General features: G+C 42.6%; 1 protein-coding gene across 1 annotated transcript; it reads right to left on the bottom strand.

Annotated features, from left to right (window-relative positions):
* Positions 1–6282: 6282 nt before the first annotated feature.
* On the bottom strand, positions 6283–36479 carry st8sia4 (ST8 alpha-N-acetyl-neuraminide alpha-2,8-sialyltransferase 4). Its single transcript, XM_061263102.1, has 5 exons — positions 36227–36479; positions 21280–21408; positions 16779–17036; positions 13649–13942; positions 6283–6705 (listed from the first exon to the last, which is right to left on the bottom strand). The coding sequence occupies exons 1-5, from the start codon at positions 36337–36339 to the stop codon at positions 6423–6425; spliced, it is 1077 nt and encodes a 358-aa protein (XP_061119086.1). The 5' UTR covers positions 36340–36479; the 3' UTR covers positions 6283–6422.
* Between the last annotated feature and the right edge of the window lie 35610 nt (positions 36480–72089).

Consider the following 72089-nt stretch of genomic DNA (forward strand, 5'->3'; position numbering starts at 1 on the left):
CCAGGGATAAGTTCGCTGAAAGACCCTAGAGGTAAGTACAATTTCAACTGCTACCTGTACAACAAAGATAAGGACAAGGGCCATTTTTTTTTTTTTTTTTTGAACAAACAAACAAACAGAGCAAAAGTCACCAAAGTTAACTATCCAAACACTGCTTACCTAGCCAACTAAAATACTGATACACAAGTCACAGAGACAACAATTAAGGTTCACAGGGAGGTAGGGAGGGATGGGGAGAGGTGCTGTTTGAAGAGGTGTGTCTTCAGCTTGCGCTTGAAGGTGGGGAGGGATTCTATAGTTCTGACCTCAACGGGGAGTTCGTTCCACCACCGTGGAGCCAGAACAGACAGTAGTCGTGAGCGTGAGGTGGAGGTTCTGAGAGGGGGAGGTGCCAAGCGGCCTGTGGAGGCTGAACGAAGAGGTCTGGCAGGGGTGTAGGGTCTGATGATTTTTTGCAGATAAGCTGGGGAAGACCCTTTAACTGCTTGGAAGGCTAGCACCAATGTTTTGAATTTGATGCGAGCCATGACAGGCAGCCAGTGGAGGGAAGTAAGCAGGGGGGTGACGTGTGAGTATTTGGGAAGGTTGAAGACCAGACGAGCTGCTGCATTCTGGATGAGTTGGAGGGGTCTGATGGCAGACGCTGGGAGGCCAGCCAAGAGGGAATTGCAGTAGTCCAGGCGGGACAGAACCATCGCTTGGACCAGGAGCTGGGTCGAGTAGGGGGTGAGAAAGGGGCGGATTCTCCGTATGTTGTATAGGAAGAACCTGCAAGACCGGGTCACCGCCGCAATGTTCTCGGAAAGGGACAGTCTGCTGTCCATCACCACGCCGAGGTTCCTTGCACTGGGTGACGGCGTGAGTGTGGTATCCCCGAGGGAAATGGAGAGATCCAGATGGGGAGAGGTATTAGCAGGGATGAATATCATTTCAGTTTTACCTGGGTTGAGCTTTAGATGGTGGTTGTCCATCCAGCTCTGGATGTCCCTCAGGCAAGCAGAGATACGGGCTGAAACCTGCGTATCAGACGGCGGGAACGAGACGAAGAGTTGGGTATCGTCCGCATAGCAGTGGTAGGATAGCCCATGTGCAGTGATCACAGGGCCAAGGGAGCGAGTGTAGAGAGAAAAAAGAAGCGGGCCAAGGACTGAGCCCTGGGGAACTCCTGTGGCGAGGGGCCGAGGTGTCGATACCGAACCAGCCCAGGCAACCTGGAAGGAGCGACCAGAGAGGTAGGACTCAATCCAGTCCAGGGCTGTGCCACAGATGCCCGTTGCTGACAGGGCAGACAGGAGGATGGAGTGATCCACAGTGTCGAAGGCAGCAGAGAGATCTAGAAGAATGAGGACAGAGGAGAGGGAGGCTGCTCGTGCGGCATGAAGTGACTCACTGACGGAGAGGAGCGCAGTCTCTGTCGAGTGGCCCGATCTGAAGCCAGACTGATGGGGGTCTAGCAGGTTGTTGTTAGAAAAGAAGGAAGAAAGTTGAGTAGAAGCGGCTCGTTCTATAGTTTTAGAAAGGAAAGGAAGAAGAGATACCGGGCGGTAGTTCTGGATGATGGAGGGATCCAGGGTAGGCTTTTTTAGCAGCGGAGTGATGTGGGCCCTCTTGGAGGATGCCGGAAAACAGCCGGAAGACAGGGAGGAGTTGACAAGGGAGGTGACAAATGGGAGAATGTCAGGTGTGATAGATTGGAAAAGAGAAGAGGGGATAGGGTCAAGGGCACAGGTTGTAGGGCGGTGGCAGAGCAGGAGTTGAGAAACATCAGAGTCTGTAAGGGGGGAGAAAGTGGAAAAGGAAGGGATGGGCCTAGAGGGGGGGAAGGGCACAGTGAGGGGGGCGGCGGTTGTAAAGGATCTGCGGATGACTGCGACCTTCTCATCGAAGAAATCAGCAAAGTCATCAGCAGCGAAGGAGGACTGAGGAGGAGGAGGCGGTGCGTTGAGGAGAGAGGAGAAAACATTTGGATTTGTTTTGGATAGTTTCTGTTGTCATTATGATTATGATTATGATTATGATTATGATTATGATTTAAAAAGAGCAAACACAATTGTTTGATAATAAATGGCTTCACCCAACCACTAACTATGAGAAAAAGAAAAGTTTTGGTATTATCATTCATATTCTCTGAAAAATGGCCAAAAAATCACAAAATCTGCCAGGGTATGTAAACTTATGAGCACAGCTGTATGTTAGGGTGGCCTGTAGTGTAGTGGTTAAGGTAAATGACTGGGACACTCAAGGTTGGTGGTTCTAATCCCGGTGCAGCCACAATAAGATCCGTACAGCCGTTGGGCCCTTAAGCAAGGCCCTTAACCCTGCATTGCTCCAGGGGAGGATTGTCTCCTGCTTAGTCTAATCAACTGTACATCGCTCTGGTTAAGAGCGTCTGCCAAATGCCAATAATGTAATGTAATGTATATATACTATCTGTATGCACTGCAGCATATAGATTTCTGCAGGACAGATACACCACGCTCCCATGAGAAAGTTAATCAAATCATGCTCAGTCAATGGAAGATCTCATTTCTGTTACATTCAGCCAGTGGTGGATGTCTATAGTCAGCCAGTGGAGGATGTTTATAGTCAGCCAGTGGAGAATGTCTATTGTCAGGTTCCTCCTCAGATTTATTGTTTTTCACCATTTTGCCACCGTTTGAGTGTTTTTTGGGAGTTCAGGCCTGGTTTTTGTCAAATTTCCATTCTGTAACTATGAAAAGCGTCTTTGTGACAGCTCTCTGTAAAAGCGCTATAGAAGGAAAATTGCTTTGAGTTTACAGCTGAAGATGCCTTCACAGGCTGCTTTCTTTTCATAATATCCCGTTTGTGCTGAACTGGGTTCAGATACGGAGACTGAAAGGGCCACGACACACGGGTAATGTAGCCGCCACGCTCCTCAAACACCAGCACTGGTGCTCTGTGGCCAGGGACATTTCCATAGGCCTTAATTCTGCAGGAACAAAATACTTTAATATGGGGTGAAGGTGTTCACTCAGTACAATTACTGAAACAATAGGCACCCACACTTTACCATCGAAGGCAGGGATCTCAAACTCAAATCCCGGAGAGCTTGTCGAGTGCTTGAGTGCTTAACACAAGTCATTTTTTGGCCAGAGCACTCCTCGTTTTCAAGGCCTGAACTGGCTGCTGATTGAAAGTAAACCACAAAAACCAGCAGAGACCACAGCCCTCCAGGACTGGAGTTTGACAACCCAGATTTAAGGGGAGGCAACATGTTTCACATTACAATATAACTGAAATTACAGTAATTGAGCTGACACTTTTATCCAAAGTGACTTGTTGATTAGACTAAGCAGGGGACAATCCCCCCGAGAGCAATGCAAAGTTAAGGGCCTTGTTCAAGGCCCCAACAGCTGTGCAGATCCTATCACGGCTACACCGGGGCTTGAACCACCATCTGGGTCCCAGTTGTATACTTTAGCTACTAGGCTACAGGCTGCCTCAACATGAGTTTTAACATGAGTTTCACCTGTTCAACGATTTTAAAATGACATGGGCAATATGTGGAACACATGTGCTTTGGACTTGGAAATGTAGTTTTGGAACATTTTCATGGTATAACAGGTGATGTTCTTGTAAACTCCCATGTGAAACAGATTCCCAGAAACCACATTCCCCAAGTACAAAGGACATGCATTCCACATATTGCCCATTTTTTTTATTAGTTTACAAAAACATAAAACACAAATAATATGGAACAAAGACCAACACGACAATTTATACATTACATTAATGGCATTTTGGCAGACACTCTTATCCAGAGCGACGTTCAGTTGATTAGACAATCCTCCCCTGGATCAATGCAGGGTTAAGGGCCTTGCTCAAGGGCCCAATGACTGTGCGGATCTTATTGTGGCTACACCAGGGATTGAACCATCGACCTTGCAGGTCCCAGTCATGTACCTTAACCACTACGCTACAGGCCTTAGATATAGGTAGTGACCATACATACGCACATACATACACACATACATACATAACCACATAATTACATGAATAAAAATAAAATATCCCCCTTTTTTCCCTCACATATTGCCCATGTGAAAACTTGTGTGAAACTCATGTGGATTTTTGGTAAGGGATTCCATCCATCACAACTCCAACTACCAGAATCCTTCAGTGTTAAGAGCGTCTTGTAGGCCCACCACTAGCTATAGCCATGTACCTTCTCACACAGAAGGTACAGGGCTATCAGTGCAGAAGCAACACTTTTGAAAAATAAGGACAATAAAAACATTTTAGTGAATGAGTTGACCTGCATCACTGTAAAGAGAACAAGGTTTTATTCAGTTTCTAAAATGCCTTTTTCACATACATACAAATCTGACATTTTTACAAAAGAAACAAACCAAATTTAAAGCTGGAAATATTGCAAAACAACTAGTATCAAATGTTTCAAAAACCATTTTAACCTACCACATTCAGCACCTTAGTCGGTTTGTGTCCAAATACAAGATTTACAAAAATACGACAACCTTATAAATTACAGATGTATGAACACATACAAATGAAAACAAGAGCAACAAATTATTCATCCTTTGAAAAAACAATGAAAATAAATACATTAAGGCTTGAAACCCATGGTAAATTTCCTGATCGCAGTCTTTTCAAGATAAGTTTATTATATTGCCTGTAAATACCAGTTTCAGTGGTTACTAAAGGCAATTTCCTTTACATGTCTGTCACTAAGTAACTATACACATATATGGATAAACATTCATGTTTGCGTTTCCATACCAGATATGTACATTCTTGTGTTCAAGATCCCTGAATGGGACAACTTCTAAATTTACAAAGATACAAAGACATGTGAACGTGTACATTGGCGTTTCTGAGGAATGAACAAACGTCAGAAAGTAAGCGGCTCATGAGAAACACTGGCAGTGTAGTTCCCTGGTCGCGAGGACTAGCGGTATCATCAGGGTGTGTAATTGACACATACAGTTACTTGATCGGATAAACGATCAACCTGCATTAACCAGATTGATTTTACGTTTCCATCTCTGTTAGAGCATATGCAAACCTGCCCTAGAAACGAGACCGGACCGTGTTATAATACTGAAGGTTCGTGTTTAATACGCGGTTACATCGGTTATATAAACAGTAAAAATGGAATGGTGCGGCAAAGGCATGGAGATTTTACATGAAAATTATAGGTGCATCATGTACGATGGCCTACGCAAATACCATTTTTGCGTAAGCATATTTCCTAATATTACGTTACATTATCATAAATGGATATAGTATGTCAAGGTAAACATTCAACAGACGAAGTATTACCAGTAGGCCTACGAATGTTTTTTATTTCTTTCTTTTTACTCTGCCCACAAGGTACTAATGAGTCGCAGTAAAACTCAAATGCGCAAGGGTCCTAAAATAGCACTGGGCTGGTGGCCCAGGTACGGTCGGTTGGCCATTAATTTACGAAGATACTTCTCACGGGGTACTTTACTGTTAGGCAAAGTATCCCTTTATCAAAATCCAGTTATGATGTTACCCTCTTGTTTTAACTTCACAGTAGCTGCACAAGCGGTTTATTCCAATGGTATCTGCTGTGTTACATTCTACAGTTTTACATCCATGATGTAGAAACTAAACGAGATGATCTGTCCAGTGAAATGCTCATTAATGTTTTCAAGTTGAAATCGCTCCCGGCATGTTGGATAGTCAGTGGTTTACCTCCCCCGTCTTGACGAATACAAAAATAATCCCTGCCCTGAGGCGTCGAATTCCGAAAAAGTACAGCATTTGAGTTCACACAATACAATCTTTTGAAGAAGTGTCAGAATGAAACAAAATAGTAATGTCTTTGGAATCAATATTAAGGACCCATTTTATCCACTTGAAACACCCAAAATACACTCTAACAGACCTTTGAGCATGACTTGAACTGACTCCAAACCTCAAGTTGAAATCTCATGTACGGCGAGATGACACAATTCCCAAAAAAGACTATCAAGTAGATACACCGATATCGGATTCACAGGGAAACATTCTCAATATACTGAACCAGCTTAAAAAAAAAAGAAGAAAATGAATCCTATTTATTACTCATTCAGTTTGCTGTACCTTATTTTCCATTCAGTCAGTTCGTCACAAGGCACACTCTCTTTTTTTTTTTTTACACTTCAGGCTACTTTAAGTTTCAATCATTCATATATTGCGTATCCCACATCGCCCAAACTTTCAGTGCAGGCCGCCCCTCCCCCCCAAACCCCCTGGCCCCGACCCCTGTCCATGGCCCTGCCCCAGGCTCCGCCCCCTGCCCCATGGCCCCGCCCCTCTTCTCCCTCTCTTCTCCCTCCTGAGCACGAATGCTACGTCACAATGATCAGAGCGGTCTTCACAAATCCTTGAGTCCAGCCAATCGCTGCGCTCGATGTGGCGAGGGGGGCGGGGCCTCAGGGCCGCGCGCACTTCGAGGTGGTCAGTTTTAGGGCGCCTCGGCTGTGGAGGACCTTCAAGGTTTTGAACTCCAGGGGCATCCTGTGAGGACTGGCGTTGGAGAAGTATCGGTACTTTAACGTGTCGTAGTAGTGGTACTTCACCGGGGTGCCTCTGGAGTCCTTCGGGAAAGGCCAGAATCCGTACAGGTGGATCTCGTCGCAGAAGCGCGTTGCCAGGGTGTACATCAGCAGCCCCGTGCTGGGCCGTTTGATGTTTACCTTGTTCGTCAGCCAGTACCTGCAAAACACACACACATTTGCACAAGGGTGAGCGACAGTCAAACACTAAATACGCCACGGTAAAAACGCTACAATGAGAGCACATCCATCATATGTGCAAATCCTACACATACAAATGAAAACAAGAGCAACAAATTATTCATCCTTTGAAAAAACAATGAAAATAAATACATTAAGGCTTGAAACCCATGGTAAATTTCCTGATCGCAGTCTTTTCAAGATAAGTTTATTATATTGCCTGTAAATACCAGTTTCAGTGGTTACTAAAGGCAATTTCCTTTACGTGTCTGTCACTAAGTAACTATACACATATATGGATAAACATTCATGTTTGCGTTTCCATACCAGATATGTACATTCTTGTGTTCAAGATCTTCTAAATTTACAAAGATACAAAGACAACATGTGAACGTGTACATTGGCGTTTCTGAGGAATGAAGAAACGTCAGAAAGTAAGCGGATCATGAGAAACACTGGCAGTGTAGTTCCCTGGTCGCGAGGACTAGCGGTATCATCAGGGTGTGTAATTGACACATACAGTTACTTGATCGGATAAACGATCAACCTGCATTAACCAGATTGATTTTACATTTCCATCTCTGTTAGAGCATACGCAAACCTGCCCTAGATGGACCGGACCGTGTTATAATACTGAAGGTTCGTGTTTAATACGCGGTTACATCGGTTATATAAACAGTAAAAATGGAATGGTGCGGCAAAGGCATGGAGATTTTACACGAAAATTAGAGATGCATCATTTTTTTTTCTGTTATTACCTACAATGCACTGGCAAGATGTTCTATTCAAATGGTTTGGTAATCATCTGTAACGTAGCAGTCGATTATTTATAAATGTCAAATGCACATAAAATAATTGAGCAACAATAATAGAGCAATCAGCTTCAGTGGATAATGAAGACTGAAAGTTCTGCTCTGGAACAGGAACTGGGCCGCATTGGCGGAGTCATTCTGGGCCAGATCTGCCCTGATTCTGGCCCCAAGTCAGATCTTACCATCTGCACGGTGTGTGGTGTACCGCCCTGCTTGCTCAAGTACACGCTTCTTCTTTTCTCCCTGTATCAGATCAGGTTTTTATAAACACAATTAGCCTATCGATTGCATAATTCCCTACAGGCACACCTTATATAAAACACCCCACCAGAAGTGGATGGCAAATAATGACATCACAGATACTTCACCATGACAACCACATGTTGCCCTCAAGGGCAGACGCGGACCTCATTTGCATCCCGAATGAGGGGCGGGGGTAATTAAGTGGGTCGTTATGTCGTTTCTGGGACATCGCGCGGCGTCTGAAATACGTCCTTTCCAGCGCTTTCGCGCGCGCTTCTGATTGAAATGTATATTAGGACACACACTGGTGCCACTGTGCCACTTCGCAGGCTTGCTCTTCTATATTTAGCTGTGGAGGCCCAGCCACACGAACACGCAGCTGAAAGGGTCTCAAGCCTGGCTGCTATGACAACTCCCAAAGAAAAGCCCCACGATGCGTCCTCAGATTTCAGCGACCATCTTATGCCTCCGGGGAACTTTTTAGATATTACTAGAGACCATCAAATAAATCAAACTGGATGCATCATTAAAGCATAGCACCTCTGTGCAGTCACACTGTCAAACGACTGCTGTTCAAGAGTATATCGGGAGAAAATGAGAGGGAAATATAATTATCATAATGTGTACACATCAACTGAAAAAGATGAAGACTGTAGAAATCCAAAGCTTTTAAAAATATATACAACAGGCCCACACATAAACAGGATTAGTCCTCTTTTATTCCTCCCTTGGAAGAATGCTTTATGTTGGATTCATTTTTCCCCGTTCAATGCTTTCTCTCCTCTTTTTCTTTCCCGTTTGGAGGACTCTGCCCTGTTTTTACTAGCGGGCAGTGCGGTCACCCCTACCGTCAGACGGAGCGGGCGGGCGAGCATGTGCTCTCCTCTGAAGCGTGTGATGTCAGCCCCCTTCTCCCCACACTGCGGTCCCACAGCCAGGCTCACACGGAGATGAGTCAGAGGAAGACACTTCATGTAGGCCATGGGTGTCTGGCTAGCCAGCAGGGGGCGCTGCCGCGCGATAAAATGCCAGCTAGTTCCACGTTGAGACGTGAAGCTGCTGGCCACAGTCAGCACTCGTGACAGGCTGCATTTTTGTTTGTCTCTGCAGCTACTGCATATTCAATGTGTTAACATTGACCCCTGTGCCTCCTCCACTGCAAAACATGGCTGTCTTGACAAGCGTTTTAGACTCGTAATAAGACTTATTATGTATTAAGATCCTATTTCTCTCAAGTAGAAAATATCACTTTGATCTAAGTTACTGTTTGCTTGAAAAGTGAAGTTCTCTCACCCCACTGAAACGAGTCAAACCGTCTCACCTCACTGGCATTTTTGTGTGTGTCAAAAAAGTAAAAGAAATAAGATTTTAGCTTTTAAGTTTAAGCTTTTTTTAGTATTTTAACTAATACTTGTTAATATAGATTTTTTTTGCAGGGTTGAAGTTTGCGATTGTTAATGATGAAAAGAAAGACAAAGATCTGGCCTCAACTGAGTGCTGGAAGCAGCCAACATTTCTGTTCCGCAGTCAGGGAATGGGCATTTAGCAAGAGGTGCTTCCTGTTCATGCCAGTCCGTGTTGTTCTTGCCGTGACCGATTGTTCATTAGCGTTTATTATTAGGATCCCTGTTAGCTGATGTGATCGCAATCAGCTAGTCTTCCCAGGGTCCACAATAAAAATCAATGCAATTACATAAAATTATGATACAGGTTCACATAACATACATACAACTATTTATACATTATTCTAAAATGGGGGAAAATGGCTTCAAATGGGTTCTGAAGGGGGACAGCACCTCGCTGTCTGGAACACGCGTCAGTAATGATAACACAGCCCTTCACAATGCTTACGGTCTTACTTTAGCGCACTCGTGTCTACGGTGTTGGAATGTGACACCGTGGTGACCGCTATCCGCGGGCAAGCTGATGCATTTCAAGTGCTGTTCAGCCTGGTCTACATGCTCCTTTGAACGGCCCAAAATAACTGGGACACATCTGACTTCATCCAGAAAGCCTTAATGGGACTGCCTGCCGGGGACTTCATCCCCAAGTTGCAGAGCAGACCTTAAATCATTTTTTACTCATTTCGTTTCATATAATATTGTCTCTCTGTGTGCCATTGTAGAAGACCCCCTTTGGATGGAACCCTCTTTATTCACTTTAATGGGTCACCTGAAAGCATTTAGGTGTGAAGTACAATACATACAAAATAATGAAGCTGGAAACAGGGCTATGTGGTTCTGAGCTACTGATGGGCAGAGAAACAGGCGCTATTCGGTAGGCAGTTGCAACAACACTCAAAAATACTGAAGATATCCATTTCCACCAATGTAAAACATTCAATAGAGTATAAACATTGTCCCAAAACAAAACACACAACAAAACAAGGCACTCTGCAGGAAAGCGGCTACCTAATAATGTGTACTCATTAGCACTTTGACCCTGACAAAGAGCAGCTCCTGAAAATAGAGCACTTTGCTCTTTATGTGAGGTGCTTGTTTTCCATGACACGTATGATACTGCAGAGCTTCTCTGGAGCTCCACTGAATTCCAGAGCTCAACTGAGCTCACAACAGTGAGTAAGTCAGTCCTTTCAGTCCTTACAACAGTGAGTCAGTCCTTTCTGATCACTCCAGGCTGCCGTAGTTGTTGGACTGTTGCGTTTCCTGGAATTGGAATCTCAGGTCGATTCAACATGCAACACTTTCCAACCACATGTCACAATTCAGCGATGACGTAATTATATTTTGTCACCGTATGTGGTTACTGTCACTATGTGTTGCAACATAACTGCGCCCATCAATTGTAAACAGGATGGACACAGTTATTTTAGTTTCTCTGAGAGAGGTGCACACCCAAAGTGAAATGGCACTGTTGAGGAGTGCTCGTTTTACAGAAAACACATTCATGTTCATTAACCTGAACTCCTTTTAAGGTTCATTGCTGAATACCGTACTTCATTTAAACCAACCACATTTTTACAACACAAAAGACGTGGAGCTAAGATGGGAATGGATTGTTTCTTGCTGATGATATTGAAGCGTACTGTAACAAAATGAGTTAAACTTTTTTGTTCCTTTGAGCCTTGCCATATATTGTGAGAAGTGAGAGTGAATGTTGCATGCTTCAATTTCAGACAAAATAACTAAAAATAAGGAACATGAAATGAGCACTGACGTGTTTTTTCGGAATAACTTTTGTAAGCAGAACTTGTTTTGGTCAAGTAACCACAAGCTACAGTATTTTAGTGAGCCCATGTACATTTGAAAAATGGAAATTGTAAATTGAATTTATCTATTTGAATTGACTTAACATACAGTGGGCTCAAAAATTATTGGCACCCCTGACAGAAAATTAACAAACAATACTCAAAAAAATTCTAAACAATATGTTTCGAAATATCAACATGTGATAAATACTGTGCTATATTAATGTTTCAATGGAACCAACAAAAATTATTTACTGATTTCATTAAAAATCAATTTCCTCCAAATCAATGTTTCACAATTATTGGCACCCTTAAAGATTATTGTAAATAACACCTACCAAAATTAAACCAGGTATTAAATTCCACTTATTTAAGTTTATCTATGCATTAAGGAACTGTATTGAGTGATTACATCACTTCCTGTTTCACTAGGGTATAAAAATGAGGTAACACACATGCAATATCCCTTTGTCATCCAACACCATGAAGAAAACAAAAGAATTGGCAGTTCAAAAGAGGCAGATGGTCATAGACCTTCATAAACGTGGTAATGGCTACAAGAAAATTCACAAACGATTGAATATACCACTGAGCACTGTCAGAGCAATTATAAAAAAGTTCAAAAGATATGGAACTGTTGAAAATCTCATGGGTAGAGGACGCAACTGCATCTTGCCCCCCAGGATACTGAGGAGAATGGTGAGAGAAGCAACAAAATCCCCAAGGATCACAGTGAAAGAATTGCAGGCCTTGGTGGCATCTTGGGGTCACCAGGTTTCAAAAAGCACCATCAGACGCCACCTCCATAACTACAGCCTCATTGGAAGGGCTGCCAGAAGAAAGCCTTTTCTGACCACAAGACACAGAAGAAAGCGCTTGGAGTTTGCCAAACGTCATTTACATTATGACTGGAACAAGGTTCTCTGGTCAGATGAGACCAAAATTGAACGTTTTGGTCAGATACAGCATCGGTATGTTTGGCGTAGGAACAGAGATGCATACAAGGAGAAGCACCTCATACCCACAGTGAAATATGGTGGTGGGTCAGTCATGTTTTGGGGCTGTTTTAATTCCAGAGGTCCAGGGGCACTGGTTAGGATTGATGGCATAATGAATTCCAGCAAGTATCAGGCAATTTTGGCTGAAAATCTGGTTCCCTCTGCCAGAAGTCTGGGACTTGGTCGTAGGTGGACTTTCCAACAAGACAATGACCCAAAACACACCTAAAGATCCACACAGAAATGGTTCCGTGACAACAAAATCAACGTTCGGCAATGGCCATCTCAGTCACCAGACCTCAATCCAATCGAAAACCTGTGGGCTGAGTTGAAGATGTCAGTTGATAAGCACAAACCCAAGAACGTGAAGGATCTTGAAAGGATATGCAAAGAGGAATGGTCCAAAATCCCTCCAAATATGTTCCTTAATCTTGTCAAAAATTACAGGAAGAGACTCCATGCTGTTATCCTTGCCAGAAGTGGTTGCACTAAGTACTAGGTGAAGGGTGCCAATAATTCTGAAACCTTGATTTTGTTGAAATTTATTTTTTATGAAATGATTGTTATGATTTTGGTTGTTTCCATTGAAACATTAATAAAGTACAGTATTTGGCACATGTTGGTGTATTACCTTTCTCTATAATTATATTATTCTTTTTTTTCAGCCTTGTTTGTGCATTGCTGGTGAGGGGTGCCAATAATTCCTGAGCCCACTGTATCTGCCTACTTTGTGTCATTCAATTCCAGTTGAACCAACTTAACTTTTCTTTTTAACATTTAACATTTTTTCAGTGCAAGTTGCCTCAGTAATGTTATCTACAGACTCGAGAAATCATTCTGACCAGACAGATGTAATCTGATGTTTCAAACACCAGAGGAGACCAATCAGAATCAATTATACAGCCATGTCATTCTTTAATATTCATAAATATGCAGTATGTCCTTCAATGTGGCACTTATTTCCAAAAACGTATTGTTTCAATTCCATTACAGTCAATTTCTCTATTTCTACTGGTGTTATTTAACCTTGGTAACTGTAGTGTAATGTAGCTCTGGATGAAACCATACTCTAAATGCTGAAATGCAAATGTGTTCCTTCGTTAAAACGTTTCTAATTACAACATTAGGAAAGCGGTCTCCGCGGAAATGCTGTAATTTAATTAAATTCAGTTTCATTTGTATGGCTCTTTTTACAGAAGCCTGTGACACTTCCATATTTAGAGATGAAAGCGTCCAATGTGTGCCGACCAACACATTTTCCCAAACTTGATTGATACTATAAATAATTTCAATCATTCTTTAAAAACACAAGTGGTCCATCTAGCCAGAGTGGAAGATATTGTATCAAAATAATTAAACAAAAAAGCCCCATTGTGGTCCGTTTAGGGGTAGGGGGTTGGGGATTGGGAGTGAGGGATGGATGGGGGGAACAATATAATACATCGATACAACAGCATACATAAACTTCTGTCGTAGTCAATATTTCATCACAAATTCAGTTCAAGTTCAAAAAATCCCCCTACCGAGAATACACTCCCACTCTCTTTAAGACATTTGGCTGCTCAGCCATTTTGTTTTTTATTTTAATCTTGAAACTTGGCGAGCGTTTTTGATCTCGTCCTACCCGCCGCGTATTGGCTGCCCGCCATGGCGGTAACTCACCCTCTGACGGCGTGGACCAGCCTCAGCGAGGGGTAAGCTGTCCGCACGCGGAGCTGGTTCTTCAGGATGAGGTCGTTGACGCACTCCACGTGCTTCTCCCCGCCCTTCACCATGAAGGCCGGGATCCAGAGGACGCTCTCGTTGAGCGCCGTCAACCGCCGCACGAAGCGCTCCTGGTCCGTCTCATTCTTCAGCCCGCCGAACGCCCGCTGGATGACCGAGGGGTTCATGGTGGTGAAGTCTGACCTCCGCCCCACGTCCTCGGCGAACTCCGCCAGCGGCGCCAGGTTGCACCTGGGCGGAACGAGGGAGAGGTGATAAACGGCAGGGAAGGAGAACAAAAAAAAATCTGCCACTCTTCTCCGGACCTGGGTGAAATATGTAAAGATACTTTTCGCAGCTTTACTGAGCTTGTCTGGTGTGTTGGAACCTGTGAAATACTCTCAAACCCTGCACAACCCCTCCTTCAAACCTCGCAAACTGGCCCTCTTCCTTGGCTCCAAACAAGCACAGAAAAGCATTTGAAGTATTTTTAAGTATTTGACCCAGGTCTGCTTAGCTCCCCTCCTGTGTTTTCACTCTGCATTTTACTGGGTTGCAGGACTAGATTTAGTGCTCCTCTGTGTATCATTATAATTCAATCTTTATTTGCTTAGTGCATTCAGAATCAGTTTGTCTCACAGTGTCTAAAAAGAAGGCATATGCTGGAGAGTGTTTAACAAGAGCCCAAAATGCCACCATCAACGCATGGGGAGGACTTTTACTTTCTGACCCCGGGACTTTCCGGCTCTGAGGAACAGAGCGGCTGTTTCTCTTTACATTATTGGTATTTGGCAGATGCTCTTATCCAGAGTGACGTACAGTTGATTAGACTAAGTAGGAGACAATCCTCCCCTGGAGCAATGCTGGGTTAAGGGCCTTGCTCAAGGGCCCAACGGCTGTGCAGATCTTATTGTGGCTACACCCAGGATCAAACCACCAACCTTGTGGGTCCCAGTCCTTTACCTTAACCACTACGCTACAGGCAGCTCTAGCAGGGTATACCACCGGACTGAGGCACATCATGTCTACCCTCTGAAATTACAGCCAGTCCATTTTCTGTGCTTGTGTTTGAACATAAGAGCATACAACAATCGCAAACGTATTGTCTGTGATGTGATTTTCAAGAAGGCTTCTCATTTCTGGATCCAGAACGTTGCCCCTTCAGCGGAAATTCTACAGGCAGATGTTAAGCTATCACATTATTTTTGCCCAAGATCATACCTTTTATAGATTTATAGTTTAAAGTTTCTCTTTAAAAAAAAAAAAAAGAGAAAAAAAAGGAGAGCAGGCCTTGCATTTCCCCCCCACTTTATTCAGGCAGGGGGAGAGCACACAGCATTCTGGGTAGAGAGGGGATCACAGCGCAGAAAACGCTAAGGAGGGAAATCAAAGCCCCATGCACACAGATAGCCAGACGGCCTTCAGTCTGTGCCACACGGCGATCCCTGTCCATTCATACGCACTGTCTCGTGCTTCTTCTGGTCACTGTTGGCATGGGGCATCACATTTAATCATTTATCACCGCTTCTCGGTAAACAAAAATGAGAAATTGTAATGTGGAGAGAAGAGAAGGAGCAATGGTACTAGCGTGTTGAGTGGGCGGCCAGAGCTGGGTGCACACCACTGTGAAAAGAGCTCTTTTCAAAAGGCTTGTGAAAAACCCCTGCTAGCCCAAACATGTTTAATAATACAAAGTGCCCTCCAAAATTATTCACACTCCTGGAAAAAATGAGCCAGGAGGCCCGTATAAATATAGGCCAGTGCCTGTATTATTTATTTCATACAGTCTTTCTTTTTTGTTCACCGTTATCAGAGGTGTGCATCATTTTGCAAGGCACTGCCAGAGCTACATTTCCCACTGCAGGTACCTTTTAAAAAACACATTTCTGCAGCAGAACTCGAGTTCAGTGGTCTCCCACTGTCAAGCTCTGCAGAACTGCCAATGCAAAACATAACCCTCTGAGGAGCAGTATAGAGGACACAGTGCCTGTGTTTCACCCTCTGAGGAGCAGTATAGAGGACACAGTGCCTGTGTTTCTCCCTCTGAGGAGCAGTATAGAGGACACAGTGTCTGTGTTTCACCCTCTGAGGAGCAGTATAGAGGACACAGTGCCTGTGTTTCTCCCTCTGAGGAGCAGTATAGAGGACACAGTGCCTGTGTTTCTCCCTCTGAGGTAGTGGTCTCAAACTCAGTGCCATGGATGGCCGTGTGCATCCTGGTTTTAATTCCAGCCTCAGTTCTTCATTACATACAGTAAGTACTTCAAGGTCTGTAATCTAGAGCAAGCACTGGATGGCCACACATTTCCTAAACTTTAGATGAATGTAAAGCACTTTGAGCTACATGTATGAAAAGTGCTATATAAATATATATAAAGCTTATTATTATTATATTAATTGTGACAATTGAATTGTTCTCCGAACACTATTTTCCAAGGCTTTTCCCAATTTCCTTTTTTCTTTTCTTGGTTTCCTCATCTTTGCTTCTCCATTTAAGCAATTTATTTTGTCATTTTAATCTATTTACCTTTTTCTGGAATTCTTGTATTCTCTTGTATATGTTTCTATTAAATTTTGCCGTATTATCCTCTACTCTGTAAAGTGTCCTTGGGTTTGAGAAAGTGAGTGGAATGTAATCGGATAACATTGTTCGCAATGCTTTATGAAATACATAGTTCATTCCCATTAAGTACCATTACGTACACAGAACCTTTTCCTTTTTCTGTTTTCTAAAGATTTTTTATATCATTTATATTATGATTCATCTGGTAGCTGGATGGTTCAGTTAATGGCTGAAAACACTTTAGCAAAGAACTTTCTGAAATGTTTATGGCAAGAATGAAAAGGAGAATCTCTTCTATAACCAATAATGACCTCGGTATACTCTATAAAAAAAATATGAATATTATTATTATAATTACAATACTGACGTGACGATCACTACTGCCGATTGAATGCAGCATCAGAAGCCCTTTGAAAGCTACCCTTCAAAGGGTTTTAAAATGAAAGGACGGAACGGAAAGTGGCGCGTTGTTCGATTGGACGAGCTGCAGGAGGGAGAAGAAGAAGAACAGGGCGGTGGCTTTACCGTATGACGAAGTCGTGGCGGTCGATCTCGCGACCGCAGCCGCTGTTGAGCAGGATGCCGGAGTTCCCCACCACGGCGCAGGTCTTGAAGCGGCGGTTCTTCATGGGCGACACGTCCGGCAGCAGGCTGTGCAGCGCGTGTGACACGTTGAGCGTGCGCCGGCGCTCCAGCACGTAGTGGATGATGTCCCCCGGCCGCAGGCTGCTCTTCACCACCGACACGTCCCGCTCCGCGTCCAGGAAGCGCAGGACGTCTTTCCTTTACGCACAGGAATCAGAGCGATTAGAGCCGGCGCCGAATACCACGCAGCCTAAAAACTGAGACAGCGGTACAATTAGCCCCCCGAGGTCGCCGCAAATAATAACACGGCCACCCGAAACGGCGGCAGACCTGATGCCCATTACCTTATAAAAGGCCCTGCCTTTTTTCTCTCACAAGCAGAAATTAAAAACATAGCTTGTTTCAAGTTATTGTTACATGTGAAATTTTCTAAACCCATTGTTAAATCTTGAGTTAAAACTCTCTCACCTCACTGGCAATATTTTTGTCCTATTTTGAAACAAGATATGAAGATTATATGGAAGACAAAAATGCTTGTTGACACAGGGGGATTTTGTTATTTTGGGGGATGTTGCAGTGTAAAACACCCTTTCTTCACATGGCCACTGAGGGTTTAGCTTAATCACTAGAATATTTCCGTTCTTTGATCTTCCTTCTACATCAATGTACTTTTGTTCCTTTTTCAATATTCTCTACTTTTTTGTTGCGGGTGTTTGTTTAAACCCCTGCTTGAATAAAGCAAAAGCAAAAGCAAAAGCAAAGTACTTTCCTTAGTTTGGTTGGTCTCTTCACCATGTGATACAGTGGCATACACTGGTTGAATGCATTATGAAAGGCATCCAAGTACAATGGATACAGTACACAGCACAACACACGTTTTCCAACCAGCTGTCCAAAATGGCCCACGTGACCGAACAGCTAATCCAACCGCCTCCAACTCCCAAACTACAGGGTGGAAATCATAAGAATATCACAAGGACACCACAGGATATCACAACATTTCTTTATTGCATATGTGAGCACTTCAATATCTTCCTAAAAACTGTACTATAACAGAAAAAAAGATAACATTCAGGCAATAATCTCACAAGGACTCAATGTTAGCACAAAGACTACACATCTTAAAGAAAGGACCATCGATTAAGCAAAATGTCTTCTGGTGCGCAGATCCGGAGAACCACAGGTGGAGCGCCATCAGTGACGGCAGCGCTGGTTTCAGATCAAACCACAGGAGGGAAGTACGGATCCAGCCACTGCTCATCACCGTGTTATTCGCCAGCAGGGCTTTCCGCAGCGAGCGCTCAGAAATGTGAAAAAATGACATCTGTTGTGCCGAAGTGCATCTGTTGCATCAGGTCCCGGGGGCCACAGCGGGGCCAGCACTGGAGGAAGTCGTCACGTTATGGTGACGTGCGGCACACTTCACAGAGGGGAAGCGTCTTGTTTCTCTGAGCGGAGAACAGAGGTGAGAGAGACATGGAGCATGACAGGAAGGCGGGTCCTGAGCGAGATGGTACTGAATGGCTGATGTACCCAGGGATGACACCGGGGATTTTGGGCCCCATGAGAAGATCTCTCATTGGGCCCCGCGCCACCCCAGAAAATATTATAGCACCCATGGAGGTGGCCAGCATTCCTGGTTGACCTCACCCAGGAGTTGAATGCCCTTAACTTGAAGCTACGCCCTGTAGCCAGCTCATGACGGTAGCTTTTGACAATGTGAAAGCAAGGCATTGCCCACAAAGGTTATGGAAAAACACAGCTTTCTGAGAAAATGACTCATTTCCCAGCATGCAGCATACAGAGGTGCTGCTACCACTGGGAAGCGGAGTAAGAATTCGACCCGAATTTTCCGGCTTCAAAACGCACGTTGCCATTTTCCAAAGATTTGCAGAACCCTTGTCCATTGACGTGGACCGTGGCCCAAGCTTGCTACAAACAGAGCCTGGTGACCAACAGTGAGATCTTGAGCTCAAAGCCAAGTTCAGAGAGCTCACAGGGAGCAGGAGACCAGACCTGTGTGAATCACCCCCGCCTTCCCACGGCTGTCCTAAATACTCCAGTGGATCATGTGCCTTTTTTGGAAGCACTTACTGTAGCTTTGTGGAAAACCCCTTTCTCCACCATGAACTTCAGCAAGCGTAAACACAGGTCGAGACTTAGTGATGCCATCATGAAGGTTTTAACCGTTTCCCTCAAGAGAAAAAGTGGTTCAGCCATCTGTACAGAGGGGAAGTCCTGCCAGTTTTCTGATAGCGAGCAGTAGAAAAAGTTAAAACAACAGCCATAGATGACTGTAAAAAAAAACAAAAAACAAGAAGTAAGAAGTACAGGATGAAGTTAACTTTTTTTGTAAAGCGTGTAGTGGCCCCACTATGAGAAGACCCCATTGGTAATCCCTAGGTAATTCAAGTTTGAGATGCCTCAACTAAAATGCATGGAGGCAGATCAAATTAATTTGGAGTGAAATTAAGAAGGGAAAGTACTAGTGCTTATCCTATTGGTAAAATAAATACAAATTCAAACAAAACATTGTGCTTATCCCACTGGTACAATAAATATATATTCTAACAAAACATTGTTTGAGTATTTCTAAAATGTCTTTATTCAAATTTTTTAATTTCAAATCCTGGAATTCTGCCAGAGGAACGTGATATGACACTGCTCTCTCAGAACAGAGTTAATCAATTCACACTCAGTTCATGGAATTTGGAAAAGTGTGAAAAGTGTGAAAAGTGTATTTGTGGGTACTACCTGCACTACATTTTTTTCCCAATAAGAAAGATGCCATCACAGCAGCACTGGATACTGTATCATTGCTGCATGGCTGACCGAGGGAGTGCAGGGGAAACCCCCCCAGTTCTAGGCCAATTTCACGCCCATTTGAGCATTGCCTATTGAGACTACCCCCCCAAATTCAGTACAGACATCTTCAGACATCTGTTTTGTTTTACCCCTCTCTCAAAGGCTTCATAATGTCTTTTCTCTTTATTAATTATTATTAATGTAAGAAGGGGCTGCCTGTAGCGTAGTGGTTAAGGTGCATGACTGATGTAGCCACAATAAGAGCAAGGCCCTTAACTCTGTATTGCTCCAGGGGAGGACTGTCTCCTGCTTAGTCTAATCAACTGTACGTCGCTCTCGAATAAGAGCGTCTGCCAAATGCCATTAATGTAATGTAATTATATATATATATAGTACTGTGCAAAAGTTTTAGGCAGGTGTGAAAAAATACTGTAAAATAAGAATGCTTTGAAAAAAGAACTGTTAATAGTTTATTTTTATCAATTAACAAAATGCATGAACAGAAGTGAATGAATAGAAGAAAAATCTAAATCAAATCAATATTTGGTGTGATCACCCTTTCCCTTCAAAACAGCATCAATTCTTCTAGGTATACTTGCACACAGTCTTTGAAGGAACTCAGCAGGTAGGTTGTTCCAAACATCTTGGAGAACTAGCCACAGTTCTTCTGTGGATTTAGGCAGCCTCAAATGCTTCTGTCTCGTCATGTAATCCCAGACACACTCGATGATGTTGAGATCAGGGCTCTGTGGGGGCCATACCATCACTTCCAGGACTCCTTGTTCTTCTTTACACTGAAGATAGTTCTTAATGACATTGGCTGTATGTTTGGGGTTGTTGTCCTGCTGCAGAATACATTTTGGTCCCTGGTGCTATTGCATGATGGTTAAGTATCTGCCTTTACTTCTCAGCATTGAGGAGACCATTAATTCTGACAAAATCCCCAACTCCATTTGCAGAAATGTAGCCCAAAACTTGCAAGGAACCTCCACCATGCTTCACTGCAGAAACTCATTCTTGTACCGCACTCCAGCCTTCGGCGAACAAACTGCCTTCTGCTACAGCCAAATATTTCACATTTTGACTCATTTTGTACAGAGAACCTTCTGCACCCAGCAGTTTCTGTGTTTTCGTGCATAGTTGAGTCACTTGGCCTCGTTTCTGTCTGTCTTGAAATTTCCAACAGGGAGAGACCTTGCTGATGCAGTATAACTACCTTGTGTCTTATTGCTGTGCTCAGTCTTGCCATGGTGTATGACTTCTGACATTAAACCGTCTTCAGAAACCTCACCTTGGAAGCAGTTTGGCTGTTCCTCACCCAGTTCTAACCCTCCTACACAGATGTTTCTGTTTCAGTTAACGATTGTGTTTCAACCTACAAATTAAATTGATGATCATTAGCTCCTGTTTGGTATAATTGGTTAAGCACACACCTGACTATATGCCTACAAAACCTACAAAAAAATATACATATATACATACAGAAAAGCAGGCAAAACATGCGCATTATCGGACTTAGGCCAACAATGCTCTGGCTAAGGAAGGAAAACCCGAAAACAAACCTACTATGGAGGGCCAACAACCCAAACACATTGTTAAAGACGCAGTGGACGACCAGAGTGTGAACTTCCCTTACCTTATCATGACGACGAGAGAAGAATTGAGTCGCCAGCCCTTGACCGAGTGCTGGAAGAATGGAGGCACGCCTTTCCTCAGGACCCCCTCCGTGCCGTTCACCATCAGTCTGGAGCTGAGCTCATTGTCCCTGAAGAGGAAACCAAGGCGAGAGAAGCGGGTTATTCGCCGCTCACGCACCCTCTGTGGATTCAGACGGGGGTACTGGAGCGGTCATGTCTTTTTAAGTGGCCTGCTGAGGCCGTATAACTATGGAGTGCGGAATGGTAGTCCGGGCAAACGGCAGCGCAGTGCACCGCACATCACATCGGCACATTCAGCCCGCATCTCCTCACGCTCATAAAATGGCCACCGTCCGGTCATAACATCCGAGACAGGCATCATCTCCGGGGCCCATTATCTATCCATAAGCAGAATTAGTGGGGGGTGCCGTGGGCTTCAGCTGCCCTAGGGGGAGGGGGGGGGGGGGGGGGAACCATACATACACGTCATATCATGCCTTTAAAATGGACTTCTTTGCTTTAGCATTACGCAATATTTCTCATCATGAGATATGGCAGTATCCCGTGCCACCATCCGTAGGTTTTCTTGAAATTGCAACATGCATTCTTATGTTTCATACTAAAAACATTAAAGATGGTACAAGTGACCAGGGCAGTGGGATATTACAGATACTAATTTTGAAAAGTAAAAATATGAATATTTCAAAAGAATAATTTTTATTGTTTTGTACATTTTAATTGGTTTTGCAGTGAGATCCCTAATATAATAATAATAATAATAATAATAATAATAATAATAATAATAATAATAATAATAACAATACACTCAGTGAGCACTTTAGTAAGTATTTATTACTTATATTACTTATATTTTAGACGCATTGGTCTTCTGCTGCTGTAGCCAGCATCTGCGTCTGCGTATGCTTTACGCATTTAGTTGCTGCCACATGATCGGCTGATTAAATATTTGCATTTACAAGCTGGTGTAAAGGTCCAACTAATAAATTGCTCACAGAGTGTATATTATGTTTCAGCTACAACCCAGGGAGGATGTATCAGATACATTCAAGCATGTTTGGTTGTTTGTAGTAACATTTTTATTGATCAAGAAATAACAACCTAAACTGAAAAATGTATTTCTTCCATGTTTTTCCTAAGGGGTAGCAGAGTAGCAGAGTGGTTATGTAACTGTGCTTGTGACTCTCAGATCGAAAGGTTCGATCCCCAGGTGGGGTACTGCCGTTGTACCTTTGAGCAAGGTACTTAAGCTTAATTACTCTAGTAAATATAAAGCGGTAAATGGATTATATGTACAGAATCTACGAGTCCCTAAGGCCCTCTGGATAAAAGTTTCTGCTAAATGCCTGTACATGTAATGCAGAACTCACTTTAACACTGCCTCCTTTTTTCAGTTCCTTAACTTAATACGAGACCAGACCTACATAAATGTTTTGGATCCAGATACTTATCTACGCTTTACTGAGGTTGCGTGGTGTATTGGAGCCTATGAAGTACTCTCAGTGGAAACTCTTCTGGTCCTCTTGGTTGGCTCACCAGGCATGATTAATTGAGCACAGAAAAGTATTTGAATCCATAGAAATGATGTGTTTGATCCAGGTCTGCTAAATCCACAGACAGAATGCAGCAGATGAATATGTTCACATTCAAAGTAAGAATAAAATATAGCATGACAAGAACTCAGGATGCAGTACGCATGATACAGTCACAGTATCACATATCACTCATGCCACAAGACTATTATCTACACACACCATTGACAGGAAATGTTATTCCATAGGTCCACGCCAAATATAGTTTGACCCTTAAAACAGAACAAAACATGCAGTAACTCGGGATGTTCTTAAATGAATGGATAAAAGCATGTACTCTAGAAGGCAGTTGTGTTCAGTAAATAAAGGGAAAGATTTATGAAACCCAATGCTCCATCAGATGATTTCTGGCAGAACCCTAAGCAGGTTTTCTTCCCTATGGCTCACACACAGCTACGGGAGCTCAACGTTCACCTCTTGACTCAACATACTCCCCATTCAGTTTATCTGAAAACTAGGAACCATCAACTCCCACATTAATCATTTAATGGTTCACACTAGCAGCTGATTATGATGGGTGTACGCTCATTAGTATTCCGGAACTTTCCAAAGTGCTACCAAATGACAAATTCCCAAAACATTCTCAGATACTCTGGATCTGCTGGGAGTGTAATTAACCAATCAGAGGAAAACTGGCCTTTGAAAAGGAAGGCAGAAAACACCATCTGAGCATGCATCAGACAACATTTAGGTACACTAAGTATACAGATGAAACTCAGTCTTAAACTAAATAAAAATTAATGTAGATCCTCAATACAGTACGAAACTCAGTTTGGTCCAGAACTAAGCTTAATCTGTGCCCATGAAACTGGCCCGTAATTCCAGGAGCAACACAACAAGAAAGATAGAGAAACTCTGGAAAAGGTGCACATTAGAAAAAAGAATGTTTTAGGGGATTATATGTAAAAGGTTACTACAAGGAATGACTTTAAACATATTTCATCTCTTCAGGCTTGGCAAAAGGAAGATAAGAGGAATTGCTTTTAGAGGCTTAAAATCCAGGATATTTCAGGTTTCACATGGAATGGCCTGCATACGATAAGTTTAAACAGGATTTCCATAGGCATAAAAACACCTGCACTTGAATTAACTGCACTTGGCTTCGGATATTGACTTTGTTGAACAGTGGCCTTGTCAGGAATATCTATGAAATTCAAATCAATTTCATTAGCTAAAGGACATGAGCTAAACGTAAACTTTGTGTGAGTATGTATGTACGTACGTACAGATGTATGTATGTATGTAGGTATGTATGTACGGATGTATGTATGTATGGATGTATGTATGTACGTACGGATGTATGTATGTATGTATGAATGTATGTATGTATGTATGTATGTATGCATGTATGTATGCATGTATGCATGTATGTATGTACGTACGGATGCATGTATGTATGTACGTATGGATGGATGTGGGTTGGTAAGTATGTATGTATTTATTTATTGGTTTGTTTGTTTGTAACACAAAGGACTGTCAGATGTTTGCATAGCATGCTGGGTTATGTTGTGGGAGAGACCTAATAAATAATATTTCAGAGAAACCTCAGCTGCCTTACTCAATTAGAAAACTTAAAATGGATCCAGGGTGCTCAACTGATATTCTCCAGTTAAATATGCAGCAGTACAAGAGAAACGTGGAAAAAATATTTCCCAATTTTAGTAATTATTTCTTAATGAATAAGAATTTCTGTTAAAATGTAGTTTTGGCAATAACATTTTTCCATTTTCATTATTAGATACTTATTAGATACATTATTAGATATTATTAGATATACTATTACAATACTCACCGACAAGTATCTGTGTGTGAGGTACCAGAGGCTGCACACTGAATTATCCTGCAATTGTACATTATAGCTTAACATTTTTTTAATGCTACTTTTGAAATATTGCATTTATTTAATTGATACAAAGATCATGGCCTAAAAGGGGCCAAAGATACTCCCCACAAAAATAAGCATCGTACATAAGAAGGTTATTTGTGAAAAATGTCAAGAAAATCGGAAAGCTGGAAAGGCCTGCAATGCAAACAATAGCGTTGAACATGATTTCCCCAGGCAGAAAAACACCCAGCACTTGAATTAACTTCACCTGCTTTATGTTATTTGTTTAGCAGGAGCAGTGTTCGTGTTATAGGAAATCTATGGCATATCTCTGAAACCAGAATCAACTGAACTATCTTTAATTTTCAAGAAGATCTGAAGATGAGAAAGTGTTCATTTCAGATGAAATAAACTAATGGCATACTATACCATCATTCATCTTGTATATTAACACTGTTTTTGGCATATTTTCCCTGTTTCTCCCTGCAAAAACATCCGCAAAACAACATCAAATCTAGGCAGACTTTTATATTGCTTTCTTCTCAAGTATCTGGTAGGAACTCAACAGACATGGATATACAAGCAAATAAAGAAGAGAACAACCTCAACCAGACAATACAGTTGTCAAAATTTGTTTCCTTAAAAAATTGATTATCACCGAGGGAACCAAGTTTAAGGGGGAGTACATCAGACAAGCGCGACGGATGGCTCCCGGAGCGTTTCTGTAGAAAATTGAAAAAAGGGTAGCTCTCCCAGTAAACCAATTAGCTGGCAGCGTGATGAAGTGTGTATGGAGCTGCACACTGGGGGCCCTGCATGCGTAATCTTCCTCACTGGAAACAGAGAGACCAGCGGGGTGAATCACAGCCTGTTCCTCTGGGCTACTCGGGCCTCGTGTAAGCCTTGTGAAAAGATCACACACGCACACGCACATACACACACACGCACACGCACGTACACATACACACACGCACACGCACACACACACACACTCGCGCACGCACGCATACACACGTACACATACATACGCACACGCACTTACACACACACATACATACACACGCAGGCGCGCACGTACACACACACACGCATACACACACAGTGCATGCACACATACACACTGCATGCACATATAGCCTACACGCACGCGCAAACATGCACACACATGCAAACGCACGCAAACACACACTAGAGCAGGGATATTTTCACACACAACAAAAATTGATGCTTGAATGTTGGCAAGTTTTTGTGGAAGGGGCTAAATTTGCAAAAGTAAGGGATTAAAGTGTGGGGGCCAGCCTGTAGGTTGGTGGTTCAAGCCCCAGTGTAGCCACGATAAGATCCACGCAGCTGTTGGGCCCTTAAGCCCTTAACCCCACATTGCTCCAAGCAGATTATCCCCTGCTTCGTCTAATCAACTGTAAGTCTCTGTGGATAAAAGCATCAGCTAAATAACTGTTGATGTCATGTAATTTAACCCACAGATTAGAAATAAAACAACAGTTGCCCCCTCCCCCCCAGTCTCCACCAATATTTCATTTCAGTTCCTTCCAAAAATGAAATGTAATACTTTCAGTTCTGCCTGCTCGCTGGTTCCTCCCCTGCTGTTTTGATTTGATGGCTGGGAAGCAGCCAGCCTCCCTACAGACCGTCGCCTGCTCTAACCGGCCGAACACACCTGTGAGGCTCCAGCCCCCGAGGTCCGGCTCGTACCCACACCTGACAGGAGCTCCTGACGTCTGGAGGGCGGCCCACCCTCCAGTGCAGAGGCCCGCTGTTCCGTCACGACCTCTGCCCTCAGCTCAGGTCAGCCCGGACACTATCCTCATGCAGGATGACAGCACAGCAGGCGGTGTGAGGCACGCTGGGATAGCGCGTTACGAGCAATCACCAACGGGGATCGCATTACAATTAATTCCCACTGGGAAGCCGCATTTCAATTCATAACTAGCTCACGTAATTACCACATTTGAATTAATACCACAAACAGAAAATCCCCACTGGTGTAACAACTCCACCCTCTCCCCCACCCCCCACCCCCATCCTCCCCCTGGAGTTCCATTAACCACAGAGAAAACAAACTGGAAAACCTTGGAGACTTACTTTCAGCCAGCCGAGCATTCAGCCGCTGTCTGTCTCAGTGAACTCAAGGGTGCAATGACAGTTTCTTTTGCCACCAGAGGCTGGAAAATATGTAGTCCTGCTGATTCATACAGCCACTTTGCTAGATGACAGCTTGTCATGGACCACCACCAGATCATAGTGCCCAGTGCACACGGTGGATGTGTAAAAGTGTCAGCAGTGTGAGACCTGGGAAAGCCATAATTGTTTAATAAAAATAAATTTGATGCCCAGCGGGGGGGGCTGAATGTGTCCAATTCCCACTCTAATTTGGAATAGATTTTGGGATGGACTTTTATTTTGACGCATGAAAAACACAAAAAATCAGAATAAGAAACACGCTGCATATTTTTTCGACCTTTAACTGAAATAGAGAAATGAAAGTGATACTTCAATCCATCCCCTATCTCTTGGTGTCCTGGGTGGCTCAACCCAATAAGACACAGTTCCAGTGTGTGGATGAGCCCCATAGTCTGGTATCAAACCAGGACTGAGGCAGTTTTATTTTATCAATCCTTTATATATATATATATATATATATATATATATATATATATATAGAGAGAGAGAGAGAGAATATTGGCTCAGGCAGTACGGAGGGTTGCCGGTTCAATCCCGCCCTGGGTGTGGCAAAGTATCCCTGAGCAAGACACCTAACCCCTAAATGCTCCTGACGAGCTGGTGGGTGCCTTGCATGGCAGCCAATCGCCGTTGGTCTGCGAGTGTGTGAATGGGTGAATGAGAAGCATCAATTGTACAGCACTTTGGAAATGTTGTTGCCACCTTGTGCCAATGTTATAACATTCACAAAACATTCCAATAACAATCCGAGAACACTGCATTTGCTGGGCCATGCACTATACAAGCATGAGAGGAATTTCAGGCAGAGGGACCACAGTGCCTGATCATGCCCCAACATGTCACTTCATTTTTTAACTCGTTTGACGTCAAATAATAAATAATGAACATGATACTGTACCATGACTGTTAAATAAGCAGTTTTGTTGACCTACTTGCCTCTCCTGACAGGCCTATGTGTTACACTTTCTTTGACACGGCATACTCTTCCACCACTGAAATGACTTTAAAAGCCTGTCCGTGTATTCTTTAACAGCCTTTGTCAAAACAAAACAAAACAAAGGGTATTCAGGCTTTTAGGCCAGATTAAGTGCAATATACAATTATCGCAATTTACAATAAAGCGAATATTCAGAGAACACAAAAACATATGGAAATATTGGGGCTGTGCAAACGCCTACTGTTCTGTGTTGAACAGTTTTGGTGCTTAGCACTGCTCTAACTCCGCACATTGATTCTCACCCACAGCAGTTTGTTTTCCTGTTTACCAGAAGCTATAATTAGCTTGCCATCTGAATCACATATAACATATATAACAAGGGGTTCTAATGGCATCAGTAGGAGCTTCTTAGATCCCTATAAATAACTATTTTCCAAAACGGTAATACGCATAAAATGTCGTTCAGCAAGTTAAAATTCTTGTAATTATATACAGCTGCTGTATAGAAAATGGTTTGATGGTAAAATATGTTTAGCATGTACAATAAATACAGCAGTACAGCTATAACAATGAATTGGACTTGAATTAAAATAAATGAAGTCAGGCCACAAGGAGAATGGGTAATGGAGTACCTTATTTTTGAAACAGGTCATGCAGAATGAAAGGTTTTTCCTTTCATATGCTGAACATTGTAGGTACCCTGAAAAAGAATTCCATTAAAACTGACTTTGTATGTTCTGGCAGACATAACAGCTGGCAGCTGACAACTTTCAGACCTTCAACATATTTTGGGCAGTGTGATTCATTTTGGAAGGACATATTCTCTTGTCAAGGACTGTGACTACATTTCAAATGCAAAAGCAGTTGCTTCAGGTCACAATATCCCTCTAAGAAACAGTCGCTATAGGCAGAAATTGCTATTAGGGCGCCCTTATCTTCTTCTAATATATGCATTACATTATTGGCTATATATATATTATTATGCATGGGCTAAACACGCTAAAACGAGGTATAGATTTTGTAAATTAGGTCATTTAAGTATTGTGTGTAATTTACTAAACCTCCCTTCATTGTGACTCATCTGCATGAGGATTGTAAAAACACCTGAAAGTATGTGGCAATTGGTGGAGTGCTGATATTGAGTGCACTCGTAAATCGCTTTGGATTAAAAGCGTCTGCTAAATGACAAAAATATAAAATGTAACAAAACTGATATAGCCTGTGTCCGTAAGACGAAAGCCAGTGTCTCCAAGTCTGTGTCTCAGAGGCCCAAACCTGTGATCACTTTCATTCACTTTTACCACTTAACTGCGTGTGCTTAACTCGCTTTCAATTCAGTCAGTCAAATTAAATAAATCCACAAAATGGAACAGATCCAAAAATATTTTCAAGTTGAGAGAAGTGTCAATAGCGAACGTGTGCAGACTGCTGCCAATGCATTTAAAGTGCTCCCTGGCCTGGCAAGATCCAAAACCTCCTGATGTCACCTTGACCAGTCAATTGTCCACCTAATACAATTTCCCATCCTATTCTCTAGGGAAACTTATCTGAACTGCTTCCACAGATCTTTCTCTTCAACGACCAATTCCTCCCATCAAACAGTCTTGTCTAGATTCAGAAACCCACTCTAAACTGCACTTCTCAGCAGAACTACCGCCCCATCTCTCTTCTCTCTTCTCTCATTTCACTCAAAAGTTCTCAAGCATACAGCATTAAACCATCTATCCTACATCTTGCTGCAGACTGCTCTTACCAATCTGTCCCTGCAGCCATAGATCCCATCACTACACAAGATACTTAGCTCTGTATTCTTAACATTGAAAGCTTGGTCTCCCTGCAGTTAAGGTCAGAAGATTAGCTGTAGACACTGTTGGGTGATTCATTCTGAGGCACTGCTCCAGTGCATGGATAGGCCTCATGGTCTGGGATCTAATCGAGTTCAGTCAATCAGGATGATCGCATCTCAGTACACACCAGTGTCCCCTGCTGGTCGGGCAGGTGCCTGCAAATTCATCTCCTGGCCCATGAATGAGCGTCTTCATTATCTTTGTGAGTTCATAAATAATATACACACGCACAGGCACTTATCCATACAGTATAAATTACTTCCTCCTTCTCAAGCCAGACTTGCGGCGTGGGGTGAGATGAGAAACGGCTACTGACATCAAGCATCGGGGGCGAGTACCAGCTCATCTCCGCACTCCCAAACTGACATTCAAGATTGCAATGAGAGTTGCAGCATAAGCATGACCAGGCCTTCCAGATTACGGAGAAAACGGGAAAAAAAAAAAGCTATGAAAATGTTTTACGCATCTTCAGAAAATGTAGCTAGCGTATTGAGGGACATGGCCAAGTAGGCAATGGATATTCCGCACTCCAGTTACAACTAGATCCTCCTAGAGTCAGAAAAGAGCAAAAATGTAAGTGAAGCAGGAGTAGAGTACCTGGTGAGACTGTAGAATTATCAATTTCCTCCCTGTCCATTTCATTTTCAATGGTAATATTTCACTGGCACTATTCTACCCATTTGGTACAATTTTTGTTAATCACTGATATGCATTCTTGCACAGTGGAGAGCAGGGTAACTTGCCACACGGGTTTCACAATGTTTATTTCTGGAAAAACTAAAGGCACTACCTCAAATTGAAGAGCCATTTTCTGTGACTTCATGTTCAGAAGTCAACTTCCTGGGTGTGTGGTCACTACACAGGAGGTGAGGACAGTTGTCTTATTTTTCACTTTCAAAAGTAAAAAAATGTCACTTTAGCTATATTCTGTACATGTACATTTCATGTAGGAATGTTCAAAGTTTTTTTATATATAAAGTGATACTTTAGCTGAAGTTCTATTTTGAACTGATAACATCAACTTTGCCCCACTATAAACTGACACAAAGACACACAGAACTCATTCTAAATGGTAAATGTTTGGCATGTATATAGCGCCTTTAGCCTTTTATGTACAATTGATGCTTCTCATTCACCCATTTATACACACACTCACACACCAACGGCAATTGGCTGCCATGCAAGGCATCAACCAGCTCGTCAGGAGCATTTGTGCGTTAGGTGTCTTGCTCAGGGACACTTTGACACACCCGGGGCGGGATCAAACCGGCAACCCTCAGACTGCCCTTACTGCCTGAGCTAATGTTGCCCTGCAGTCACTGTGATATTATGTATTGTCAGCAACTACTGTAGGTTTCTTATAATAGTACCAATGTTATTGTAAAGTGATTATTATATAGTTTTGAGCAGTAGACATATCCCTGGACTACAGAAGACAAGTTTTTAGTCTGATTATCATCAAATTTATGCTTGTACCCAGGGACCAGGCAATTTGCGTGTGTCAGAACTATGAATCTGACTGAAGATAGTGGTTGAGTTGAGTCAGATATAGAGAAAACTACAACTGCCACATGCCACAGTTTTATGCTATTGTTCCTTTCGGAGATTATTGATGAAGGGGGGGTGATAGTGGGGTAAAGGGGGATGTTCTGCAGTTGTTTGTCACGGAGATAGTTTTATTTGGCGTAGCAAGAAGGGGGAGGGCCTCTCGGGTCTACTTCAATAAATACAAATACAAAAATAAAATAGATACACTTATGTTAGGCCTCCCCACTGGAACTCTGTCAATAGCGAGTGGTTCATTTCTGTACGCAACACTGTGCAAGTCTTCATGTCGCTTTTATATGTATGCTTATCCACAGCAACATGTTTTTACACAGCATCCATACAGCAGGATATTTACTGAAGCAACTCAGATAACATACCGTGCTTGGGGGTGCAAGCAAAGGCAGTGGGATTGAACCTGCAAGTCCTGAGTTAGCTACCAGCCCAGGTCCCTCCACGCCCGCCCCAGTGTAAGCGCTATGCCATTGCCGTCTGATTCAATGAGAAGAAATTCCTGCAAACTTTTTTTTTTTTTTTTTTTTTTTTTTTTTCTTGGAATCTGTTACAGCTGCATTTTCCAGTGCTAGAAAAATAGCACAGTGCCCCAGGTGATGCTGGGAAGAGCACACAAGCTCTCTGACTGCAGAGACGGGGGGATACACACTCTGTTCCTCTGGTTTTCTTTCATCCATTTTGTTTGCATAAAAACATGGAATGGGAATTCCACCTCATCGCAATAGAGTAAATGGCATTACTCATCACATGTTTGACTGATAAATCATCATGAATACCCATCAACTTACACCACTGGTTTTGTATGCATTGCTGCAATCCAGCCTGGATGGCAGGGTCTGCTAAAGAAGTGAAATGTAAACTGGGTATATTTACCTTTTACAAATTGGGACCTGTGCCAACCTGCCCTCATCAAAGGCTGGGCTCTAGTTCTGCCTGGCACACTGCAGAGCTACAGAACATCATCGAGCTACTGAACACAGAACAGATCTACTGAACACGTTACAGAGCTACTGAACACATTACAGTGCTACTGAACACAGAACAGATCTACTGAACACAGAACAGATCTACTGAACACGTTACAGAGCTACTGAATATGTTACAGAGCTACTGAACATCATCAAGCTACTGAACACAAAACAGATCTACTGAACACATTACAGAGCTACTGAACACAGAACAGATCTACTGAACATCATCGAGTTACTGAACACAGAACAGATCTACTGAACACGTTACAGAGCTACTGAACATGTTACAGAGCTACTGAACACATTACAGTGCTACTGAACATCATCAAGCTACTGAACACAGAACAGATCTACTGAACACAGAACGGAGCGACTGAACATAGAACAGATCTACTGAACATCATCGAGTTACTGAACACATTACATAGCTACTGAACACGTTACAGAGCTACTGAACATCATCAAGCTACTGAACACAGAACAGATCTACTGAACAAATTACAGAGCTACCGAATACATTACAGAGCTACTAAACACAGAATAGAGCTACTGAACATGATCGAGCTACTGAGCATAGAATTGAGCTACTGAACACAGAAGAGAGATACTGAACACAGAAGAGATACTAAACATCATCGAGCTACTGAGCACAGAACAGAGCAACTGAACACAGAACAGATCTACTGAACATCATCGAGTTACTGAGCACAGAATAGAGTTACTGAACAGAGAACAGATCTACTGAACACATCATCAAGATACTGAACATTACTACACTGCTGAACACACTGCCAGTCGTGAATCTTTTTTTTATGAGGCATAATTACTACAAAAATAAACTAGTAATACAATATGGAAATGTAGGGCACTATTGTGCTGCAGGAGTATCAGATTAATAGAATGTGTGGTCTCGGTCTGTGGAATACGAGCCGATTTTGAACAAACCTGGCTGGCTGCACTGAACAAATGTATATTATTTGGCCGTTAGTAATATGAGGCAACATTGGCCTTAATTAATTAATTCATTGATTTCATTATCAGTTAGTGTAACCCTGGGACAGAAGACTGCAGAGGCATAGGAAAACAGCAGGTTCTCTTTTCTAGCACTACACTTGATTATGACAGTCAAGACAGCTGAATAAAAATAACCACTGATGCAGTAGTTTGGCTCCCTTTGTGAACATTATTGTTAGCCAATTTCAATCCAATTCAACTCACTGGTGGATTAAAGCTCTGTACCAATGGTTATGATGGGCATTCGAAATACCCAGGAATGACATCTTAACTAATTTACCATTTCTTTGTGAAGCAATCAAAATTATAGGGATGTGGTCTGCACATCATCATTTCAAAGATTAATTCACCGAATGAATATCGTTGTGTATATTTTCATCCACTAGTCACCAACACTTTTACCCTTCCTATTGCCATGATGAAAAATCACATGGGGGGGGGGACTGTGTTTCTGGGTTTCATATATTTGATTCAAAACCATGTTTTACATTGGCATTTGGCAGACGCTATTATCCAGAGCAACGTACAGTTGATTAGACTAAGCAGGGGCTAATCCCCCCAGGGTTAAGGGCCTTGCTCAAGGGCCCAACGGCTCTTACTGTGGCTACACCGGGATTAGAACCGCTGACCTTGCGTGTCCCAGTCATTTACCTTAACCACTATGCTACAGGCGACCCTTATGTTTTACCAAAATGGCTGTGGCAACAAGGATGGTGAATAAAGAATGACGGAGGATACTGTAGTATGCCCCTCCTCACTTTGCCTGACTGCAATATCCTTGTGGACAATGTATGATTTGTATGTGTTATTTTTACTTCACCTGGCTCAAACTCTATCCTCCCAAATCTTTGTCATGTAGGAAGAAGATCATATCAAAAATAAATCCACGGGTAATTTGGAATGAATGACAAGGGAAATGGGTCACAATTAGAAGGAAATACTTCTTCTTCCTTCTAAAATACACCACCGGCGCCAGCTTCTCAGGGTGCCATCTTAGCTGCACTACAGGTCAATGACAAAGCATGTTTCTCAGGCTGACGTCAAGCTGTGCTAGTCTATTAGCATCTTCAGCCTCGGCACAGTAGCCTCCCCTATAGTTTCATCAACTGTCAGTTTCCGTCACATTGGCACCAAAGAAAAAGAGGGGGTGGCCTGGATGGTACCAAACCAGTAGTTATTTTGGGTTGCTACAGCTGACGCTACAGAAAAGCTGTTTCAGCTGTTCAAATGCTTATTTAATTCAATATTCAATCACGCAAAAGGCGAAACTCTTAGAAATGACATTGACTTCCATGATAAATTACACGGCTGTAGCAGACGGAGGCAGTTGACTGGCGTTCTTGGGTGTGAGGAGCGTTACTCTCCTTGTCTGCCTGGGGCAGAGTGTTTTCCTGTTTTGCTTTGAAGCATGTTTACAGAGCTTGAAGATGACAAAGAAAAGGAAACCACAGATCTAGCACATCATTTTTGTTCACAGCGCAACCGTCTGCTGCTCTCTGACCTGCAATACCGTCTTCCCCCAACCACCAACAGACACGCGCAGACACACACGCACAGACACACACAGACACACACAGACACACATGCTACAACCTCATCTCCCTCTGAGAAATCTAGCTTTTTCATGAACATGTTTGCGTGCCATACATTGACCATGGAAATTTGTGGAGAGAACACAACATAACAGCAGTCTGGAGATGCAATAAAAGTTTGCAGCTTAAAGCAAACCCTCCATTACATTACATTAATGGCATTTAGCACACGCTCTTTTACAGTTGACTAGACTAAGCAGGAGACAATCCTCCCCTGGAGCAATGCAGGGTTAAGGGCCTTGCACAAGGGCCCAACGGCTGTGCGGATCTTATTGTGGCTACACCGGGTATCGAACCACCGACCAGGCATGTACCTGAACCACTACGCTACAGGCCGCCTCCACACTGTCATATTCAGTTCACTTCACTTCCTGATGCATTTCTACTCAAACATGTTTGTACAAGATACAAATCACATTTTATTTCCATTCCTATCAACTTACATCAGGGTCTTGCCGATAAGCTCACTCAATCTTTCTCCCACTCTCCTTCAAGAGTCCTCATTTCAACATTCAGATGCAACTAGCTTTGTGATTATAATCGCTTACTGTGTTTATTCTTCCACAGATAAATCTTGTTTTCACCATGCAAACTGTCAATGTTTCACCACAGTGTGATGCAGAAGACTGTAAACTGGCCAACAAGCTATGGGGGTAACTTTATTTAAAAGGACCAGAGCTAGCTATATCTTGCATCGCAGGCAGACAATTCATGGGAATGGCTTTTTTAGTAACTTCATCAAAGTGTCACATTTGACCGCATTTTCATGAATCACTCTTTTCTTGGATGTATTTAGAGTCGTTTATATCGCAGCTAAATGAGGTTATTTTAATCGCATTGCGTGATATTATTTTTAAATAAGGACGGAACTGTCCCATCGTAGGTTACCTGAGTAACGAGCCAACCTTAGAAAACAGGGAGACAGTCTGTCTGATTCATTTACACAGCACACGTTTTCCGCAATTTCATTAAAAATGGAAATTACTTAAGTATTCCTTCATATTTACAACGCAAACATTGGAATACACAAACATAGCAGATAACAGTCATGAACTTGACGGGACTAAGTATCACAACGATAAATCTAAGAACAAATTCTGGGCAAACAAAGGAATAGAAGGGTCCGTCCCAATACAATTACCATGGGCTGGACCATTTGCAGGACCCGAGCCTCAACGTTTCACACAGCTAGCTAGCTGTCCGTATAAATAAATGCAACACTTTTAGACAAATAAAAAAATAGCAATGCACAGTCAAGATGTACTCGTTGTAACGTTACCGTTTTGGGGGGATAGGGGGAATTCAGTCACATCGATTCACTGATAGATCAATAGGCTAATTAACAAGCTCTACAGTGGCAATAGAGAACGTAGCTTAGCTAACATTACCCCGTGAGTTGAGCTTCCTGATGTTCATCACTTCTTGTTATTTCTTTTGTCTTATAGAAAATCAGCAGGATGCTTATCGTACAGATAGTCCACCGTTTCCGCGTTAGTCGCATTTTGCAAGAAGAGTTAAATGAAAATAAGAATCTTTAATGGTGTCTGTCCTTTATTAAATCTAATATTAGCCAGATTTTTCTTTCTAGCTTGTGGCAGTCTCCTCGCTGTTGCACGCATTATCATGACTTACTCAGCAGCTGCACACCAAACCCGGCCTCCGAAACCCCGCTTAGTGATTGAAATGGCATTCATCCAATCACATTATTCTATTCCATACATGCAAATAGAATGGACCGCGTAACCAATAGGCTAAGGGAATAGGTGTGTACGCTGATGTTTGAAGTTATGAGATCAGTCGCGTGCTGAGCAGTAAATGTAATAGATACGACGTCTGGAACGGAAAGTTTACATACCCGTAGCGCAGGCAGTCATCTTTAGATAACTAACTGTCATGCTTTCGATGTTTATATATTTGTTTCGTTTATTTTATTAGGAAATTTCGTAAAATAGATATTTACATCGATTCACTTGATTCTAAAACCAAGTTGGTAAGTTCTAAATATAGCTAGCCTACAACTACTACTACTACTACTACTGCTGTTGCTGCTGCTGCTGCTGCTGTTAATAATAATAATAATAATAATAATAATAATAATAGGGCGGCACGGATGGTGCACTGCTGCCTCGCAGCAAGGAGGTCCTTGGTTCAAATCCCGTTCAGGATAAGCAGGTTAAGATAACGGATGGATGGATGGATGGATGGATGGATGGATAATAATAATAATTAATTGGTTGTGGGCTTCGGCTGGCCCTGCTCAGGGTCACGGGCACTGATACAAAAATGACGAGCCACACCATTACATTTTCAAGCTGCATCATTAATTGCATGGATAAACAAGGACTGAAATCTTCAGTGGGGAACCAGGCTGAATTTGAGAAGTACACTGCTGGAACTTAGATGTTCCAGAGGACAACCACACAGGGGATATTCTCCATAGAGACCTGCTGAATACTAACACTCAAGCCCACCTTAAACAAACATGACAAAAAGGGAATATTAAAAACATACATACATAGAGACATACTATGTTGCCACTTATAAGCTGTCAGAAACATCCAGCACCGTTGAGCTCTACAATGAAAGTGAAAGAACTAGACCACGCAAACACAACCCGATGCAAACAAACTAGCCGACGTAAGGAAGGAAACCATAAAGAGCTTGTTGAGATTCTGCTCGCCATCAAGTCAATGCTTTGTAAAACAACCGCCCATTCTTCAGAGGGAACTTTGCAACTGCAACAGAAGATCAAAATACTAACAATAACACCTCTGAAAGTGAAAAGCATGACCCTAAACTAACCTAATACATCACAGAAACACACATAGAGGAGAGTGCAAGCAACTGATATCAAGAAAATGGGAAATGAAAATGAAAATTCCCATGAGGCATTTAACACTGCTAACTATTAAAGAAATCAAAGAGGATGAAACAAAACACTCACTGTGACTGACATCTGCCAAGGTGTATGTCACTGCTTCCACAATCAGAGAAAATAGTCCCAAACCCCCCAAAAAACAAACTACAGAAAGAGAATGGCACCAGCTTGGAAACCAAAAATTGAAAAATGTTTGAGAATCAAGAAAGCTGATGGCTTATCACCTGCCAAAGAAATACTAAAACAGTGAATTTAATTGAAAGTGCCAAAAAGATGAAAAAAAGCCCTTAAGATTAAAAAAATAAATGAATTAAAATAAGACTTCAAAGTGGATGCAAAAAAACCACCACCTGAATAAGTTGTTGTTACAAAATTACAAATCACAAAATGAGGGACCTATGTAAAGATGTGCCTTGGACAGCAATAAATGTAGAACAGACGACCAATTCCTTAATTAAAAGCAATAATTAGAAATTGCCTGGAGAACACAAAGTTGCGAAGTTCAGGCTCAAATGTCTCATCAGTGTCCATGAATTCCTGGTAAAAGTTTACACAAATATCATTGTAGACCCTGCAGGAACACCAGAATTGCTTACTGGGGGCTTTTCATATTTACTATCATGGAAATATGAAACATAAAACCCAAATAACTCCAGACCTATTACCTGCCTTCCAACTGCGTAGAGCATTCTCACATCTTTTATTACAGAAAAAAATTAAGAAAACTTTACACCTCAACCGATGCCAATAACATCTCAAAGCCTATTAACATCAAAAGATTCTTCCAAGGAGACTCTCTCTCCACTTCTATTTTGGGTTGCTCCCATGCCAGTGAGCTCACGACGACTAAATGAAAGGACTTATGGTTATGAAAAGGTAAAAAAGTTACCCATTTTAAACAAATGCACCTTCAAAGGAGGAAGACTGACAGAATCACATAAAAGTGTATTTGTAATGCACATTTCAAACAAATGTGACAACACACTTCACAGAAAACTCTGGCCTAAACCCCCACTAGAGAAAGCCCAGAAAAATCAGACTCACAACTTGACACTGAAACCTGCACCAAAGAACGAGACTAAAAGTACACATACAAATACCTTGGAATGGATGAATGTGGTGCAAGGACTTACAGCAAGGTCAACAGAAGAGAAAGTACTGATGAATGTTAGTGGCCAGCTTCATGTCTTTTTGTTTTGTTAAAGCCCCCCCTTCTGGGAGAAAGTACTGAAAACTGTACTGTACTGTGCAACAAATAAAGATCAGTTCACCATATTGCATCAGGTTGCCCTGAACTTTCCAAAAACAATATATCCACAGACACAATAAGGCAGCTACTGTCACGTTTCAGGTCTGTCTCACCATGTTTTATGTTGATTTATGTTATTCATGTTGTCTTAGTCACGTAGTGTCTTATCATGTATTATGTTAGTCTAGGTTTGTCATGTTGTTTAGTTTATTTCTTGTTACGATTTATTTTCTTGTCATGTCTAGTTATGTTTTCGTACGATTATATTACCTGGTTATGTTGAGTGATTATCGTCTAAGTCCCGCTTTGTGTTTTTGTATGTTTATTGTTACGTTAACTGGTCGTTGTTATGCATACACTTTTACATGTTTTTCCGCAAACCTTGCGTTCCGCCTTTTCTCTCTCTCTCTCGCTCTCGTTCTGTCCTTCACTCCCCTAATGTTCTATCTGTCTATTTACTAAAACTACTAACGCTAGATCAGGATTGGGTAGAAACTAACAAGACTAATCATGTGTTCATGTTACCTTATGTTTCTCGTGCATGTCATTTACTAATTTACTAATGCTAGGGCAGGATAGGTTTATTACTAACGATTACTAATCTCCTTGTTAAACTTGTCATCCATCGCACCTGTTTTCCATTTCCTTGCTACGCTCTTACTAATTGTCTACACCTGTCTACACCTGCATTTATAGCCCAGTCGCGCAACTGTTCACTGCGAAATTGTCTGCCTCTGTTTTTTCACGCAACTCTTGAGCATTACTTACTGTCTTGATTACACGTTACGATCCACGCCTGTTACTGACCATCGACTATTGATTTCTGTTTTGTGACCTTCGTTTTGTTTTTCGACTACGTCCCCGCCTACCGTTTTTGTACTTTTGCCCCGCTGATTGTTTCATGGTTTCGACTCCCGCTTCGCCCACGACTACGCCTCTGCCTGCCGTCCGCCTGTTCATCTGCCCCGCTGACTGCTCTCCTGCTACCGGACCTCCCTGCACGCCTACCGACTACGAGATTGCCTCTTCCCTCGGCACCGTGCTTTTTGTTTGTTTTGTATTTGTTTGGCTGGATCTTCGTGTATGGACTTTGCTTGTATTGACTACGCTCCTGGGACTCGTCCCGAATAAAGCCCTAACGGGACTTTATTTTACTATTGTTTCTGAGTCGTGCATTTTGGGTCCAACCCCCACGCACCCGTCTCAGCTACATTATAATTGGAAAGAGTGTCAGAAGAATAACATCAAGGCATTGGATAATTGGTATGATCACAAACCAGAAACCGTCATTGAAAATGAGAATAATTTTAATCTATGATGCTGGGCCTATGAAAAAGATGTGCCCAACAAGAATGTAAATGAAATCATGAGCAGGGCTAACAATAAGCCACTAAGGGATCTGAAATAAAATTGGGCTGTAACAGGTTGCTGGAAGTTTAGTAAGACAACATGCACATGAGAACAGAGTGAGACCTATTGGCAGATTTAGAACAGACTATTTAAACTCTCATCTCATACAGGAAATACTCAATGCCAATATTTAGCATTATTTGACTGCCCACGGACTGTAGTTGGCGATTTCATATGCTAGCTGTAGTCAGTCCAACCTAGACGAAATAGCTTTCCACACTGCCGTCCGGAGGGGAATCTGTGCAAAACAGTTCTTCCGCACGCTCCGGATGACACAGATGAGTTCGGTAATAGCGAATAATTCGTGAGATATGTTTTTTTTACATGAGTAGCAGGAGTTCCGGGAATGTTCCGAGAGACTTGGGAAGAGAAGAGAAACACACACTGCTGGCCGGGCCGGCGGTGCCTTGGGTCAGAGCCGGCCCCACCCAATACACAACATTAGCGGCTGCTCAGGGCCCCTAATTCCTCTAATAAATAAATCATATATATGCTATGCATTGTATATACAGTATACAATAATATAGTGAGCTCTGTAATGTTTGGGAGACATTTCTTTCTTGATTTGCCTCTATACTTCATGATTTTTGTAATGAGACAATTCAAATGCGGTTCAAATGTAGACTCTTGGATTATATGAAAATGTATGTTCATACATCATTTTGGTTTCACCATGCTGAAATTACTGCACTTTATATCTATATAGCCTACCCCCAACCCCTCCTAGCTCAGCATTTCATGCTTCTGTATAGTCAGGTGTATCAGGTGTATAAGTCTAGCTGTCAAACTGGCTACACATCCAAACTACAGGTGAATTTCTTCCGGAATACACAGCTGAATAACGAGCTCATAATACCACAGCCAAAATGGCTGCACTGTGTGTAACAGTTGTAGGGAGGATTATTGAATGCACAAAAAGGAACATAACATATGACAAGCAGCAAAGAATGAGCTGGATTGATGCTTATATCCACTGTGTTCAGTAAAAACTTTACTGGTAAACAGCGAATTGTGTGAAACAATCCAAAGAATGAAAGAATGATTACTTCCGAGAAAGGAAGTACATACAATGAATCTGTCTAAAACGGCCAATTCTATGAATCATAAACAGCAAGAAGGGGAAATCTAAAAATAGTGAGGTTCTGAAATGTTTTTTACATTTATCAAAATAGATTAATTCTGGGAAATTAAAGTTTAAGATGGGAGGATACATAGTGTAACCTAGAAAAAATACTTGAAATATAAGATGATGTCAGTGAATCAGAGGGAGAGAAAGAGAAAAGATATCCTTGCACCGCACGTAAGGGGAAACGGCCAAGAGTAGAGATGAGAGAGAACTCCAGTACAAAGAGGATTTTAATAAGTTATGAGATAGCCCTTCAGCTGGGTGGGAGGAGAAGCAAGTCTGAACAGGACTGGTGTACTGCACGATTGAAAGCAAACCGTGCACAACCAAAGCCACACAAAGCCACATAACAATTAAGAAACAAGGTAAATAAATAACTGCCCACGTAGAAAGAGGTGAGTGGGTTATAAACAAAAGAAGCTGGGTCTATTGAGTGAAAGAAAATAATGAAGCAAATCCAATGAAATAAGGACAGAGCAGACAGTTTAGGGAGTTTGATTCAGATCTTTTGATTGATTCAATTAGATTTGATTATTTATTGTCCTTATTGGGGTGACTCTTGATAACTGGGGTGACTCTTGATAACTGCCTCACCCTGGCTCCACAAGTATCCTCCACTGCCAGAACCTGCAGGTTCTTCTACAATATACGCCGTATCTGTCATCTCCTAACGGAGAAAGCCACCCAGCTCCTAGTCCAGGCGCTCGTCATTTCCCGCCTTGATTACTGCAACTCCCTCCTAGCCGGTCTCCCAGCTTGTGCCATCAAGCCCCTCCAGCTGGTCCAGAATGCTGCAGCCCGCCTGATCACCAGTCAGCCCAGGTCGGCTCATGTCACCCCGCTTCTCACTGGCCTCCACTGGCTTCCTATTGCCGCACGCATCCGATTCAAGGGCCTAGTGTTGGCATTTCAGGACTGCCCCACCTTACATACAATCCTTAATCACTCCCTACTCCCCAGCTAGACCACTCCAGTCTGCCAGCTCTGGTTGCCTTATGGTTCCCTCTCTACAAGCACCTGGCGGTCAAGCTGCACGTTCACGCCTGTTTCCCGTTCTGGTTCCTCAGTGGTGGAATGACTTGCCTACCACTGTCAGAACAGCAGAATCCCTCCCCCTATTTCGACACAGACTAAAAACACACCTTTTCAAACTGTACCTTAGTCCTCCCTCCTGATTTCCCCCGCCCCCCTTTCTGATATCCCTATCTCTCTTGTCTAACCCCCCAAAAAAAAAAAGTGTATCGTGTATTTTCCTAGTTATGGATGTGATGCTTTAACTTGTGGAAGAACCTATGCACTTGTAAGTCGTTTTGGATTAAAAGCATCTGCCAAATGACAAAAATGTAAATGTAAATGTCCTTCGAGAGGAAATTTGTTGCAACATTCCTTATAGTCTGCATGTCTCAGAACAACAGAATATGTACATATGTCAGTAATTGACAGTGGGTTCACACATACACACCCAGTATACACACAACTCATGTGATTGATTGACTGATTGATTGAACTTTGATTGTTATGTGCTCTGACCAGTAGTGGTTGTCAGTATAAATTGGGGAATAAATGCATTATGGTAGAGTAGGTGGAATTGCTACAATTTCCACTGTAGTGCTGGTCCATATGCTTTTTAAGCTGGCACATTTAGATACCTAAGACTGTCGTGGCAGTGGGCAAGTGGATCTGCCCTTGGACTGGTAAGGGCTGTGTCTGTTATGTTCCTGTGTTCCGTCTGTTAGTTTATCATTGGTTATTATCATTATTCTTGTAATTTAGTTTGTGTTTAGTATCGCTGCGGACTTTCCTCTAGACGCGGTAAAGTTGATTTGCTCATTTGAACAGCAAGGGTTAGGGCTTGAGCCAGTTTGTTTGTCTGTTACCTGTTAATCACTTCTACTGGTTGCATACCTATAGAGTTGAAATGGCATTCATCCAATCACATTATTCTATTCCATAAATGCAAATAGAATGGACCGCGTAACCAATAGGCTAAGGGAATAGGTGTGTACGCTGATGTTTGAAGTTATGAGATCAGTCGCGTGCTGAGCAGTAAATGTAATAGATACGACGTCTGGAACGGAAAGTTTACATACCCGTAGCGCAGGCAGTCATCTTTAGATAACTAACTGTCATGCTTTCGATGTTTATATATTTGTTTCGTTTATTTTACTCAACTCCTGCTCTGCCACCGCCCTACAACCTGTGCCCTTGACCCTATCCCCTCTTCTCTTCTCCAAACTATCACACCTGACATTCTCCCATTTGTCACCTCCCTTGTCAACTCCTCCCTGTCTTCCGGCTGTTTTCCGGCATCCTCCAAGAGGGCCCACATCACTCCGCTGCTAAAAAAGCCTACTCTGGATCCCTCCATCATCCAGAACTACCGCCCGGTATCTCTTCTTCCTTTCCTATCTAAAACTATAGAACGAGCCGCTTCTACTCAACTTTCTTCTTTCTTTTCTAACAACAACCTGCTAGACCCCCATCAGTCTGGCTTCAGATCGGGCCACTCGACAGAGACTGCGCTCCTCTCCGTCAGTGAGTCACTCCATGCCGCACGAGCAGCCTCCCTCTCCTCTGTCCTCATGCTTCTAGATCTCTCTGCTGCCTTCGACACTGTGGATCACTCCATCCTCCTGTGGCACAGCCCTGGACTGGATTGAGTCCTACCTCTCTGGTCGCTCCTTCCAGGTTGCCTGGGCTGGTTCGGTATCGACACCTCAGCCCCTCGCCACAGGAGTTCCCCAGGGCTCAGTCCTAGGCCCGCTTCTTTTTTCTCTTTACACTCGCTCCCTTGGCCCTGTGATCACTGCACATGGGCTATCCTACCACTGCTATGCGGACAATACCCAACTCTTCGTCTCGTTCCCGCCGTCTGATACGCAGGTTTCAGCCCGTATCTCTGCTTGCCTGAGGGACATCCAGAGCTGGATGGACAACCACCATCTAAAGCTCAACCCAGGCAAGACTGAAATGATATTCATCCTGTTAAAACCTCTCCCCATCTGGATCTCTCCATTTCCCTCGGGGATACCACACTCACGCCGTCACCCAGTGCAAGGAACCTCGGCGTGGTGATGGACAGCAGACTGTCCCTCTCTGAGAACATTGTGGCGGTGACCCGGTCATGCAGGTTCTTCCTATACAACATACGGAGAATCCGCCCCTTTCTCACCCCCTACTCGACCCAGCTCCTGGTCCAAGCGATGGTTCTGTCCCGCCTGGACTACTGCAATTCCCTCTTGGCTGGCCTCCCTGCGTCTGCCATCAGACCCCTCCAACTCATCCAGAATGCAGCAGCTCGTCTGGTCTTCAACCTTCCCAAATACTCACACATCACCCCCCTGCTTACTTCCCTCCACTGGCTGCCTGTCATGGCTTGCATCAAATTCAAAACATTGGTGCTGGCCTTCCAAGCAGTTAAAGGGTCTTCCCCAGCTTATCTAAAAAAAATCATCAGACCCTACACCCCTGCCAGACCTCTTCGTTCAGCCTCCACAGGCCGCTTGGCACCTCCCCCTCTCCGAACCTCCACATCACGCTCACGACTACTGTCTGTTCTGGCTCCACGGTGGTGGAACGAACTCCCCGTTGAGGTCAGAACTGTAGAATCTCTCCCCACCTTCAAGCGCAAGCTGAAGACACACCTCTTCAAGCAGCACCTCTCCCCATCCCTCCCTACCTCCCTGTGAACCTTAATTGTTGTCTCTGTGACTTGCTTTGTGTATCGGTATTTTTAGTTGGCTAGGTAAGCAGTGTTTGGATAGTTAACTTTGGTTATTTTTGCTCTGTTTGTTTGTTTCTTTGTTCTCAAAAAAAAAAAAAAAAAAAGGCCCTCGTCCTTATCTTTGTTGTACAGGTAGCAGTTGAAATTGTACTTCCCTCTAGGGTCTTTCAGCAAACTTATCCCTGGTTATGGGCATGCACTTTGTTGTACGTCGCTCTGGATAAGAGCGTCTGCCAAATGCCAATAATGTAATGTAATGTATTATTTTTCATATTCATGTCTGGTGTTCTGTTTATATTCATTAGTCTTTGCACTCGTCTTCCCCTGTGATGTCTGAGTCTGAATGTTTACTAGCCCTGTCACTCCCCTGTCTGCGTGCCCCACTATTCGGGTGTTTACGGTAGTTCCGGGGTTCAACCTTCCTTCCAATCTTGCATTCCTTACTTCCTGCTTTCTCTCCATTTTATGTTTGTACCTAGCACTAATATATTAATCCCAACTAACTTAGAAGTTGTACAGTACTAATTATACTAACACACTAATGTGTTTGTCAAACTAACAAACTAACATTCACTAGTTTTGGGTATTTGTAATTTAAATCACTTAACTAACTTACTAATGCATCTCCAGTTTCAATTCTGTTCTGTAACTCCGCCTCCCTATTCTATCACTGATTACTTGCTTAGTTTCAGCGAAGTATTCGCACCTGTCTCTCTGTATCTCTGCATCTCCTGATTCTCTGCAATTGTCTACTCCCTAGTCCGGAGCCGTTTGTATTACATGTGTGTCTTTGTGAATCCAGTCCGCATTTTCTTTTCCCCCTCGTTATTGTGCTATTACCCTTTCATGTGTCTCACCTGATGTTTATTTGTTAGACCGCCCTCACTCCCATGCGCCACCTAGTTTGTCTCATTCCCCTGTGTATTTATACCTGTCCTTTTCAGTTGCACCCGGCTAGTTCGTCTCGTCCTGTTTTCTGAGTCCCGAGCCCTTTATTCCTTCCCACAGTCCTAGCCTCCTTGTTTCCTTGTCCTTGCCCTTGTTTATCTGGATTTCCAGTTCTGACCCCTGCCTGCTTCCCTGGACTCTTTTTTGGTTGTTGTGGATATCGGTACCTCTGCCTTGTTGGACTGACCCCCTGGTTTTTGACCTTGGCCTGTTTTTTGACTCCACTCTGTCTGCCCCTGCTTTTGCAATTAAACCTGCCATTTTTTTCTGCACCCCTGTCTGCTTTTGGTTCTTCTGTTTCCCCCGGCATAACAGTGTCGGAATCAGTGCACTGACCTACTGTTGAGCATTCTAGTTGAGTTAACTTTTATGAAAATACTTATTTCTGCATCTTGCTGAGTAAGGCCAGGACAGTACTTACCAAAAACATAACTGTAAATGAACGCTTTGGTCCCAGTACGTATTCCATCAACAAACACAGATGGCTGTGAAAATACTAAATACCAGTATCCTGCGTTTAAATGTACACTCAGAGACCACTTCAATTGGTGCTTATTTGACATATTTCTTTTGAGGTATGGGTCTTCTGCTGCTGTAGCCTTCAAGGCTTGACGTGTTGTGTGTGTTCAGAGATGCACTTCTGCATACCACTGTTGTTCTGTGGTTATTTGAAGTACTATCGCCTTCCTGTCAGCTTCAGCCAGCCTGGGCCTCCTCTGAACCTCTCTTATTAACAAGGTGTTTTCGCCCGTAGAACAGCTGTCTGCTGGATGTTTATATATATATATATATATATATATTTTTTTTTTTTACACCATTCTCTGTAATCTCTAGAGACTGTTGTGTGTGAAATTCCCAGGAGAGCAGTAGTTTCTGAGATTTATTTACCGCACTGTCAGGCATCAACAATTCCATGGTCAAAGTTACTTAGATCACATTTCTTTCACATTTAGATTTTTGGTCTGAACAACAACTGAACCTCTTGACCATGTCTGCATTCTGTTGCAGACACACGATTGGCTGATTAGATAGTTGCATGGTGGAAGGGTTTAATGAGAGGGTGATGCCCTCAGGCGATTGAGTTGGATCATCTGTCCATTCTGTAAGTGCATAAGGGCAGCACCCGAGTTTATTTTCACCAAAATGCCTCTGCTGCTCTTTAAATGTAGCGTGAATGCAATTTCTGACATTACTATTTATAAAAATACTAAAATAGCAATTATCTACAAAGACTCCCAGAACAACGGCAGACACAGGTTTGCATTCCCCCTTGGAAGGCTTCATCCACATGCTTATGACACGCTGTCGACCGGCTCTGTGGGAGCGGGCTGGTCAATATGCTAGTTCCTCTCTGTTAAGCCTTTAAAACCCTCTATCCTCCAAGTGACTCTACAGCCCAAATACCATCAGGCAACTTATAGCTGTCCAAATCACCCTCGACAACATAATCAATGCCATGCTGGATTGGGTAGGATTAGCCTACTCATTAACACTGCCAACAAGATCTGCAACTGCCATCAGTTGATCCACTGATGGCAGGTATCCCTTTAATACAAATACACAGGAAGAAAATAAACCACAAAAGCTACGAAGACCTGCTAAGGTACAAGGATGCAGAACACCACTACCAATTACCATTACTAAGGCAATATGTTTAACCCAGAAGAAGACCATAAGTCCTCTAGTGGCCCATCTCAATATCGCTACTTTGTCTGATCGGCTTCACTGTCATGTCATGTCCAATTTGTGTATGCCTTAGCAGGCCATTGCAACTTTTGTGCATTGTATTTTCTCCTTGTTTATTTTTTCTTGCTGAATTCTGACCCTGTAATGGAGAAATGTCACTCGGCTGGTTTCGCAGACAAGGATTAAGGCTAGTCTTGCACTAAAAACATTTCCCCAATGGCGATATCCACTGAAAAATATATCTTAGTCTTGGACTAGGCTTAATGCTTATCTGGGAAACCATAGCCTAGCGTCCCAGTGGTAGAATGAAACCAGTCTTCTGATTATTTATTTTAATACATGTTAATGTCTACAACCTGTGAGTTAAGCCTAGCTCCCCAGTGGTGGAACGACCTCCCCATTCCAATAAGAACTGTTCCCTCGCTGCCCATTTTCCACCACAGTCTGAAGACTCATCTCTTTACCCTGTACCTTAACTCCTTTGCAGGAGTTCCCCAACCTATTGTCACTTGTAGTTGTCTTGGTAGGGTAGTTTGACTTGGCCTGTCTACCTTGTGGACATATATTCATGGCAATACAACCAATCATATTTGAATTGTACCTTATCTGACGTGTTCGGTTGTTTGTTGTATGACCTTGATATGCACTGCTTTGTACTTCGCTTTGGATAAAAGCGTCCGCTAAGTGTAATGCAATGTAATGAGTGCAGAAGTCTTTTTTACAATTTAAAAAGAGAGCCAATGACATTTAGTTCCTCAGCAAAATCCATTTGAATGTACCCTGTGTGCTGCTATGTCAATACATTTTGCTCTTGTCTCATGTATTTGTACAGAACATAACCTTCCAGCTGCTCTTGGTTTCCGTCTGTCTTTAGCATAGGATCAGGCGCTCACGCTAGGTATTGATCTACATCCTGCAGGGCATGCTGGGTACAGCTCTATTTCCTACTGTGCAGAGGGCACCATGAAGAATGCAATCAAAAGCCAACATTACATTGCACAAGATTATACACTCAGTGAGCACTTTATTTGGTATTCATTAGACTTATTTTTAGACTTTTTCGACTTATACTGTTGTAGCCTATCCACTTAGAGGTTTGGTGCATTGTGTGTTCAGAGATGCTCTTCTGCATGCCATGGTTGTACTGTGTGGTTATTTGCTTTACAGTAGTCACCTTCCTATCAGCTCTGACCAGTCTGGCCATTCTCCTGTGATGCAAAATTGATGGTTTTTTTCACCATTCTCTAGAGACGTGTGTGTGAAAATCCCAGGAGATCGGCAGTTTCTGAGATAATCAAACCACCCTGTCTGGCACCAACAATCGTTCCACGGTCAAAGACACTTAGATCACATTTTTCCCCATTCTGATGGTTGATGAGAACATGCTCTTGACCCATATCGACATGATTTTATGCAATCCACTGCTGCCACACAATTGGCTGATTAGATAATTGCATTAATAAGTGCTCAGTGTCTATTTCTGTGTAGTCCAGGGTTTGACAAAAGGCACTCTAAATTATAGAGTGGTTTCTTAATACAAAATATATACTCCTGCAAAATATGTATTGAAGTGTAATTATATTGTGAATTACAGCACAGTTTAAAACAATGTTAATAACTTGAATAATTCAGATTTATAAACTAATCTTGTCATGTTTCATGCTTGTCACATCATGTTGTTTCATGTTTAGTTATTGTCTTAGTTATTCTATTGTCATGTCACGTATTATGTTAGTCTAGTCTTGCCACATTTTTGTTTTTTTTCCTGTTACGTTTCATTTTCATGTCATGTTACGTTTCATGTTTAGTTCTTGTTACAATGTATTTTCTAGTCTTGTCATGACACGTTATATAATTTATTCATGTCATAGTTCGCAAACTTGTTATGTCACATTTTATGTTTGTTTCATGTTATGTTTTCCAGTTCATTGTTTAGCATACACTTTTTTGTGTCTTTACGCAACCCTTGCGTTCATGCTTTCTCTTTCTCCCTTGCTGTCACTCATGCTTCCCTAATTGTTTCAATTTCCCTTACTAATCTACTAACTTTAGATCAGGATTGGGCAATACTAACATTCTAACCATGTGTTCATGTTTACCTTCTTGTGCATGTCATTTACTAATTTACTAATGCTGGGGCAGGATAGGTTTATTACTAATGATGACTAATTATCTTGCTAACTTATCTTGTTATCTTGCTAACTTGTCCTCCATACCTGATTTCCATTTGCATGCTACTCTCAAGCTAATTGTCTGCACCTGTCTACACTTGAATAAAGCGCAGTGTTTATGTCATGTCTTTGCGAAATTGTTGCCTCCTGTCCATCAGTGCACTTTTGAGCAGTTTTCCAAGCCATTGTCTCCCCGTTAAGATCCAAGCCTGTTTATTGGCCATCGTCATTGACTTCTGTTTTGTTGACCATTGCCTGTCTGTACCACAAACTTTGCCTGCTGTCTTTGTGCTTTTGCCTCACGGAGCAGACTTCGGTCCTGACTCTTGCACCGCCTTTGACTCCGAGCCTGCCTGCCGTCCATCTGCACTACTGCCCCGCTGACAGCTTTCCTTGTTACTGGACGTTTTGCATGGTTTACCGATTTCGAGATCGCCTTCTCCCTCGGTACTGTACTTTGGTTTTGGCTGGATTTTATGTGTATGAACTTTGCTTGTTTTTCAACTACACTCACTGGAAATTCCCTGAATAAAGCCCTGACGGGACTTTATTACATCTCTGTTGTCCGAGTTGTGCATTTTGGGTCCAACCCCCCATGCATCCGTCTCAAATTTGGAGTTGCATGAAAAGTATTCTCTTGCTTTAGAGCAGACCCACAGTCGTCCTGGATGTGTTCAACCAGCCTTGCACATAAAATCATCAGGGCCAAATAGATTATATTGCTAATAAATTAACACTAAGAAACTCATTGCCAATATCAATAAAATTATGAATGCTGGATACCTTTTCAGTGAAATGGCAGGATAAATTTGACCTTTCCATTGAAATACACGGGTAAAATGGATGCAGTGATGTAATGAGACATTAGCTGCCTATGCAGTGGAAGTAAGCCAGCGTGAAGCATTTGTGAAAATGTACTGTGTTTTGAAAATTAAAAGCATCTTGACAGCTTGTTAAAAAATGCAAAACGCTTTCAGTCTCCCTTGTTTGGATGACTGTAGAACATAATGGGTTTTAATTTGAATTTGCGCAAGCATCCCTGACTTCACATGTGGGATTCAAAAGCCATTCCGCAGCTCGGATAAAAATTAAACAAGAAATAACATGCGGTGAGAGGCCAAGCTCGGTCTGAACCAAAGTTATGTCTGCTGTCGAAGTGCAGAGTGAAGATGTGTGGCACATTACAAGTGGGGAAATTCAGAGAACAGAAACTCAGATAAAAGAGAAAGGTTTTCAGCTTTCTTTGAACGCTTCTGCTTTTATTGAACTTCTTTTCTCTCCTAGAGAGTAATTAAAGATTATAAAAGCATCCCTTTCTTTCCCTTACTCAATTATTATTATTGTTTAAACCAGGCTGTACTTTTTTTTAAAATTCTTATTATTCTGTAGGGCCAATGAGTCATTTTATTCCTGGTACTGTGTCAGTGTGTGCACAGGTCCCAGAAGGTTAAAAAGGTTAAATCACCCTCCAAAGTACAGCAGAGTATTTATCCACCTGCAAAAACTGAAAGAAACTGAAAGGTCAACTTTTATTTAGCATCCTCAAGAGGAGACATGCTGTTAATTTCAGGTTTTATGAGCTGCTATTCTACCCCATAGTATTGTGTGTTCAGCGATGCTCTTCTGCATACCACTGTTTTAATGTGCGGTTATTTGCGTTACTGTCACTTTCCTGTCAGCTTTGACCAGTCTGGCCATTCTCCTCTGACCTCTCTTATTTACAAAGGCATTTCTGTCTGCAGAACTGCTGCTCACTGGTTTCCTTTTTTTTCATCATTCTTTGTAAATCTAGAGACTAGTGTACGTGAAAATCCCAGGAGATCAGCAGTTTCTGAGATACTCAAACCAACCTGTCTGCCACCAACCATCATTCCATGGTCAAAGTCATATTTCTTCCCCATTCTGACGGTTGATGTGAACATTAGCTGGAGCTCCTGACCTGTATCTACATGATTGTATGCATTGCACTGCAGCCACACAATTGGCTGATTAGTTAATCACATGAATATGTACGTGTAAAGTAAAAATGTTTCTAATAAAGTGCTTGGTGAGGGTATGTATTCAAAGTGATTCCCTAAATAAATTGTTGGTGCTCGAGTTAGTATTGTTCACTTCAGTGTAATTCTTTTCGGTGTCATGGATGTGGCTATCAAAGTGTGTCATGTTTTACCATCCCAGCTTTCCGGTGGAAATCTTCACTATCCTATTCCAGGCAAGTAATTTGAGTGTCAGTTGAATTGAACACTCCACGTTCATTACGAGGCTTGTTGAAGCAGAGAGTTTCTATGAACAATGCGCGGAGACCAGTCTGTGGTTTTAGCATATTTGTTCAGCTGCGAGGTTCCCCCACTGAGTGTGAAAAGAACAGCAAAAAAGTTGAAATATACAAACTGCACGGTACCATTTCTCTTTCAGCACACGTGAAACTAGCCAATGTGGACTTGTTCATCATGGGTCTCCAGACTGTTGCTGCAAATGAGCACATGTGCTCAGTCAACCTACCCTGTATAAATAACAATTAGATGTAAAAAATAGTGTTCATGTCGGCAACCAGTTCTGAGTCAAACCTGTTGTTAGCGGCTAAACTGCTCCACATAAATACACACAGGGGTCCTCAGTTACAGCAACACAGATGTTGGACATGGTCAGCGTGTGAACACACATTTGAAGCGTATACTGTCTGAAACATTTTGTCCAGTCTTGATGGATAAGAGATGTGAGCCCGCACGTCCAGTCTTCAGTGATTGTACGACGGATCATTTTTCTCAGTTAATTGCATGAAAATGATAAACGTATTAATAGACTTATGGGATAGAATTATTCATATGGCAAAGAAAATGTTTTGCTTGCCACTAATTCAGACAAAAATATCACAATAACTGTGAAAACATGTTTTTATAACTGGATAACCAGAAACATTCTGGGAGGAGCATCTGTCAATTTGAGAGTGCTACAGGGCTGGGACTCCTTCCAGAAGGCTAATTTCAGTTATGTATGTGCATTCCAAAATACAGGAGGAAAAATAGGGAATAAAATTACATTTTAATATATACAGTCTGGTTGGATATATTTGATGTATGTAAGTGCACACTTTATGATGCACCAATTCTTCTTTCAAATCTGGACTGTAGGTCTCATCCCTGCAGTGACTGTTGGTATTTGTGGTTTCCTTTTAATCAGCAGCCAATTAAGGACTTGAGATCAAGGTGTGTAGACTCTTTAGCCAATGAAAGACTCTGAAATTCATCTCTCGTACTGACGCACACTAAAAGCCAGCAGACACTGTTTGACACCCCAGCATTAAGGTGACACCCCTGCATTCTTAGCTGAACATTCTAATGCTGATGTCACAATCACTACTGGCAACTGAAAGCAATGGTTCGAGAACACTGACTGGAAACATTCCCAAAAAAGCTACTCTTCAAAGGGTTATAATCCTCACTGGGAATAATGCAAGAAAGCAATTAAAATGTTCCACCAATAAAATCATGAAAAGGTACCCCAAAAGCAGGCAATTTTCAAAGCGGACCTCCCAATCAGCACTATCATTCCTCCTTCACAAATTAAGACAGGCGCCTTAATTTTCTCTGTTATATCCACATTTCACTCTCCTGCTCTTTAACTGAAAGTCAGTGTGCACCCTGCATCCACACACAACATCCATATGTTCCTCTGCAGCTGCAACAACTGTCCAACCGACCAACAATGTGACAGCAACTGAATGCATACACGCATGCAGACATGGCCAAGAGGTTCAGTTGTTGTTCAGACCAAACATCGGAATGGGGAGAAAATGTAACTTTGACTTTTGTGGAATGACGGTGTGAAAAACTCAAAACATGGCACATGGCAGGTCTGTGTGTGGGAATGCCTTGTATTTGAGTGAGGTCAGACGTTGCTGGTTCAAGTTGACAAGAAGGTGACAGTAGCTGAAATAACCATGCACTACAATAGGGGTATGTCTGAACGTGCAACACTTCCAACCTTGAAGTGGATGGGTTATATCAGCGGAAGACAAATACCTCTAAAAATACAAGTCTAATAAATACTTAAGTGTGTATAATAACAGTGAACAGTTAAGTATTTATTCAATGGTAAATGGTTGGAATTTATGTAGCGCCTTTATCCAAAGCACTATACAATTGATGCTTCTCATTCACCCATTCATACACACACTCACACACCAACGGTGATTGGCTGCCATGCAAGGCACCAATCAGCTCATCAGGAGCATTTGGGAGTTAGGTGTCTCAGGGACACTTCGACACACCCAGGGCAGGAATCAAACCGGGAACCCTCCGATTACCAGATGACTGTTCTTACCGCCTGAGCTAATGTCGTATTAGACATAGTGTGTGTATGATCTTTCTTTTCTCTGCAGCTTTTGGAGCAGAAGCCTCTCTCTCAATAAGGTTCAAGGTATTCCTCCTTCTCCATCTCCTCTCATCTGACAGCAGCACAGTGACATTAGCTCTGTGGGCCTCCCACCTCGCCCAGAAGATTCAGAGCTCTCCTGGAATGTGTGAGCTGGTCCCTCCCTAATACTTACAACCACTTGTGATTGGTCAAATCTCCCGCAAATCAGCAATATGCACCACAAGCAGAAGTGAAGTTTGGAAATCTGCATTATGCCATCAGGAATTGATGAATCATTGCAAACTGACAAAGCAAAGTGCAGGGGGAGTCCCACGGGTGTAGTCGTTGCCAGGGGAAAGACACACTGGCCGAAACCAACCCCCTCGAGCGTTTGCGTAACGTTCAGGGGGGACACCTCCTCCAGTTGGTTTCCCAGACATAACTTCTGAAAGGGTGGCATGACTGGCTCTGAAAGTGTCAGCTGTGTTTCCTGAAACCTCGCTCTGTGACACATCAGTTTTCTCTTGTAAAACACATACAAATATGCACTGTATATCACCCAAAATCTTTAAACAGCAATATGAGCAAAAACACTGAAGAGCATGTTTCTCATCCCATAGTGTTGGAATCCTCAACCATCGTAATTCCAACTGGGCACGTGCTGCAAAGGGGAACCTTCCTCAACTTTGACCCCCTCCATTTTGTTTTTAACATGTGCAGTTTCGCTTTCATTTTTCAACATTCAAAATAAGATGTTATATTTCTGATGTTGAGACCAGAGAATGATAAGGTTCTAACTGACATTTTGTGCCATAAATATGTCATTACTAGAGCATTAAATATTTGTCTGAAAGTATGGAAAAATGCTCAATTTAAAAATCTGCTCAGGGTCCTTTCTCGTGATTAGAAGGTACCTCAAAACTACCCAGAACGCAAATAGAACCTTATAACTCTGAGGTCAGGATGAATTCCTGCTTTCTCCTGATATCTATAGTTTGTTGAGAACCCTCTTCCCCATGACAGTTCATATACGGACCTCATCATTTATCATATGTGGACCCTATAACTTGCGCATGTTGTTTTTCATTATTCCTAAACTGTGGCATGCATGTTGTGTGATTTATAGTCACTGTAAGGCGGAAATGATTAAAATCTGGCATTGTCACTCAGTGCGCTGGTCAGCTTGCTGGCTTCCTCTGGTACGGTGGCAATATGTGGCTGTAAAGTAATTTAACCCCAGGAGCATACACCGTTAGCCCCCATCGTCTCAGCACCCATACGGGCAGGAGCCTGTGGGGGAAAAACGCATCAATTGTTCCCAAAACAGCTGTCTTCCTGAACCCCCTGTAAATCCCCCTCCTATCAGGGTGCAACATCTTTTACGGCATGGGAAGGTTTCAGGAAGCATGGCCTGTTGGGCCCAGACATTATTCTCTTGGACCCCCCTTCCTTACTCCCTCCCTCTCACATCTCCCTCATTCCTCAGTTTCCCTGAAAGTATGCATAAAGCATTGGATGTTTCATGACAAATTCAGTTTAGATAATATTCATGTTTGGTATAATTCTGATTGTTTCAGTGCGACTGGTGCAATGGTTTCATTTCTGCAACAGCAAACCTTGGACATCATAACCAACCCGGAACCAAGGAGAAACTGTGTGGAACTCTGCCCCAGTGAAAGCCATGTGCCTCACCCCCCCTGATCAAATCTTGTTTCCTGGGAGGCCTGGCTCCAAATTCCAAATGGTTATAAACGCCAGATGGTTCATTGCGGACCCATTTGAGTTGTCAACATCAAAGGCCTGATTTTGGATTTAAGGAGACCAAACCAAGCAATACGGGAGGATGCAATCAGACTCCCGTGCACACCGTGCACGTCACTTCTATGTAGAAGTGAGTCTGTAGCCAGACTCTCGTATGTAGCTTTTATTACCAGGTATGACTTTTGAGACTCCGTAATTTGGTTTCCTTTGTAATACTTTTATGTATATTTTATTTGGAACTAGAGTGTAATTATGGATGTAACCTGCCTGGTAAAATAAATTGTTAAAACTTTATCTGTGTGGTTTTGCTTTCTGACACTCAATGTTACACAGGGAATGCCCCCTCGAGTTCGTCTAGGAAGGATGTAAATTTACGCTTAATGTATCACAGTGTATAGCACCCGTAGACCTATGATGGTAAATCACTCGCCTCCACGTAGTAGTTCATTCATGTCAAGAACAGCCGTAGCTAATGTTGGTTTTCTTGGGTCCCTAGGCTTTAAACAGATATACCCAAAAGTAGCTATCCCTGTGACCTCTGTAATGATTGAAGATATCTAGCCAGCTCGTGAGACGTGCACATAACGCGCAATGTGACATGCGGCGGTACCAGCAGAGGACTGTTCAGAAGAGTAAATCTCAGTACAGGATTCCTATAGCGATCAAGTCAACATCTACCAAAGGTAGATAACTAATCTAAATTATTATTCAAATGGAGTCAGATAAACAAAGGTGAATGTATTGGCCCCATTGTGGAGATTCCTGGTCAGCCAGGACCAGTAAAGAGCGAAGGCAGAGTGGTACTACTGTCTTTGTACCGTGGTTTATTTATTGGCTGATCTAGACTCTCCGCATAGGGGCCAGTAATATTTAACCCTACTAATATTCTTTCAGCAGCACCAGAAGGACAAGCATGCTGATACCTTCGGCCCGCGCTAAATTCCGTCGTTGGGTTAGTGTGGGGTTTTACATCACCATAACATCATGGCATTTGTCACATGAGCACAGCCATAGCTAATCCCAGCCTGGGGTGCAGAATGGGAAGGGTGCCAAAAACCTTTGGACAATGCCTATAGTGACTGAGGAGTTGGTGTGTGTGTGCCAGTGTGTGTGTGTGTGTGTGTGTGTACTCGTACATGTAACTGTGTGCCTCTGTGTGCATGCCCATCCAGCCGTGTGTGGTAACTGAGGAAGAACCCTAAAACCATCAATATGGGTCATCCTGAGCGCACCAACTCCTGCTCATTGTACTGCAGTATGGTACCGGTTGAGTGAAACCTGTTATTTCTGCTATAGACTTTATATAGGCCTTTGGATTTGAGATCAAAGACACAAAAGCAGCTGATTTAAATATCATGAGATAAAAGCTGATTGTCTGTACATTCGTCTCAAATCCAAAAACCTTAAGTAGTAAGTACATTACAACAATAACAAATGTCACTCTACCATTATACTTTTGAAGAGCAGTGTACAGTATATATCTGAATCGCCCATCACCGGTTACCCCAAAGATGCACCTGTTATTGTACAATGCACCTGCAACTCAGAGCTGTATCCACTTCTCAGAGATTTTAAACGGGCACCATCTGTTACAAAGACCGTCAGAAATTGGCTTCCGTTTCATGATTTCCGAGATCAAAGTCAACAACACAAGTCTCTGATGTTTGCCCTTGTCTCTAATAGAGGTTGTTTCAGCAAAGCATCGGCAGGAGAATTCCACATGCTGTACCACTGACAATATATCTCCAGAATAAATGACTGGCTATGCCTCAAGCCTCCAGTCTGAAAAATGGCATTTCTCACTAAACCTGCTTTTGAAGGTATCCTATTTCTTGGGAAACCTGGGAGCATTCTCCTTTACAGCACAGCTTTGGTACAACATGGAAAAGATCAGCTCAGTAACTCCTCAGACATTTCTTTTGCATTTTTGCTGGCCTCCCAGCGTCCGCCATCAGACCCCTCCAACTTATCCAGAATGCAGCAGCTCGTCTGGTCTTCAACCTTCCCAAATACTCACACGTCACCCCCCTGCTTACTTCCCTCCACTGGCTGCCTGTCATGGCTCGCATCAAATTCAAAACATTGGTGCTAGCCTTCCAAGCAGTTAAGGGGTCTTCCCCACCTTATCTACAAACAATCATCAAACCCTACACCCCTGCCAGACCTCTTTGTTCAGCCTCCACAGGCCGCTTGGCACCTCCCCCTCTCCGAACCTCCACCTCACGCTCACGACTACTGTCTGTTCTGGCTCCACGGTGGTGGAACGAACTCCCCGTTGAGGTCAGAACTGAAGACTCTCTCCCCACCTTCAAGCGCAAGCTGAAGACACACCTCTTCAAGCAGCACCTCTCCCCATCCCTCCCTACCTCCCTGTGAACCTTAATTGTTGTCTCTGTGACTTGCTTTGTGTATCGGTATTTTTAGTTAGCTAGGTAAGCAGTGTTTGGATAGTGAACTTTGGTCACTTTTGCTCTGTTGTTTGTTTCTTTGTACAAAAAAAAAAAATCTTATCTTTGTTGTACAGGTAGCAGTTGAAATTGTACTTCCCTAGGGTCTTTCAGCGAACTTATCCCCGGTTATGGGTATGCACTTTCTTGTAGCGTCTGCCAAATGCCAATAATGTAATGTAATGTAATGTAATGTAAACACTTCCCTGAGTGACTCCAGTCTTTTATAAAAATGCTATTTTGCTTAAACAGAATTGTGTCTGTAGATTTTAACATGCTGGTAACATGAGGCGTTCTTATAATAAGGTTCAGTGGGTAGTCATGTTGAAAAACGGGGACAGAGAGGTTTCACAGGAGAGAAATTAAGCTTTTTTCCACAGGAATGTCACTGACGTCAGCCTGTGCCTCTGCTTCTGTTATGACTCGTGAATGAATGGGGTCTTGATTTCTAGTTCCTGTTTATAGCTCACAATTTTTTTCTGATCTCCATAGCAGCCTCTGGCAATCAAGCCATCAAGTACAGCCCTGATGCATGTAACTGCTACTTGTACTGAGATTAAATGTTGATATTTATTTAAAATTTGGTTGAAGCCAAGGTGTCAGGGAACTGATTGGAACCTCACACAGGGTATAGTGAATGGCAGGCTTTATTGAATGTACACAGAAACAGGTCAACCTCCAGCAGTCAGAGTAGTACGGGTCAGGCAGAATCGTAACTAAGTCCAGGCAGGGGTCAGGAGCACTTAAAAGGTCACACTGATTAGCCCTTTAAGATGTCTCAAAGGTCTGAAATATGTGATGGTGATATGGAGACATGGAGAGTTCTCAACTGAACATTCTGATGCTTGTAACACTGTCGAGGACCCGGCCCTAGGCCCCCCTGATGAGAGATTGACGGGGGATGGGTTAGAAAGGAATGCATTGTTAACCCCTCGCACACGCCATCGAGGTGGTAGTAAGAACGCCCGTAAGAAGAAAAATATGTGGTTCAGAGAATGAGCAGCCATACTTGTCAGTAGAGGAGTCTGAAGTCGGGGGACTTAGATTTAGGGTTTTAAGGAGCAAGGTTAAAGTTCTGACTGAGAATACCCCAACCCTACAGGGGAGGGGCACAATGCCTGGCTAAAGAAAAACAAAAATAAGGAAAACGGAAGGGATGTCAATACCGAAAGGAAATTAATGATTAATGGCGGATGATTTACACTCAGCTATTGGCTGGATGTCCTTTGTAGATCCCTTAAGGCGCCACAAAAAGGGGCACCTGAAGAGGGTGTTGAGATGGTGGCAGGCTTTAACGTCTGGCTTGCATGAGATCAAAGTTTGGAGGAAGTCAAGGAGAGATTATGAAACTGACACAGACACCAGTGATGAATAGGTTCATTAAAAACAACATAAGGGCTAGTGTTTTTCCACTCGTATATTAAGATGGTGGAAATTCCCAAACCAGAGGGGCCCATGAAATAAAATATTGGGGACAGTTCTTTTGAGGTATGAGAAAATGACAATTGGAAAAACAGAAATAATTAATATGGTCATTAAAAAACAGGTTATATAAGAGATAAATGTCTTCCCGCTTGACATAATGGGGGCATTTCTTATCAAAAAAGGTACACTTTTGTATGCAAAAAAGATATATAAGGAATAAGCTTTTAGACCTTAGGGCAGGATCCCAGAATTTGGCTTCAGAAGATATCTACGAGCTGGTGAAGAGAGAGCAACACAAGACAGCTGTAGTCAAGCTGGAGTGGCGCGCTCCCTCTGCGCGCCACTCCAGGATATGGATATGGAGAGAGGAGTGACGTACGCGGTGCGGACTCAGCCCAAGAGTTGTTACAGCAGGACTGATGTCGAAGAGGTGTTCACGCGCATCCCTCATCATACAGAAAAGCTGGTGAAAGAGTTAAAGGGCTTTTACAACATGCTTGGAGCCGTGAACTGCACCTGGAGGCCAACAGACGGGACGCGGGGTTCCTCCACGCTACAGAACACCTTCCTGCTGGACCCACGCAAGAACCTGAAGCCTCCCCCCCTAACCTCAGTGTCAGTGAGGAGAGGCATATGCTGCGGCTGCACTGCAAAACCCCCGACGTGTTCGAAGAAATACCAGTGCACATCCCAGACAACAGGCAGGAGAAGTACGAAGTGCAAAGTCACGTCTTTCGAAAGTCTGGGTCCTGATCCTGCCCCAGATTCCCAAACCAATGCAGCTGTTCAAAGAGCTCATCAACAGCAAGGAGGAGGGATCAAATCCCGCAGAAAACGAGATGGCTATATTTAGGGCATGAGTGGTAATAATAATCTATATTACTTGTAGAAGTAGGAAAAGTAATACATAGAAGTAATACATTATAAGTTTCCTTTTATTTTTATGTCTTTTATTTTTTAGAAAGATACTATATACGATATAAATAAGTAGTAGACTTTAGGGGTGTTCGTACCCATTGTATTAATGGAAGTTCAGTAGCTTTTATCTCCGTGAAGGGGGAGCCATAAGATAAGGTAAAGGCCAAAGAGGAGGATGGATATTGGAGGGGTGTACCTTGATTTTTAAACATCGTGGTGGAAAGGTAATTTAGAAAGAGCTAAGAGGGGTATATGTAACTTGCATGTGATTAGCAAACTGCAAAAGATGATATGTACACTGTAATCTGTATAACTCTATTCTTTTGATTGATTATAATAAAGTATATCTTACTATAATCATATGTGATAAAGATTCTTTAGAGGAATACATTGAATACAGGACATCGATTACCAGATTTGCATCACACCCTTCACTTCGAGACTGGGCTGGAAGTTCAGTAGAACTTACCAGGGCTCCAGGACGTTCGGAGTACTTGAGTTCGTCCCCGAGACACCTCATGGTGAGGTACTGCTCGTGGGAACGTGAGGTCTGAGCTCGGCAAGGGGTCCGTGGCTCACGACAACACCCAGCACTGGTAATTACAACACTGACTTAGAGGGTAAGAGTGGGCATTAAAACAGCATCACAACTGTTGCCACCCCAGAATGCACCACCACCTTGGTCTGGCCATGCTGGGTGTTTTGGGCAGTTGGCAGTATTTCTACCATGGTCTACCACATGAAGTCACAATAAGCCCCAAGTAAGATTAAATTCCCTCATATTACAAAAGAAGCAAGAATTTCAATGTGTTAAATGTGTTAAACATTGTAATTAGAAAAAGGAATAATATCAGTGTCAATGAGGTATAGCATATCTGTGAATTCTGTCATTACATTAAATTACATTAATGGCATTTGGCAGACGCTCTTATCCAGAGCGACGTACAATAAAGTGCGAAGTGCACACCCATAACCAGGGATAAGTGCCCTGAAAGACCCTAGAGGGAAGTACAATTTCAACTGCTACCTGCAAAACAAAGATAAGGACCAGGGCCTGTTTTATTATTATTATTATTTTAGTTTTTTATCGTAATACCGCAACACGCAAACGTATGAACAAACCACTTACCTAGCCAAACACTGCTTACCTAGCCATACTAAACATCCTGATACACAAGTAAGTCACATAAAGACAACAATTAAGGTGTACAGGGAGGTAGGGAAGAGTCTTCAGTCTGCGCTTGAAGACGGGAAGAGATTCTATTGTTCTGACCTCAACGGGGAGTTCGTTCCACCACCGCGGAGCCAGAACAGACAGTAGTCGTGTGCATGAGGTGGAAGTTCAGAGAGGGGGAGGCGCCAAGCGGCCTGTGGAGGCCAAAAGAAGAGGTCTGGGTGTAGGGTCTGATGATTTTTGTCTTGATTACAGCCTCTGAAATGTAACTCCCCCAGATCCTGCCAGACACCAAATGCAGTCATGTCTCTCAAATGCTTGCAGTTAAAGTTAAAGCCCTTGGAAAAAAATGTTTTACCCTTGAGATTTCATGTCTTCAAAAATATGTACTGTTTTCAAGTCCATGCTGTGTAAAAGTTCTGGTTTAAACAACTTTAAGCAACATTTCTTTTTAATAACCCTCCTTTTTTATTTTCTCTGAAAATTTGAATTATCCAGTTATGTTGTACAGTGCCCTGAAAAATTATGTCCTTCCTAATTTTCCAGTGTTTTTACATATATCTTTTTTCCATATGGTTTCAGATCATTTGATAAAATGTAATCTGGGAACCTGGGTAAACATATAACGTTTTTTTAAAACGCTACTTAATTTATTCAATGAAAAAGGTGATCAAGCACCCAATCATATGAAACATAATAACTGGTTGCCCCCCCCAATAATTGCAACCAAACCCTTCAGGGGTTCACATCAGTCTTTCACTTCACTGGGATATTCAATAAAATAACATTTGTAAGATATCTTGTTTTGATTATTACCTTTGAGAGACAGACAAAATTATGTGAACTGGAAAACGTGCTAATTGTCCCCATGTGGGCTCTCTTTATATACAATGTGGGATGACCTGGAGTCATCTCTTTTCTAGTCTCTTGTCTAGAAATATTGCCTCTTTTCTTAGAAGCAGAAGAAAACATTATATGGTACTTAATAGCTAAGCAGGCTTAGCTCCTAAGATATTCATGTTTGGCCTCGTTAGAAAGAGGCTAATATCATAAATCATTTGACAATAATAGTGCTTAGCCCTGCTTCCAATAGCCTGAGGGAACTTTAATATAGTGATCATATCTCCACCAGTTCATACTTCTCCCCAGTGAATGCAGCTATGCTCCTCCTGCATGGGCAAAGAGAATTACAGTGGGAACCTCTGACATGGTGGGCCTTCATATCAGCTGTTGCTCTCTGAAGACCCTTTGCGTTGGACCTGGTTTTCTTGGTATTTGGTATGGTCAAGGTATGAGGTTTTTGTCTTTCAGCTCATCCGGCCTTTTTTTTACGATTTCATCCCTGGTCTTTGGTTTTCAACGTATTTGATCTTTGTTTTCTTGGGAGAACCAAGCTGTGGTTTGGTATTTTCTTTCATTAATTTATTTAGTGACTGTCCACTGTGTTCTTTCTTTGAAGTAATTAAACCTACAGTATGTCTTTTGATTAGACATTGATCATGTTGTAGTGACTTAATACATTTCTTCATTCTAATCCAGTTTTCTCTGCCCAAAAGGTTTCTCTGCCCATCAATCAATTAGTTGTTTTAATTTTCATATTAAAATATCCTTAATAATTACCGAATTACATCAATTACATGTATTTTATATGCAGGGCAACTGAGAAGTTTGAACTGTTGATCCACCTGTGTTCAGAGTCAAATCCGTGAAAAGCGCTGGACTCAGAACACCTTTCATTTGAATTCCTCACTGTCTCACTGTGCCAATAAATTAGTACAATTTTTGAAAATATTTTCAATAAAACAGCAGGCTCCCCCATGCCACACTTATGGTTCACACCCCTGACTCTGTCACAGACTCAGACAATAAAAGGTATAACAATCCTTGATGCCATGTCAAAAAATCTAATTCCAGTATAAGAACAAAATTATACAATTCAGAAGGTGCATGAATAAACACATAATTTTTTTTCTTAGCTCATTTTTATTGCATGTCCCGCCAACATATTTCTGGTAGTTGTAGAAATACAAGTTTGTTTAGCAAATTATTTGATATAGACATATTTATGGAACCAACTATCCACCTGGTTATGAAGCTACCACTGTTTTCTGACTTACATTTATTTGTTATCCATTGAGCCGTTTTTGAGAACTATGTTTTTGCCGAAATTATGCCTAAGCAAATACCGTCTTCTACTACTTGCTCTTGTTGCATAAAAGCATTGCGAGGTAATTTCAGTACCAAGCTAATGTCAAACATGGCACGATTCTTGTACTGGATTTCCTACCCTTTCCAACAAGGCATAATGTGTCATATTCAGGTGACGAACAGTTTAAGAATATTGTTGCGTTCGCATAGCTGAATGAATATACAGACTTGCGTAATTACAAGTTTTGTACTCGCTATAGATAAACCAAAGTGGAAAGGGTTAAGAAACCTTTTTTTCTGCCCAGTCTTAGGAGTTCAATCAGCCAGAGGGGGTGACACTCTGACGGCTCTGACCCCATGCCCCAGGCCCACACTGTGACTAGTCTTGTGGTGCCATGGGACCCATTGTGCCGGCCACAGTGGACCACATGGTCAGGGACTCACAGTGGACCACATGGTCAGGGACTCACAGTAGACCACAGGGCAGGGACTCACAGTGGACCACAGGGCAGGGACTCACAGTGGACCACAGGGCAGGGACTCACAGTGGGCTCACATGGTCAGGGACTCACAGTGGACTCACATGGTCAGGGACTCACAGTGGACCACATGGTCAGGAGTCACAGTGGGCTCACATGGTCAGGGACTCACAGTGGACTCACATGGTCAGGGACTCACAGTGGACCACAGTGGACAGGGCAGGGCAGGTCACGGAGTTTAAGCCGCATGTGCCTCATGTCCAACACAACCCGCACAGACGTGGAAAACCCAAGGTCAGAAAGTGAAAAGCCCTCCCCACGATTTTGTTCCAAACACCTGGATTTGCTAATTAGCGCAATTCTTCATTCCGGAGGTAAAACTAATGAGTGAAATCAGCAGCTGAGATCATGGGTGGAAGAGACACATGGCAGGACTTTTACTTTCTGGCCTCTGGACCCTCCACCTCTGACTCTCTGATTGTGTGCACAATGACAAATGTTTGGTAAGTTACATCATTGGGGAGGGGGGGGGGCACTTTTGCGGTTCCTTAACTCCTGACTGTTCATCAATTTGCGGCAGGATAATGCACATTTCTACACCTGCGGGAGATTTCTGACCACTGGCAGGTATCAGGGAGCAGGTGATCTGGAATTCCTGCATCCTCTCAGTGTACATGAAGGGCCATTTTTTCCCACACATTTTCTCTGCAATTTGGGAATGTCTGTTGGTGCTTACGCTGCTGCATTACGCTCATTGCTACCTCTGTGCTCAGGTCAGGAGATCACAGACAAGCACGCGTCCTCCTCTGAAGAATGTGATGGCCACCGCCAGCTCACCAGTTGGGTTTGCGAATGAGCTGGAGGAAGAGGATTCACGTGCAGCTCAAACAGGGGGTCCAGGATCGACATTCCCCCACAAGCTCGCAAAACCCCAGTGGTTAGCGGCGGTATTGCACTTTGTGACGTCTTTAGTGCCACAAAGCTGAAGTCCATTCAAAGCTATTAATTTCCTTGGCAAAATTATTGTATTTTCAACAGCACTTTTAAATTCCAAAATTTCTTCATACTGCACTAATTAGTCTCTAGGGACAGATTTTTGGGGTTTTTTTCTGAGCCGCACAGAACAAGATGTAAGATTTTTTCAAATCCTTTTAATCTTTTCCTGTTCATGTACCCAGAGCATAAAACAACTCTGGTGCAAAAAAAGACCTCATAGTCAAACATGGCAGCCTATATGAACTGGCTTATTGCCTTATTGAGCAGCTCCTATAGGAATTCATGGAACTATCATAAATAGTTCTGACAGTATATATCTCCATGAGCTCAATAGATAAGCATGTGGCCCCCCAGTCAATCTGCAGGGGTTAGTGCATGTGATGATCCTCTGTATAAAGTGCATTTAACTGGGTCATGGATCCTGTATAAAAATGAACCTTCAATTACAGTCTGGGGCTCTAGCTCATGACTGAAATAAAAAATAAAATCTAAAAATCTGATGAAATAAATGACTGGAACTGGGTTATTTAAATCATTTGGAGGAGCAGTCACATGATATCCTGAAACAGATCCGTCCTTGTTTTGCTGCCCATCTGCTCATCTCCACAAAGAACTGAAATGTTTCAGAGTGGTTTTACACTGGGATCATTTCAGCCTCTGAAGTAGATGATGACTCAGCATTTTTTTATGGCTATGTGAACATAGCAGCTGATCTCAGACACCACCGAAACACCTATCACCTCAGGATGTGGTCTCAGCACGATTTGTTTATTGTTCTTTTCAACTTCTATGTAATTGCACCATGCATTTTAATCTTTTCACTGTTAATGTGTACTTGTGAACCACTTATGTCAAACCCTACCCATAATGCAATGTTACATTAGTAGGGTTTGGTATGTGGTTTGAGATCTCATCAATGATTAAGTGGAGTCCTCTTACAACATGAACATAAAGAGTTTATTTTCAGCTGCTTCACTTTTGGTTCACTTTAAGAGAAAGTTAATTTAGTCAAAATAATTATCCAGTCTGTTAAAACACCCTGAGTAATGTTTCAAATTCTTTGTGTGGCACATTTCTTAAAATAAAACAATTAAAACTATATGAAAATCATCATGGAAATCTAAAATATCTTCAATAACATCTGAGTTCTTCATTACAGTATAGTTTTAATAGGTATTGTTTGTGAATTGGTAGAAGGAATGGGATAGTATCCACAGTCTCCACAGTATCCACAGGCTGCAAAGCTTCATTTAGTTTACTGGACATATTAGCTCAAGGCCTTGGCACGGGCAGTTTCTTTTGCTTGACTGTAAGATGTATTGGGCATTTTAAAAGCCTAAGCCAACGTACCATAATCTGTCTGCCAAGAAGCTACAACCGTGATGTTACACAGCTAAAATAAAAGCTAATGGCCTCAGAAATTCTTGTTTTTTAAAAAGCCAAGGAAGGGTCCATCGTTTCATTTTTATTGCCACAGTCTATAACCTCAAACCCAGCCATTAATTTTTGTCCTCTGTAGGACTCTGGTTGAGTCTCTGGTCTTAATCTGAAGGACAATACAATATATTCTGCCATGGCAAAACAAAGGACATTCAAGAGAAAAATTTAATTAATACAAATAAACTAATATAGTGTATAGTATTTCTTCACTACAACTGTTTTCATCATCTAAGACAACTTTGGTCAGGTCTCAGGAGGATAGCTGTTTCTATTTCTTCTTCTTTTTTCTTTTTTCAAGTTGGCATGATTTTTGGAAGGAAGGGGGAAAGCCAGCTGGCTTCTGAATCGCATGAGTTACTGTGAAACTGATGACAGCTCAGCCAATTTGGTTCAAAAAGCCGCAGTTGGCAAAACTGGCACCAATCTGAAGAGCTGTTTCACTGTCACTAATTTGATGGACTCATTCCTGAGAACAGCTGTATTTGTGTTTCTTCAGCGACGAGTCTGTCATGAGAAGCCAGTTGTCAGTTAATCTTTACTGTACCGTTTTCTTCCCAAGATGAGCAAGCTTCTTTTGCTGACAAGCATACAAGTCAGCTCCAGAAATTAAATCCACTGCAATATCGTAAACATTTGGATTTTTGGGAAAAATATAATGGAAAATATGTGGCACAACAGCGTATTAAAAACAAATACATTGCAACATCTGAAAGAGGTAATAATCTGTATGCCCACCCGTAAATTGTGAAGTGTTGTAATACCATTATGATAAATTTAGTTTCAATACACGGTATATACAGTATATGCAGCATATACAATGTCTATGTGGGTAGTGCCCTTCCACAGCATTTACAGGAAGCGTATAGAATTACAGCCATTACGGAAACTGAGAGAACAAGACATCTAGCTCAACTTCCGGCATGTGCACTTTGCGGCTCTCGTATTATTAGCGCGCTGAATCGTATGTCGTTCCACCTGTGGCACCAGCTAATACCTGGGGTAATGGCCTCTTCTCCTCTCCCCTCTCCAATCGGATCGATTTTACATCACACAGCACTGCACAAAATAACATTCAACTGATTGATGGCTACAGCCTGGTCTCTCCTAGGCCTGTGGCAGGCCCTTCTCATGGAAACCCACCATGCGTCTCGTATATTACCCAGAGGACCGCTGCTATCCCTCGGCTGCCTGGTCCCTCTCAGACATGTAGAAATTAATGTTTACAGTGAACCTGTTTACAGCGTTTGTATATTTTGTTTTTTTCCCTGTGGATTTGTGCGCATTGTTTTCTGACACTGCTGATTTGGCTTTTGTCTCCGGTGTGGTATTTGCATCAGATACTGGCGACATCAAAGCCTCTCTCATATCTTTTCCTCCAATTGTTTCCATCGCTCTTTTTCCTCCTTTTTCTTTTTCCTCCTCCTTCTCCCAGTAAGGATGCCATGCCTGCCAAGGTCTATTCTTATTCTCCCCATATGCAGTAGACAGATGTGTGAGCATGGAACCACTCCCATCGCTCTCCCCTCAGCCTGCTGTACACACACAGACACATACACTCACACAAACACACACATACACACACATACGCACACACACACACAAACACACACATACACACACACACACACACTCACACACACACAAACACACTCACACACAGACACACACACTCACACAAACACACACATACACACACATACGCACACACACACACTCACACACACACAAACACACGCACGCACGCACACTCACACACATACTCACACAAACACACACACACATACGCACGCACGCACGCACGCACACTCACACACATACACACACACACACTCACACACATACGCACACACATACACACACACACACTCAAATACACTCACACACACACTCACACACACACACACATACACACACACATACACACTCACACAAACACACACATACGCACACACACACACTCACACACACACAAACACATACACGCACGCACACACACTCACACACATACTCACACAAAACACACACACACATACGCACGCACGCACACTCACACACACACTCACACAAACACACAAGCACGCACGCACACTCACAAACACACTAACACACATACACCAGCGTGTTCTGCGTTCTCTTCTTTTCCTGAATTTATGCCACAGATTGACTGACCTTTAAATTATCTGAACGGCTCATCCTATTTAATCAGTGTACTAAATCAGCCAATCCACATGCCGTATAGATCACCAAACCTGTCAAGCAGCTCTGCAGGATTGATTAGAAAAGGCTGCTCTACCCATCTGTTGATTCTGTGGCTCGATTGTCCGTGTATACTGTATTGCCATCCACAAATTTCATACAGTTAAACGCAAGAGAACAGTTGTGTCAAATTGCTTATTTTCCCTCTGTGCTAATAAAATGCGTATTTTTAAAACAAACAATGTCTCTGAGGCCAAATATTCTATATTTATTTCATGTGTTTCATAAACAGCCATTTAAACGGATTACTGCAACCACTCAAAGTGTATTGAGTTGTACACACACACACACACACACACACACACGCTCACACACGGGTTTGTAAGGTACAGATTGTACGTTATTAAACTTTACTGTACACTAATGACTGTTGTTCAGTAATGTTCTGCCTCTTCCAGGAATAGGAATCTCCATTATGAGCTGGGTCAGCATCGCTGTGGAAATAAATGACCACTCGCGCAAAACAAACGGGAGCCATCGGATTGTAAATATCGTTTAATATGCATTTTGATTACACCTCTTCAGGTCCCTCGTTGGTCTAATTAATTTCCCCACAACAATCAGAAAGGAAGAGATGTCGGCCATTTTGTGAAGTAAACTGAGAACCCAACTCACCACCCCCCCGCCAACCAGTTCTACCAGCCGTAACACCACACTGTGTGTTACATAACTTAGTTTTCTTTTCTCTCATTTTGCTTGTTTTAAGAGCCCGCGGTTTTTTGCAGTTGTTCTTTTAACGGGCTGTTGTTGTTCTTGATTGCATAACTTGTTTTACTGTTCAATAGGGCCATTCACCAGCTGTCTATCAAGGCCGCCCTCCCCAGCTTGCAACCTCCCCCCCGGGGCCAGTACTCTCCCTCTGGGGCATTAATGCACTTCGATCCGTGATCTGTGCACTTGTACCGGCAGTGCAAGTCACTCTGGGTCTGGGTCAGAGGCTCAGCTAAATGCCCGTAAAAGAAAATAAAGTACAGGCTGCTGAGTGGCTCGTCCTCTTAGTGTACTGTTCCAGCGTGTGGGCGGGGCCCTGTGGCCGAGTAGAACAAAGACCCATGCCAGTGCCGACTGGCTGGCAGTGCCGTGAGGGGGGGGAGGGGAGGGGGGGTTGGCGTGGTGTCAAAGGTGTCACGTTTGTCATGTCATGTTTTATGTTTAGTTATTGTCTTGGTTATGTTATTGTCATGTCACGTATTAGGTTAGTCTAGTCTCACCACGTTTTTATGTTTCATGTCATGTTATGTTTCAGGTTTAGTTGTTACGATTTAATTGTTAGTCTTGCCATGTCATGTTATATAGTTTATTGTCATTGTTTTGCAAACTGGTTATGTCACAATTTATGTTCCATGTTATGTTGTACTGTTCATTGATTTAGCATACACTTTTTCATGTCTTTCTGCAAACTTTGCATTCCTGCTTTCTCTCTCTCCCTTTCTGTCAGTCACACCCTAATTGTTTCAATTTCCCTTGTCTATTTACTAACCTACTAATGCTAGATCAGGATTGGGTAATACTAACATTCTAATCATGTGTTCATGTTACCTTACGTTTCTTGTGCATGTCATTTACTAATTTACTAACGCTAGGGCAGGATAGGTTTATTACTAACGATTACTAATTACCTTGTTAACTTGTCAATCCTCCACACCTGATTTCCATTCTCTTGCTGCTCTCAAACTAATTGTCTACACCTGTCTACACCTGCCTATAAGCTCAGTTTCATGTCATGTCTGTGTGAAATTGGTTGCCTCCTGTTTGTCAGCGCAGCGCTTATAGCAAGCCATTGTCTACCCGTTATGATCCAAGCCTGTTTACTGACCAAAGATTATTGACTTCTGTTTTGTTGACCATTGCCTGCCTTGTGCTTTTGCCCCGCGGAGCAGACTTCGGTCTTGACTCTTGCACCGTCATTGACCCTGAGCCTGCCTACCGCCCGCCTGTACTTCTGCCCCGCTGACAGCTTTCCTGGCTACCGGACTTCCTGCATGGTGTACCGACTACGAGACTGCCTTCTCCCTCGGTACTGCACTTTGGTTTTCTGGCTGGATATTTACGTGTATGAACATTGCTTGTTTTTGACTACACTCCGTGGATATTCCCCAAATAAAGCCCTGACGGGACTTTACTACACTACGGTTTCTGAGTCGTGCATTTTGGGTCCAAACCCCCCACGCACCCGTCTCAAAAGGTGCGAGATTAAGCGGGCCAGGATGACCGTCTGCGGTCCTTCCAGCTCACCCTGCACATTTCAGGCCTTCACACCGCTCACTGTGCTCCAGGAATGCAGGCGGAGGATGAACCCGCTCACCTGCACTCCCCCAAACCGACGGCAGAGCACTCCGACTGCTGATACGACTGGCATAAACTCAGTCACAGAAAATAAATAATGCTTCAGTGGTTATTTTCATGAAATTTTTCTTTTACATCGTGGGTCTGTGGACCCCTGGCAGTCCTTGAATGTGCTGTAGGGGGTCTCTGGTCAGACATGATATGCAATAACTGATAAATTCGGGAAAATATTTGAGAGTATTATATATTTAAAAAATTCTGAGAAATAAAACTAACTTATTATGGGGGTCCCCTGTATACCTTTGAGCCTGGCTGGGGGTCTGGTCCCATCCCATTTTTAACTCAGGTACAGCAATTAGATTAAGCATTTATG

Source organism: Conger conger, chromosome 12, assembly GCF_963514075.1.
Source record: "Conger conger chromosome 12, fConCon1.1, whole genome shotgun sequence".
Lineage (NCBI taxonomy): Eukaryota > Metazoa > Chordata > Actinopteri > Anguilliformes > Congridae > Conger > Conger conger.

What these genes read in the sequence shown, in the direction of transcription:
- st8sia4 (XM_061263102.1), bottom strand. Translation starts at nt 36,339, where the DNA reads ATGCGACTAACGCGGAAACGGTGGACTATCTGTACGATAAGCATCCTG. An exon ending in CAGGAAGCTCAACTCACGGG is followed by an intron (nt 21,409 to 36,226) that starts GTAATGTTAGCT and finishes TTTCCTCTTCAG; the next exon opens with GGACAATGAGCTCAGCTCCA. An exon ending in TCTCTCGTCGTCATGATAAG is followed by an intron (nt 17,037 to 21,279) that starts GTAAGGGAAGTT and finishes CTGTGCGTAAAG; the next exon opens with GAAAGACGTCCTGCGCTTCC.